Genomic DNA, 60,948 nt, shown 5'->3' with positions numbered 1-60,948 from the left:
CAGTGTTATTTTTTATCTTTGTTTCTTTAAAGTTTTTAACTTTTATTTGAAAATTCTTTTTTTGTTTGAAAATTCTTGAAATTGAAATTTAACTTTTGTTTGAAAATTTTGTTTGAAAATTTTGTTTGAAAATTTTGTTTGAAAATTCTTTGTTTTTTATTTGTTTAAGTTGTGACTTTTCTATTAATCTTGTATGTTAACTATGGTATACTGAGTTGGGGCTAGTGATGAATCCTCCCTCCACCTTATTTGCTTACCAGCACCAACCCCTAACCACTAACCCCCTAACCCCCTAACCACCAACCTCTAACACTTTCCACCAGCTTATTCTGCTATGTACCGGAGAACTTTTGTGCCACTGAGTTTAATGCTTAGTGTGTGTCATTATGCAAGACATTTAACGGACATTGCTCCAACCTAGTGGTCACTTATGGATTGTAACACCCTGAGTGTTGGAGTAGAACCAACTTGAGTGAATGGGCCAACTCTGGGCTAATTCTAAAGCCGAATAGCCTTGCATGCTGAAGGACATCACCCATATAGAATATATAGAAAGTTTTCTATTAGTTTTGAAGTAACATATAGAATAGAAACTGTACCTTTTCTTGTGTAACAATTGTTTATTTACCAGTGGGTGCCTGGTTAGAGACTTTTGTTGCCAACCTGTTAGAAACAGCTGATGTTTAGATAAATACAACTTAGAATAAAAAACAAGATGGCTACCGGAACATGGGCTACATTGCCCCTAGCAACAGCTACTATTGGTCCTGACTGTTGGAGAGACGCGACCGTCAAAAACATCAAAGTTTCGCAAAATGTGATTCAGAAAAGTGACAAGGGCACTGACCTAGGCCGTCAACTTGACCCCTTGCCGACTTTACGCGACAACTGCGCCCTGCAGAGTAACGTGAAGGTTCATAGTTACATGAGGCAAACCAGGGCTGTGGTCGTAAAATTAAGGGAAAACCTCCTTGATACGAACGAAGAGATGAAGTCACTGATCCGGGGTAAAGAAGCTTTGGAGAAAACATTGGAGCATATCAGGAAAGATATTTTGCTTTGTAAACAAAGTGTCTTCATTCGGATGTCAAGACCTTCAAGGGAAAGGGTGAGTACCTTGGGTGGGGTTTGAACCCGGTCTATATTGTGAGCAGTGTATATTGTATTTAACTGTAAAGTTATTTTGTCTGGGTTAATGTTCGGGTATTTATATTGAAATATAAGATCTAAGATTCAATTTTATTCTATACGGGTAAAGTTTTTCGGCAAGACACGCCATGGAACCTGGGAATAAGGCCAGAGTTGGCTTATTATTAAAAACTATAAATAGGGATATAAAAAAACCATACAGTTATTGTACAGTGCAAGTCAGCTAAGAAATTTCTTTGTTTGTTACAGTGTAGCTCGCCTTTGGATACCTGGTGTAAAAAAACACCATTTAATTATTCACAATGTCATTACAAAGTATATTTGGTTAATCTTAAATGCAGCAAGATTGAACCAAACTCATAAGACGTAACTTTATCCCAACTCTGGTATTTACTTCCCAACATTGTATCATATCAAGTTACAAAGTGACAATAAAATCGGGCTTAATACAAACATGTCAGTCATATTATCGCATCACAAGTGGCTAATTGTTACTTCATTGAGGTCGTGTAAGGGTCAAACCTGCAAGGACATTCAAACACTTTATGTCTTTCTATGAAAAACTGGAAAGAAATCATTTGCTAAAAGTCCTTCATATTGGTTAGACTTTGTAAAACAATATTGTTGTTGTTTAATGGGTGTATACTGATTAAAAACTTTTTCAAGGTTTAATGCTGCCATTGCTGCTGTTTATGTCCTTGGTGCCAACTTTACTTTGATTGCTCCAACACAGTGGTTCTTTGTGGGTTGTCTAAATTGTCCTTTACGCAAGGATAAATAGTTACATCTATTCACTAATATATTCCTCCCTAGAGCACGGACGGGGCGGACGATCTTCTTAACACTGAACGACTAACTTTACTCAGGATCAAACGAACACTAGAGGGAGAACTGAGAGCAACGCAAAAACAATTGCAGGTTTGTGATGTCATAATGATTGCTGTCATAGGCAGATACATTGGTGCCAAGATAATGATTGCGCTACTTTTACTTAAATATTTGAAAATATTATACCATTAATTATTTAAATGTACATTTTTAATATTTTTTATATCTGATTGATTGCTTTGACTGATATGTCTCTATTTTTAACTCATTTTAATCTCTTTTGTCACTTCATATTAAACACTGAGGTTCTGATATCGATGAAAAAATATTGTGGTAATTAAAATCCCGAACTCCCAGGTGCTCGCTAGCGCCCGCAAGAGGCTGTCGGACACATTGCAAGAGCGCAACCGAGTGTTGGATCTCGTCACTCACTCGGTGGCGTCAGCGAGGCCAGCTTCTGGTCGTCACTCTGTGGTGACACCTACTGGAAGAAACTCCACCGGGTAAGTACTTTATGACATCATAAAGCAGAGGTGCGGGACATTTGTAGCGTTTCAATAGCGGGACATTTGTAGCGTTTCAGTCGGGACATTTGTAGCGAACAATAGCGGGACATTTGTAGCGTTTCAGTCGGTGCTTCTCAACCTTTTTACACTGGGTCTAATGTTAAGAAAAAACTAATAGCGAAGCTTAGACCTTTCTGAAACAAAGCTAGCAATAAATGAACTGTTCAAAACCACTGTACCATGATCAAACCACTGTACCATGATCAAACCACTGTACCATGATCAAACCACTGTACCATGATCAAACCACTGTACCATGATCAAACCACTGTACCATGATCAAACCACTGTACCATGATCAAACCACTGTACCATGATCAAACCACTGTACCATGATCAAACCACTGTACCATGATCAAACCACTGTACCATGAAACCAAGATCTTTATGTTATTGTTACAACCAAGCACAAGGGGGTTGGAGATATATAAGTGAATAACTCTGTTGTATAAACATGACGATGTCTCGCCTGTTGTTGCAATAAATGTTTGTATTTACCAGAAGGCCTACTAATATATGCTACAAGAAGTTTGTTGGAGTTTCAAAACCCAAACACGAATTGTTACGAAACAATCACTTATTGTTTCAAGTACACTCAGTGTGTTGTGTATTTTAACTTGTTTATGATGAAACAATGACCATTAAACTCACATAATGGTTGCGTGGATACAACTTTAGATCCCACGCCACTTAAGTTGGTGTTCTGTAAACTTTGAAACAAAATCTATGGGATATAATGCACAATGAATATATTCTTATGTTATAACAACTGCTGTTTCCCTACTATGTATGGGTAAATAAATTACATTTATTCAGCTGATTAATTATTTCCTTTTATGTGTATCAATCCTGTACAATTAAAAAACTTTCCTAATATACGAGCCCACCTGCTGAACATGATGTAACAATCTAACTACTATGACATCACAGAGCATACGAACCACCCGAGACTCCCGAACCAGATCCCATTGGTCCGTACACACCAGAGGCAGCAGAAGCCGTCCAATCAGCTTCTGACGCTCGGGTTAGCTCGGCTGCGCTAAGACGGGAGATTCGCGACACAATTGACAGGTAATAAAGGGCCTTGTGATGTCATAATAGGCATTGTGGTGTATGTTATGATGGTTATTTATATCATAGAAAAGCATTCATAAACAAAACAAAACCATGGACCATCTAACTTGCTATAATAAAGTTTAACAGCAGCTTGTAGCCTAGTTATCAATAAATAAGCTTTTTTTATCTTTTTAAATACAATAGCGAAGTTCAAATTAGTTAAAACAACAAAGAGAAGAGAATTAGCAGCAAAACACCAGCCTTAAAGTGACACTACGAGTAAAAACCACTTGAGTAAAAGTGTCAAATAAAAACGTGGCTGCTACACTTACAAAAGCTCTTTGTTAAGTAGATTGTTTATGGAAGGACACATTCGACTACAATTATTAAACTTTAATTTACTCCTAATATTTAGTTCAATGCTATGTATTATGACATCATTGTTGTATTATGACATCATTATACATGATACAGATGTCAATCAGAGCAGAAGATGGCTCATATGACGGTCAACAATGGATTGACGCAAAAAGTTGCTGAAACTGTTACTTTAACTGTGAGTGTTGTAACTTCTGTCTAACCAATTAAAATTGTTGTAATGACATTTTTGTCACTATATCTCTTCTGTTTTTAAATATTTTTTAATCATTTCTACCATAATTGAGCGGACAAATAAAAGTTATTTTATTATTGTTGAAATTGAACTTTCTGCTTATGTATTAGTAGTAGATTGTGAATATATATTGTCACACCCAGCGTGCTACCATCTACACCTCGTCTAATTATAAACAATTCTTCCAGCAACACTTGCAAGTGAACCATGGAGAGAACAGAGCTGCCATTCATAGATCACAAAGGCATTATGACCTCACAGAGAAAGCACAGGGCTATTCACTTGGCCCTGTGTCGTACAATGATCTCAGCACACGGGAAAGGTTGAATCGACCGCTTGTAAAAGTTTATCAACGACACCCTGGGACTCAACTACCAGAAGCTCATAACTTGATAGAGGTACAGCATGTGTTTGTTTATTTTGGGGCTTTATTATTCCTGGAATATACTTTTATTGTTTGTAATACAGTGCTTCATGTGTGTTGTACATTTTACTGAATGCATGGGGGTGGAAACCATATTTTAGTTAAATATTGGGGGAAATTGCTGAACTTATTTTTTAGCTTTATTTGTTTGTAAATACACCTAACATTAGGGTAAAAGCTGTTTAAGCTTAGAACTGTAATTCTGAAACATGTCACCCTGGCACCCAAACGTTACAACTAAAGTTTAATGTGTAACTTGCCATGACTATGTTACACCTATGATTTCATCATTCCCAGGGCAACATTTAACATCATCACTGTTTTAAAATTTGGTGATACACGTTACCCACCCCCCCTAAAGTTACAACCATGGTTTTAATTGTTTGCAGGGCAACGTTGGTTTGGCACAATCACTTCGCGCAACAAGTCGCAACGTGGCATTGTTGCACCTCGCACGTCTTCGACTTAGCGACGATATTCGTGATAAACGGGTTGCTACGGGGATCGATAGCGCCATCGTGAGGCTGCGACGTAGAAGGAGTAATTATCGTTGGGTTATGGAAGGCGAGAACTTGCAAGCGTGAAGAATCCCACAAAGTTACACAAATGTGCCGCGTATTTTCGCTGTCGATATTTTATAAAAATAATTTAAGTTCAACGTTGTATGTACAAAGTACGCATAATTTTTTTCACACAAAAGTTGTTACTTGCTTTAATTTCCTGCACTTAGAAGTTTCACTGCATCTCTGTTGAGATTTCGTTCTCTCTGCCTGAAAGTAGTTATCGTAGTTTGTTGTGCCAAGATATCAATTTGTGCCAATTAGATTTTGTCACTGGTCATGAGAATACACCTCTGTTAAAAAAATATGTTGTTTTATTATTTATTTAAAAAAAGATAACTTTTCCATACTTTGCCCTTGTGTTTTGCCAATGTTTTGGGGTATCCAGGGGGTTGACAACTCAGTTTATTAAATTAACGAGCGGCATCAGGCTACAAACAAAGCCGAGTATTAGAGAGCCGTTGGAAAATATAAAAATAGATTTTACTTAATCCATGCAAATTTTTATTACTATGGTTTTAATATCTGGCAACACTGTATATTTACAAATTTTGTCAAAATTACGTTTACACGCTTGAGTAAGCACAGATGTTGAACGTTGGACTTGCGGTAGAAATTGCAAACGTTTTATAAGAAGCTTCGGTTAGCATATTTAGTTAATGCTAAAAGCTATATAATGACAAGACGTATGAATGCTTATACAGAAGTTTTAAGCTGTAAATTCTGGTGGAAATACTATAATGTTTCAAAACGGAGGTATTTGACGAGGTGTATGAAATCGAGGTGTATGAAACGGAACGCCAGTGTTATAACGACTGTCGTTGCCCCGCCATGTAGGATAAAAAAGTTACACTCATTTGTAAAATTAATAAATATTTCTGTTGTTCAGATTTGTTTAAAATGTGATGATTACTTCTGTTTTATAACTTTATGACATCATAATGCACGGAAAGAAAGATTACGTTTCGCTACAACTGGATAACGAGAGCACCTCATCTACATTTTCCCCAATATCGTCAATTAGAAGGGTTTGTAATATGAAGCTTAGTTATAAATAACCTTTTAACCGCGTAACTAGTATGAAAACATAACACTACCTAAGTTTGTATGCCTTGTAGCAGAAGAATATGCTCTAGTAAAGAATCTTTCCCTACATTATCTGCTAACTACTAACCCTCTATAAACCCTATTTCAGTATAATCATTTAATGTAGAAGCCGTTTACCAAGTCCAATCTGTCTTCTATTTACAAGACATTTTGTGCAATCAACTTCTATATTACAGAGATGGAAAAGGAGTACAAGCTACCAGAAGAAATTGTTATTTCTATTTTTATTGCTCGCGATGGCAGTTTTTCTTATCCAACACTCGAGGGGGGGAGAGAGCAAGGAGCAACACGTCGCTGCAAAAGTAGTCAAGCGTAAACCTGTCAAGTTTGAAAAGTGGGTGATTGTTGTGGAATAACGAAAGATAATAATGATATTGTGGTAACAGGGCAAATATCTAAAGTCCATACAAACCTTTCTAAGTGAAGTCTAAATCCCAGGCCCTATGGTGCGTCACACTTTAGGGCCCACGTAAAATTGAATGTTCATACCATATATGCCACAGGCCCCTATACAATGTTGGGGTAAATAATAGTCAACTCTAATATAAACCCCAGGTCCCCAAAACACTGTATGACCTCACTCATATAGAATATTAGCCTATAGTTCCATAAACATATATTACATTAATCTTCCACAACCATGCTTATATAAACCACAATACAAACTACAGAGTTGAACAACCAGTTTATGATGAAGCTGATGCAGCGGTTGCCCATCATGCATTGGATAGACTGGATGACGAGAAAAAGAACGTTTTATCAGAACTAGAGGATAGGATCAAAGAAGACATCAATATATTGGTGGGTGGTGGTGAAAATATATCTTTGAGTTGGAAAATGGTGTATTTGTCCTTAGACTGACTCTTTTGCTCCAACCCAGTGGTCACTAATAGGTTGTCCAAACTTTCTGTTATTCAGAAAACATAAAAAAACATAAAGTAATGAGTGGTAAATAGTAAGCTGGCACGAGGTGTATGAAACAGAAAACCCGTGTAATAATGTCTGCCGTTGCCGCGCTACACAAGCCTTTTTTACTATTAAAAGTCATGTTGTACTTTTAATAGGCATTAATGTTCGACTAAATTAAAGCTTTAAGTTTATCTGTCCATCAAACCCACCTGTCAATCAAACTTAACTTATCAATCTTCTAGCAACGACCAGGAAAACGAAAAAATCCGAAATTGATCGCAAGATTTGGAAAGAAAGAAGAGAAGGTGACATCACAATGTGTTTTGTTTATCATAATCCATATTAAAACTAGGAAGTCTGTTAGGTTATGTGGGGTTGGTTCTTTAGAATATAAAGATTTGATGGGCAGCTACCTTCATTTTGAAACCATTCAAATCTGTTATGTTTCAGTGAAAATGTATAAGGTAAACCCAACCTTTAACTGTAATACACAAATCTAAGTTCAAGCGAATGAAAAAAAACTTGGTTTGATAGGAATAAATGTTTTGGTTAGTTCTTAGTGTTGTTACATTGTGAGAACTATAGAAAAAAAAAATTGTTTTATTTAATTTTGGTTTTATATATGAATAAATTCTATAATTTAAAAAAACACAAATATTTTAACAAACCTTGAATCCCCAGATGCAAATAGAAGCAGTGAACCTGGGAGATGGGGGTGGGGGGGATAATGGGGATGTAGCTGTCAATCAACCAGCACCTGTGGTGAAACCTGAACCTAAACCAAAGATACCAGCACCAGGTAAATATGGTGGCTTCGTGTATAAGCACCAGGTATATATGGTGGCTTCGTGTATAAGCACCAGGTATATATGGTGGCTTCGTGTATAAGCACCAGGTATATATGGGGGTTCGTGTATAAGCACCAGGTATATATGGGGGCTTTGTGTATAAGCACCAGGTATATATGGGGGCTTTGTGTATAAGCACCAGGTATATATGGGGGTTCGTGTATAAGCACCAGGTATATATGGGGGTTCGTGTATAAGCACCAGGTATATATGGGGGTTCGTGTATAAGCACCAGGTATATATGGAGGCTTTGTGTATAAGCACCAGGTATATATGGAGGCTTTGTGTATAAGCACCAGGTATATATGGGCTTCGTGTATAAGCACCAGGTAAACATGGTGGCTTCGTGTATAAGCACCAGGTATATATGGGGGTTCGTGTATAAGCACCAGGTATATATGGTGGCTTCGTGTATAAGCACCAGGTATATATGGGGGCTTCGTGTATAAGCACCAGGTATATATGGTGGCTTCGTGTATAAGCACCAGGTATATATGGTGGCTTCGTGTATAAGCACCAGGTATATATGGTGGCTTCGTGTATAAGCACCAGGTATATATGGGGGCTTCGTGTATAAGCACCAGGTATATATGGGGGCTTCGTGTATAAGCACCAGGTATATATGGTGGCTTCGTGTATAAGCACCAGGTATATATGGGGCTTCGTGTATAAGCACCAGGTATATATGGGGGCTTCGTGTATAAGCACCAGGTATATATGGGGCTTCGTGTATAAGCACCAGGTATATATGGGGGTTCGTGTATAAGCACCAGGTATATATGGAGGCTTTGTGTATAAGCACCAGGTATATATGGGGGCTTCGTGTATAAGCACCAGGTATATATGGAGGCTTTGTGTATAAGCACCAGGTATATATGGTGGCTTCGTGTATAAGCACCAGGTATATATGGGGGTTCGTGTATAAGCACCAGGTATATATGGGGGTTCGTGTATAAGCACCAGGTATATATGGTGGCTTCGTGTATAAGCACCAGGTATATATGGTGGCTTCGTGTATAAGCACCAGGTATATATGGTGGCTTCGTGTATAAGCACCAGGTATATATGGGGGTTCGTGTATAAGCACCAGGTATATATGGAGGCTTCGTGTATAAGCACCAGGTATATATGGTGGCTTCGTGTATAAGCACCAGGTATATATGGTGGCTTCGTGTATAAGCACCAGGTATATATGGGGGTTCGTGTATAAGCACCAGGTATATATGGTGGCTTCGTGTATAAGCACCAGGTATATATGGGGGCTTCGTGTATAAGCACCAGGTATATATGGTGGCTTCGTGTATAAGCACCAGGTATATATGGGGGTTCGTGTATAAGCACCAGGTATATATGGGGGCTTCGTGTATAAGCACCAGGTAAATATGGTGGCTTCGTGTATAAGCACCAGGTAAATATGGTGGCTTCGTGTATAAGCACCAGGTATATATGGTGGCTTCGTGTATAAGCACCAGGTATATATGGGGGCTTTGTGTATAAGCACCAGGTATATACGGTGGCTTCGTGTATAAGCACCAGGTAAATATGGTGGCTTCGTGTATAAGCACCAGGTATATATGGTGGCTTCGTGTATAAGCACCAGGTATATATGGGGGCTTCCTGTATAAGCACCAGGTATATATGGGGGTTCGTGTATAAGCACCAGGTATATATGGGGCTTCGTGTATAAGCACCAGGTATATATGGTGGCTTCGTGTATAAGCACCAGGTATATATGGGGGCTTTGTGTATAAGCACCAGGTATATATGGTGGCTTCGTGTATAAGCACCAGGTATATATGGGGGCTTCGTGTATAAGCACCAGGTATATATGGGGGCTTCGTGTATAAGCACCAGGTATATATGGGGCTTCGTGTATAAGCACCAGGTATATATGGTGGCTTCGTGTATAAGCACCAGGTATATATGGGGGCTTCGTGTATAAGCACCAGGTATATATGGTGGCTTCGTGTATAAGCACCAGGTATATATGGGGGCTTTGTGTATAAGCACCAGGTATATATGGTGGCTTCGTGTATAAGCACCAGGTATATATGGGGGTTCGTGTACAAGCACCAGGTATATATGGGGCTTCGTGTATAAGCACCAGGTATATATGGGGGTTCGTGTATAAGCACCAGGTATATATGGTGGCTTCGTGTATAAGCACCAGGTATATATGGTGGCTTCGTGTATAAGCACCAGGTATATATGGTGGGTTCGTGTATAAGCACCAGGTATATATGGGGGCTTTGTGTATAAGCACCAGGTATACATGGTGGCTTCGTGTATAAGCACCAGGTATACATGGTGGCTTCGTGTATAAGCACCAGGTATATATGGTGGCTTCGTGTATAAGCACCAGGTATATATGGTGGCTTCGTGTATAAGCACCAGGTATATATGGGGGCTTTGTGTATAAGCACCAGGTATATATGGTGGCTTCGTGTATAAGCACCAGGTATATACGGTGGCTTCGTGTATAAGCACCAGGTATATATGGGGGTTCGTGTATAAGCACCAGGTATATATGGTGGCTTCGTGTATAAGCACCAGGTATATATGGGGGTTCGTGTATAAGCACCAGGTATATATGGTGGCTTCGTGTATAAGCACCAGGTATATATGGGGGTTCGTGTATAAGCACCAGGTATATATGGGGGTTCGTGTATAAGCACCAGGTATATATGGTGGCTTCGTGTATAAGCATAATGTTAGTGGTGAATATGGTGACATTGTGTATTTATGGTTGTCCTAAATATAGTCATAACTTCGGGCATATAAATGGCCTTTTAACCAAATGTGTGCACTTTGCCCCAGTTGCCCTCCATCACTTCATGCGCTGGTATCGGTATAAATAGTAAAGGATATGGTGCTATGAAAACATTACAGACGAAAATCAAGTCCAATGTCCAACCAGTTTTATAATATAAAAGATATATTTCACCTGAATGGCATTGTGAGTCTATTATTTTAAATAGAAAATTGGGGTCACAGATTCACCAACGTTATTTTTGTGGTGGTGTTTCAAATGACATCACTCTAAGTTTCTAACTTTTAAAATGGTTTTATCACTTCAGCGTATATTACTACTTTTACCACATTATTCAATAAGGCTCCATATGATTGACAATTTCCCAGCTATAACTGCATTGTAATAATGTCACCCAAAACATTCATCATGAACCCCTTTTACCCTCAGACACCAAATTCCCCCACACTGAGCAGAATGAGCGGCAGAAGTTTGTGGTTGACGTGTTCCTCCACGCATGGAAGGGGTACAAGGAAACTGCATGGGGCCACGATCATGCTCACCCCATATCGCGTACATATGATGATTGGTTTGGTGTGGGGCTTACACTGTTAGATGCTTTGGATACAATATACATCATGGGTTTGCAGCAAGGTTGGTGTGGTTGTATTTTATATGGGTGGGCATGCGATGGGACCTGGCATTTAGGTCAAAGTTGGCCCATCACCCCAACATTGTGTATGCACATTCTATTCTATAAGGGTGAGCTCTTAGAGTGTGGCACGCTATGGAACCTGGGGTTTAGGGCAGAGTTGGTTCATTACCCCAACATTATATATGGACATTCTATTCTATATGGGTGAGCTCTTACAGTGTGGCACGCTATGGAACCTGGGATTTAGACCAGAGTTGGTTCATTACCCCAACATTATATATGGACATTCTATTCTATAAGGGTGAGGTCCTACAGTGAGGCAAGCCATGGGACCTGGGATTTAGGTCAGAGTTGGCCCTTACCCCAACATTGTATATTCACATTCTATTCTATAAGGGTTAGGTCCTACAGTGAGGCACGCCATGGAACCTGGGATTTAGACCAGGGTTGACCCATTACCCCAACATTGTATATGGACATTCTATTCTATATGGATGAGGGCCTACAGTGAGGCACGCCATGGGCCCTGGAATTTAGACCAGGGTTGACCCATTACCCCAACATTGTGTGTGCACATTCTATTCTATATGGGTGAGGTCCTACAGTGAGGCATGCCATGGGACCTGGGATTTAGGTCAGAGTTGGCCCTTACCCCAACATTGTATATTTACATTCTATTCTATAAGGGTGAGGTCCTACAGTGAGGCACGCCATGGGACCTGGGGTCTAGACCAGAGTTGACCCATTACCCCAACATTATATATGGACATTCTATTCTATATGGATGAAGTTCTACAGCGAATCACTCTAAAAACAAGTTATCATATATTCCCAATCTAATTGCAGACTACCCTATAATAAATAGCCAGCTAACTACTAACCTATTTCTTCAAGTCAGAACCATTATTATGACATCACAATATTAATTATGGCAGAATACTTTGCTGCACGAGACTGGATAGCCAACACGATGGACTTCAACAAAGATACTGACGTGAACTTGTTTGAATGCACGATACGGGTGTTGGGTTCAATGCTGAGTGCTTACCATCTTACCAAGGATGAAATATATAAAGTTAAAGCTGTAAGTTTGGCCCTGGGTATTATTTTAATAATGTGAAAAGTTTATGCTTACTTTATATACGAGTGAGAACTAAAGTGCTATGGTGAGGCATGCCATGGGAAGTGAGATTCAAGTGAGAGTTTGCTCATGTTGCAATTAAGAGAAAGTTCAAATATTCAAACGTTTGCAACAATATTGTTTATTCCATCACAATAAGCCTTGTTCAAACAATAGACAATATAAAGGTTGTAGTTTGGTTTATTGCCACACCCTCACAGCTCAGCTCCATGTTAAGAAAGATAGAAAAAGGCAAGATCACCACCAACTAATACAGTGGTAACTTTATTCACTTAACAGATAGACATTGGTGAACGTCTCCTACCAGCTTTATCACGATCCGTATCAGCCGTTCCTTACTCTGATGTCAACCTTAAAACAGGGAACACACACGCGCCTAAATGGGGTCCCGATAGCACAGTGTCCGAAGTGACTACGATCCAAATCGAGTTCCGCGATTTATCTTTTATCACCGGGAACCCCAAGTACAAGGTTCGTTGTTAGCGATTTTAACCCAGGTTTTTATGGAAATGAAACATAACCGTATATTTATAATTTGGTTATTATATCTTGATACTCACACATTATATTCTTGTAACTATATTTAATATAGGTATAGTTATATATGGGTAACTCCCAACATCCCAATTACCATAATAAACCCCCCTTTTCGTTAAAAACAACTTTTTTTCGTGCCCTGATTGATTGTACTCCCCTAAACAAAAGAACCAGCAATTACAACTGTGCGTTATACGGTAAATTTAAAAAAAATTTGTTACTTACTAACCCCCTTTACCCCAGGACGCGGTTGATCGGGTATCTTCCCATATAGCTTCGTTGAACGGAAAGAAAGATGGTTTGATCCCGATGTGGGTGAACGCAAATACGGGGTTGTTTAGACCGGGGGGTACGCTAACTGTGGGTGCTCGCGCCGATAGTTATTATGAATATCTACTTAAACAATGGATACAGGTTTGTGTAGTGTAGTGGTTGCAGTTTACAGTGATGATATAACTCGTATGGTTTATGCCATATTACCGAAGGTGCTATTATATAAGGGTGAGGTCTTCTGTGCGGCACACCTGAGACCTGGGATGTAGGTCTATTACCCCAACACCCAGGGTGCTACCATCTAGACCCCACTGAGGCAGTTTATGGACACTCAATAATAGAGATTCTACTCTATAAGGGTGAGGTCTTCAGTGCGGCACACCTGAGACCTGGGATGTAGGTCCATTACCCCAACACCCAGGGTGCTACCATCTAGACCCCACTGAGGCAGTTTATGGACACTCAATAATAGAGATTCTACTCTATAAGGGTGAGGTCTTCAGTGCGGCACACCTGAGACCTGGGATGTAGGTCCATTACCCCAACACCCAGGGTGCTACCATCTAGACCCCACTGAGGCAGTTTATGGACACTCAATAATAGAGATTCTGTTCTATAAGGATGAGGTCTTCAGTGCGGCACACCTGAGACCTGGGATGTAGGTCTATTACCCCAACACCCAGGGTGATACCATCTAGACCCCACTGAGACAGTTTGTAGACACTCAATAATAGAGATTCTATTCTATAAGAGTGAGGTCTTCATTGAGGCACACCTGAAACCTGGGATGTAGGTCTATTACTCCAACACCCAGGGTGCTACCATCTCGACCCCACTGAGACAGTTTATAGACACTTAATAATAGAGATTCTATTCTATAAGGGTGAGGTCTTCAGTGAGCCACACCTGAGACCTGGGATGTAGGTCTATTACCCCAACACCCAGGGTGCTACCATCTAGACCCCACTGAGGCAGTTTATAGACACTTAATAATACTATATATGGTCTTACAGCAAACTATGACTGGCAACCTGGAATTTAGACCACAGTTGGTTCATCAGGATGTTACCTTCTAGACCTTATTACATATTAAAACTTGTCATATTTTACAGACTGGACAAACCGAAACACATTACCTTACTGAATACTTGGAAGCGATTGAAGGAATCCAAAAACATCTGGTTGGCCATTCATTTCCTAATGGCTTTACCTATGTAGGGGAACTTATTGGAGGGGTAACCCCTAGTGCGAAAATGGTAAGAAAGTTTGTTGAATGATATGTTTGTGTGTAAGTGTAACGTTATGGGTGATGGTATGTTACACCAACTTTTAAAACAGCGGTGAAATTATATGTTCCGGCACAGTTTTAAGCCCAAAATAGGTTTCACATTAATCAATGAGGTTCTCTGTGTTTGATGATAGGTTCATTTAACAATGCCATCCAGCTTTCGACAAAACGCAAATGTCTCGGTTGATTATGCATTTAGGTGTATGAAACAGCCCCGTCATGTGAGGATAAATAAATTACATTCATTCCAACCCACTTTAACCAACACCACCCCCCCAGGACCACCTCGCTTGTTTCCTCCCCGGTACTTTAGCTCTCGGATCAACTCTTATCTCCTCCTCGCATCCAAGGCAATCCATGGAACATCTGCAACTTGCCAAGGATCTCACGGCAACTTGCCACCAAATGTACGCAACCCCCACCGGGTTAAGCCCCGAGATAACGTACTTCAATCTGAATCAAGCTGCTAAAGATGACCTCATAGTTAAGGTATTGTTATTTATTATGACATCATTAGATCTTGTTTTGTCTTCATAAACCTTTACTGATAATGGACAGAGTTTCGTTCTACACGCTGCCCACAGTGCCGGGCTTCCTAATTTACCCGAAGTATTATTATTTTTATCATTTGAAAATATGTGTTCTTGGACAAGACATATGTATATACTGATGCTGTCAGACACATTATGCCTGGACCAGAGGTTCTGTGTTCATGGCTGTCCACCCTTATCAGGGTATGTCCACAATGATATATCGAAAGTTTACGATCACTATTACATACAATTGCCAGAAGATATCTTTAGCCTAACAATGTACATGACAGTAACAGCACTGGTGTAGAGTACAGGCCAATTTAGGAATTCGCTACTCCTGTTTAACCGCACGCGCGTATAATGTCTCGACGATGACAATCGACAGATTAATTCGTAAAGAAATGTGTTAAAATTTGACTTCTATTTGCGCAATCATTTTACAACATAACATCGTATCAGTTGTAAATATGCGGCAAATAAACATGACACAAGACTGCATACGAGTATGTTCGTTCCAAACGATATTCGCATCGGGCTGTGGGTTAAGTAACGGACCAGCTTCGTCAACTTCGTATGCATGAGCGCCTAGGAAAGGTTTAGTATTAATATGTATAATACTGCATAAATCCGTATACAATATACCATATAACCCATATATATATATATATGATATACCTTAGTAGTAACCCCCCCTCAATATTGACAGCCACTTGATCGTCACAATCTACTACGACCCGAAACCGTTGAATCTTTATTTTACTTATGGAGGATTACCAAGGACACAAAGTATAGGGATTGGGGTTGGGATATTGTACAAGCATTTGAACGTTATACTAAGGTATTGTGGTGTGTTGTATTACATGTATATAAATGTGAAGCACACCTGAGACCTGGGATGTAGGTCTATTACCCCAACATCCATCTAGACCCCACTGAGGTGGTTTATAGACACTCAATAATAGAGATTCTATTCTATAAGGGTGAGGTCTTCAGTGAGGCACACCTGAAACCTGGGACGTAGGTATATTACCCCAACACCCAGGGTGCTACCATCTAGACCCCACTAAGGCGGTTCATAGACACTCAAAGTCTAGCTTTAATCTTGTCACGCAGAAATTTCACATACACCAATATATGTTCAGACATAAACAAATGTTTAACCATGAGAACCTGATTTTGTAAAATCCCACTAACCCCTTCAAGTATTTACCACATTTCCACCACCAGGTGCCATCAGCGGGCTACACATCCATCAAGAATGTAATGGATCCGAACTTTCCGAACCCATTCGATAAAATGGAGTCTTTCTTCCTTGGGGAAACACTCAAGTATTTGTTCCTTCTATTCAGCGACGATGATCAACTGATCCCCCTCGATTCGTGGGTGTTTAACACAGAAGCTCATCCGTTGCCGATTCATGCTTCCGCTGCTGTGTCATGATTAATCAGCAAATTTTGCTGATTTTGCTAAATTTTGCTAACTCACTTTTTACTGACTTTGCAAATTTGGTGACTTGGCAGAAATTTTTGCTACGTCATGTTTTTGGACATTGTGCGGCGAAACATTTTGCTGTGTCATATTGTGACAGAAAGGAGCAAAAATATTCCCAGCAAATTTCAACTTATGCAAAATAATTTAATTAATATTATGCAGTAGCTTGCTGGTGTTAAAAGAACAAACAAAGAAATATCTACACCCAGTGTTGTTTAGCGCAGGTCAGCGTAGATATTACTTTGTTTGTTTGTTTTAAGCGACTGTGTAGCTCGCTTGGTCCAGAAAACAAACCAAGGTAAAAATGAAGTTTAAACAACAGCTACGTCTTATCCATTATAAACCAGCATAGATTCTTGTATTTTAATAATTTATTTTATATTTGTTTGCGCGTGTTTAATAGCACGTACTTTCACTTCGTACTCTAGTGTATTATTAACTAGTACGCCTATAGTATATTCCTATATTAACTATATTTAATTTCTAACTATGTTTTAAGGTATAGCTGAAATATAAATATTTGTGTTTAATATTTTAGTTATTGCAAACAGTTTAGAACCAAATGGTAACGGATTTATTAGCAATTGTTTGGAGAATAATTTTGCCAAATTTAAACATTTGAGTTTAACAGTTTCTGTTTTTAAATTTCTTGAATAAATTTATAAATATGTTTAACCTAACACTTTCATTAGCTGAAATATGCTGGGGTAAGATGGTTCATGCTCTCATTCTCTTTTATCTCTCTATTTGGTGTTAACAAACAATATTTACAGAATTATATAACCGTATCCTCACCTCTAAAAGCACATTGTTAATAACATGATGGAGAAATATGGGATATTATGTGCTAACAGTGTTCCATCTTACCCCACAGTATTATATTACGAATCCAACTTTATGACCAACAGCAGAAACTTATCTATGCATTGCAACTTTGTATATGTCGTCACCTTTATTAAGCAGGGGTTTCATTATAACGTGAAATATAAAACATGGATTTACAAGATCAGAGTTTACTGAACTAATATACCATGCGGATCTGCTACAAAAATTTGAAAATATTGAACAAAAATTAATCTGTAAATAAAATCAAAAAAATAAATTAAAGCGCAAAAGTAACAAAAAGGGTCCATGGCCTAAAATGTTTGGGAAACTCTGGTGTTTTTTTATTAGTTAAAGGTTATTGTTTTGTTTAGTATTGTTTTGTCACTATGTGAAGCAAGTATTTTGGTATAGGCGTCGAACTTTTATAATTTCAAAGGAGGCAGGGATTTACAACCCCGTGAAACAAGTCTTACTTATTGGTTGTAATGTTTACTGATTAATGCAGTGTAGAAAATGAGGGTTGGCCTGCCCACCCTGCCACCCCAGGTTTGGCGCCTATATCCTACCCAGGCACTATGTGTCTCCTGCTGTATTATTGGGTTCTGTTATTCTGCTTTAGTGTATATTTAATTCTGTATTTCAAATGTTATTAGCCATAAATGTCAACTTATATTGTGATTGTTTATATTGTGATTGTTTTGATTATGATATCACAACCACCTCTATGATGTAACAATAGAATCTTGTATTAAGCGTTTTTCCTTAAACCAGGTTTAAGATGTTTGTAAAAAAGTTACTAGGTACTGTGGCTACTTTGGGGGTTGGGGGTTTGGTGGGGGTCGTGGTTGAACGTAAACGAAGGAATGAAGTGAACGCTGCTGGGGTGGATCGACCGAACCAGATCATGAGATACGGTTTCCCAACTAATTCAAACTTGAAGGTCAGAAGTTCAAGATAGGTTGATATCATGTGAGAGTGTTAATGTTATTGGTGTATTTGAGAAGACACTTAATGGTAATTGCTACAACTTAGTGGTCATTGATAAATTTAATTTAATTTTTATGTTACGTATGTAATTAAGAAACATAAAATTTAAAAATCTTACAATGTTATTTCTATGTTACAGGTACGTTCGAATTACGTTTTGTCGTACGATCGACGAAATAGAAATCCTAACTGGGTGTTTGAACATTTAAACATAGATATCATAAAGAAGACAAAAGATTCAATCGAGCGTGACCAACTTGCATTCACAGGTAACAATGGATATTGTTGTTCTACAAATATGTTTATAATTTCTTTATGTTGTATAAAATAAACAAAACTTTATGTGGCAAGTCACCATTAGTTGTGTCTATACAAACTTTATTTATTCTTGAATCTGTTGCTAGTTATATAAACAAAGTAACTCCATCTTTATCAAAGGTAGCACGTTTTTATTTCAAGTATAGGCCTATTAAATAATTATGTCATAAGTAAAAAAAGTTAAATTATTTCGTTTAAATATTCAGAGGATTCCTCGATACCTGGTTGGTTCCGCTCGACCAACCGTGACTTCGCTAAGAGTGGATTCGACCGAGGTCACATGGCTGCGGCAGCCAATCACAAGTGAGTATGTAACAGTTGCATGAAACTCGTTTATACAAGCATACAATGATGGCATCATCGAGCCTTGAACCTAAACCCTCTTAACAGTAGATCTTGTTTGTAATTTTCCTGGCAGCCAAATATTTAGTTAACTTGTCTGAGTTTTCCTACAATAAATTGGAACCAAACAAACATGTATGTGTAAGGTTTCCGTACAAATGTTATAACTTCAAACACACTTGTTTATCACACCGCACATCTATAATGCGCAGCTAACATATTTATTAACACAAGTATTACCACAGTTAAATTCTATTTTAATAAATTGGTACGTAACAAACTCTTTGGGTTAAGTTCAGATACTATTGTTAATGGGACACATTACACACAGCTAACATATTTTTTATGTGCTGAGTAATTTTTTTATTAAGATTATTTAGTTAACCTAACCTAACAAACACTGTAAGTATATAACACACAGCTAACATATTCACCACCCCAAGTGCGCAAGCCACATGGAAAGCCGATACATTCTACTTAAGCAACATCGTGCCGCAACACCCCCACATGAACCAACACGCATGGAATAACTTGGAGAAATACGTTCGTAGTTTATGTCACCATAACGATAATGTTTACGTTTGTACCGGCCCATTGTATCTACCAAGGTGAGGAGTTGTTTCATGTTGTTGAAATGTTAGTAATTGTAATTGATAATTTGTCTTCGTTTGGTGGGGCAACGACAGTCGTTATAACACGGGTGTTCTGATTCATACACCTCGTACCTGCTAACAAGTTACCATGTATAAAATCTTTGGGGTGAATGTTTTTCTGTATGGTTGATAATTTGAACAACCCATTAGTGACCACTGGGTTGAAGTAATTATCGTTAAATTTCTTGCCCAAGGCTACATACACCCACAATGGTAACAAAACCGAGCCTTGTTATTTCAATGCTCTAACAACAACAGAGCCTTTGCTGAATTATATTTTTTGTAAACAGGAAAGAGGCGGATGGTCGAATGTTTGTGACCTACCAAGTTATTGGGGACAACCATGTAGCAGTGCCTACCCATCTATTTAAGGTGATAATGTTATCCTAATACATGTTTTGGTTAATGGGCCAACCCTCAACTAAACCCATGATGTTCCACACTGTAGGATCCCACATACAATCTAATCCTGCCATTCTTAATACATCGAGTTCATTTAACTTATATATGAAACGTTGCTTAAGCCATTTATAAATCATTTAGGTCAAATTTGAAGTTATTTTATATTCATTTACTAAAACTTTTATGATTATCGGGGTAATAAAATAAGCCATAAATCCAAAGTTCAATAAAGTGACCACTGAACGACCTCACTCATATAGAATAGAATGTGCATATACTATGTTGGAGTAATGAACCAACTCTGGCCTAAATCCCAGGTCCCATGGTGTGCCTCACTGTAGGACCTCACCCATATAGAATAGAATGTGCATATACTATGTTGGGGTAATGAGCCAACTCTGGCTTGAATCCCAGGTCTCATGGCGTGCCTCACTGTTTACACTGTAAGACATCACCCATACAAATAAAAATATTCTAACTAACTTAAGTCCCCCCCCCCAGGTTATCCTCACTGAGAAGAAAGGTCGCTACACCCTCCGTAGCTATATGATGCCCAACCATTACATAGACCCCTCTATACCACTGGAACAATTCAAATGTTCATTAGAAAACATAGAAAGGGCTGCGGGGTTCTTTGTATTTCCACAACTCAAAGCAGAAATTCATTGATTTAAACAACTTCAATTTTTTAAATTAACTTTTTTTAAAAAATTTTGCATTTTTTTTATATTTTTATGGTCCTTTAAGGACAATGTGTGTCAAGGGGCTTGGGGTTTGGACCAGAATTTCCCAATTTGCCCAAATACATGGAACCATTACTATGCGGGTTAGGTCTTACGGGAAGGCATGTCAAATAAGAGACAACCCATTTATAAGGATGTATGGAGTATTTATTCTATTTTGTGTCAAAACACCATTTATAGTTGTTTTCATCATTTGATACAAACCAATCCACAAAAGGTTAGTGGTTATTTTCAATCCACAAAAGGTTAGTGGTTATTTTTAAATTTCTAATTCTCCTAAATATTTGCAGTTTTTTATTATTTTTGTTTTATTCTTAACTGCCAAATTGTATGTTTTGTTGCATTTTAAAGGCGCCGAGTAATTACCGATATTCATATTTACGTATTACTGTGGGGTAAGATGGGATACCGTTAGCACATAATATCCCATGTTTTTTATAATCATGTTTTTATCAATTAACAACACGTGTCGGGAGAATACGGTTATATAATTCTGTAAATATTTTTTGTTAGTTACCAAATGGGACGATAAAATAGAATGAAAATATAAACCACCTTACCCCAACCTACCATACGTTTGAACAGAATATGCAAAAGTTAAATTTAGACGTTTAAATCTATCCCAACATTGTGCCATTTGTTTAAGCTTTTTAAAAGTTCCTATTTGTTGTAAACTGTTATAATACTGAAATTCATATTCGCATTATTGTATATTTTAAACCTTTTTTCAAATGCATCATGCTAGTAGATTTAATATATTTGTGGCAGCACATTTCATCATTTTTACTTAAACATTTTTAATTTAAATTTTTAAATCTAACAAGAGAATTAGGTAAAATTAAAATATTAAAATTTTTGCATTGAATACTGTGTGTTAGTCGTTAGGTGTGTTGCAGTTTATTGCCAATTATTTCATCTAAAATAAATGATATTGTCAAATAAGTTACCTTGTATGTATCGTTGTGGGTGACAGTTCAAACAACTCTTTATTTTTACAGTGTTTTTGTTGTTGATATCTTGTGATTTTGTGAATAATTATTTTCATGTCTGGCCAACATTTTGATTTTATTTATAAGACGATATGAATTTGAATATAAACGCATTACATCAACACATATTTACATATAGTAGGTAACACCTCATACCCATTTACAAGTTTTGTACGTGATTTGTGAGTGATTGTTTTTTTGTCTGGCCGACAATTTTAATTTTACATAGATTTACATATAGGAAGCAGTTATACTGGTTCCCTTTGTTTTGTATGTGACTTTGTGAGTGATTGGTTTTATGTCTGGATTAACATCTATTAACATCTAACAAGCAGTTTATGAACCAAACACAACCCAACAAACAGGATGTTGCGGCAATTTTTGAATATCTCGTCACGTTTGTTATCAATCACAACAAATACTTGCGCTTATAAATCAAATCATGCGTCGGCAGAATATCATTTCATGCAACCAGGATGAAGTTGTTGTTATTTCTATGTTTATTGAAGCTTCTCTTCAATTATAGTCAAGGTCAGTTATTTAAATAATAATGTTAATACATTATTGTTATTTTCTGTTTTATAACAAGTTTGTTAATTAGAACTAGTATATATATATATTTATAACTAAAATTAAGCATTTGGTTATGACTATCAAATGTTTTAATGTGTTTTACTATTTTATTTCTAAATAAATAAATAAATAATTTTTATCTTGAATCTTCTGTTTGTTCAATGGTGCTTTTATGTCACTTATTTGTAAGAATATATTAATTAACAAAGACTTGCAATTTTATGTGTTTTGCTGAAACCTAATATGAATTGATAAATGAACTTATTTATCCTTGCGTGGCGAGGAAAAGACAGTCGTTGTAACCCAATGTTCTGTTTCATACACCTCTTATGTAGCTTTGTGGGTGATTATTTTTATGCATGCTAAAATTCCCTCGTTGAATATTTTATATTTACTTTCCAGGCCAATGTGGATTCACAGGGGTTGCGACGCTCAACCCAACCCCCCTACAATTCCCCCCCAACCCCAACAATATACCTTGTTATTGGAACATATCGGCACCCCAGGGGTTGGAGGTTCAAATCTCAATACTGTCCCTTGTTACCCAACAACAATTTACTTTGGAGGTATTGATGTTTAAGTATAGTTAGTTTAAAAACACTCAACTTTTGGGTAATTGGTCAACTATGTCTAAATCCCAGGTCCCATAGTCTGCCCCCCTGCAGGACCTGAATCATAAAGAATACAAACCGTAAACTATGTAAGCTCTAAACCCTTGTTTTTCTAAACTGTTTACAATCACTGTTCACCATATGCCCACCCATATAGAAATTAACCCCTCACTTAATCTACCCAACCCTCCCAGTTCTATGATGGCGACACCACAGACCACATGACACTGAACGCACCAACCGACCCCCTCAATATTGTGTCATCTCGTGGAAACATTATTGTCAGGTTTCAATCGAACTTTGCTGTTCCTGGGTTCAACATTCTGTATTTTGGTAAGTTTCAAACTAAAGATTACTAAGTTTTTACCCAAGCACTGGATTGGTTTATATATCTATGGTTACAATAGAATGTGCATGCTAAATCTTGCTTGACTTTATAAAATAAAATAATTGCCTTTATATTCAAGAATAACTAAGTTTTTAAGTAAAGCCACAATATAGACAAACCGTTAGTGACCACAGGGTTGGAGAAATGACCATTAAGTGCCTTGCTCAAGGACACATACACCCACAATAGTAGCAGTAACGAGCCTTGAACCCATTACCTCTGTGTTAGTGGTAAGCTAACCACTGACACAGCCAGGGATTTAAAATCTCTGTTTAGGATTTTGAATTTCAGGTTCAATTATTGCATCATAATCCGTATTGACAGCTGTGATGTCATAAGACTGATTGATGAGTAACTATAGCAACTGCATCATGTCTGTGACATCACATCCTGTCTACCAATACTCGTCTGTGGTTGGAGGATTAGCGTTTATGACATCACAATGCACTTTGTATGAAATGTCAAAATCTTTTTAGAATCCACGATAATTGGAATGATTAATTCAAATTAATTATAAATTGCTCATGATATTTTTAAGCTTGGTATGGAAAAGGTCAAATGTCTGCAGTTTTGTTTTCATACTGGTGGTGCATATACATTATGTGATAATTTACATAACATACCAACACCAGTAACCATATATATAAGATACATACACTAAATATTGTTAAATGAATGTAACTTGTTTATCCTTGTGTGTTGGTCACCAGCAGTTGTCTGTAACCTCTTGGCCAGCAACACCGTTAACCATTGTTTTATAGCGCCAAACATCATCTGACTCTAAACTTTAAATGTGATGTTTAGAAACGAAAGTATTCTTGTCATATATATATAGGCTGCTTTGTTTATATTTAAACTGACCAGCAAACAGTGTTGTTATTACCTAACTAAGCCCATTGTTACCTAACTAAGCCCATTGTTTCATCACAGCTGTGTTCCAACATTCAGCAGCTGCTGTTCGACTTCAGAACCAGAAAAGAAGTGAGTTGGCATACATAGATGGTAGCACCATGATGTTTATACAATCTCTATTATTGAGTGTCCATAAACTGCCTCAGTGGGATCTAGATGGTAGCACCCTGGGTGTTGGGGTAATAGACCTACATCCCAGGTCTCAGGTGTGCCTCACTGAAGCAATCACCCTTATAGAATGAAATCTATATTTTTGAGTGTCTAAAACTGCCTTAGTGGGATCTAGATGGTAGCACCCTGGGTGTTGGAGTAATATACTTATAAACCACATAATAACCCACTCCAACTCACAGACCAACCAAGTGAATGTAGCTTCCCCAATGTTTGTCTTTCCAACTTCAACCGTTTTGATCTCCCAAGCACTGATATTGCTTATCTACCTGGCTGCACATTCTCACAGTGGTTCTATCTCAACAAATTATGCTTCTCCTTATTTTTCAATGATTATCCTTATCAAGACAACAGTGTTTGCAGGTAATTTGTTAATTGTGATTGTATGGGTTGTGTGTCTTTGAATAAATGTAGCTTGTTCATTATCGCATGGCGGGGCAACGACAGTCGTTATAACACGCCTGTTCTGTTTCATACACCTTGTGTTCGCTTACAGTTATCACATATGTAACTAATTTACCCTCATTTTGTACTTCTGTATTAATTATAAATAATGTTATAACAACTGTGGTTTTCCGATATTTCTCATCTTTTTACAATGTTGTATATTAACCCTTTACCTTGACACAAGGCCGAAACAAGGTAAAATTCATCCATTATTTACATAAGTTTAAAACTTTCCCACAGACGTCAAGTGAATTCATACGAGCGTTGTGTTGAAGGTGTTGATCGTAAATGTAGCATTGGGAATAAAACAACGGCGTCATCTTATTTCTCTCCATATATGACATCTTTTCAACAGGTACCATTTGTGTTGTTTATTTGTTGAAACAGTAATATTGCCCTAAATATTTTATCGGTATATCATGTGTCTTTTTCTTTACACATTGAAATAGAAAAGCCCATTGAAACAATTATTTTTGTATAAAGCTGCTATGAATATATTATTACTATAAATTTTAAATATTAGGAAACTTTCTCCTAAGCATTTAATAACAATTTATATCCTGATGTAACTGTTGGGGAAATGCTGCACACAAGTATAGCTTCATTTTGTCCATATTTTTTTAAAACTAAACCAAATCCAGTTAAAAAAATCTGCTTTCCCTATAAAATTTCACCTTAATTTATTGCATTTTCATCTGATTTACTGAAACCACTATTTCCATTGATTTACCTTACTCCAACATTAGTAATAAAATCCAAAATATTTAATGACAATTTATATCGTGCTAAATGTAACTGTTGGGGGTTGTATTGTTCTAATGTGGGTAAAGGTTGAAAATGAATTCCAAAACTATTTCCAGCGAATCGTTCAAAGTTTTGTGAACATGACAACTGCCATTCAACCAAGTTACGACTCCCATTGCGTTCGTAACACCGCAGGGATTGATGATAATGACAACACAATGAGCTCTCTTATAGCACACACACTTGCGGCACAACAACAATTAGTTGACCTCCCTAATATTTGTAACTTCACCAACCTTCGAATCAAAGGAAGGAAGATGGTTCGAATAAACAGGAGGATGATGTCAGCAAGAAATGGACGGCAATTTTGCAGGTCCTTATACTTAATATGGGATGCTACCAATGTGTTCTAACTAAATGTAGCCTTTTTATTCTCGCATGGCGGGGCAACAACCGTCGTTATAACACTGGTGTTCTGTTTCATGCACCTCGTGCTCGCTTACTAGTTACCGGTTATATAACTTTATGGTTGATTGTTTTATATGAGTGACAATTTGGGCAAACAAGCTGTGACAAAATATTAAATAATAATTTTCCGTTATAGGCCACAGACATGCCACCTCTGTATACTATTATTGTCTTAAGAAACTTTATAGTGAACTAAAGTTTTACTTTTCCAATATTATTCCCGTGCAGGCAATACTCCTCATACCAGCAGGTAGTGATCAATGCACTGACCGATGTATGTAACATGTCATCCCTTACAACCCCATACACAATCTTTCCCGTATTGATTGACATCTCACTTTATGCTGAGAAGATGTTTAGTTTAACAACTGGTTTGGTGGAGCAGTTTACCCTGCCTGCTTGTTACTGTAAGTATTTGCATTGCCGATCTATTATGTATGGAAATGTGCCATTGTTGAATAAACGTATGTAACTTATGTATCTTGGCATCACCCACAAAGTAACATACATGGTAACTCGTAAGCTGGCACGAGGTGTTAAACCCGTGTGATAACGACTGTCGTTTTCCGGCCACGCGAGGATAAAGTAAGTTACATTACATTCATGGCGGGGCAACGACAGTCTTTAGTTAAATTTATTTTTTTTTATTTCCAGAATCTCCTGACATCACAATCATCATTGTTTAATAATAAGCTTCTCCTGTCACATCACAATAATTCATTGTTTGCAAATAAATTCATATATGTACAAGTGTTTATTGCATTTGAAACAAATTTTATGTGGAGTAAAGAGTCGAGCTTGTTTATTAAAATGTAGTTTGGGAACTGCATATATATAGTTTATGGTTTCATATCGAAAAAGAATTTAATTGGGGCAACATAGTGTATTAGAGCAGTGGGACAGTGTAGACAGCACTGAATTCATAAAGAAGGCTGGGTTGGGTGCTGGGATCATGTGTAGGTTATGACTTGTCTCTGATGCTCTAGTAGTCTAGTATATTTAAATGCAAATATTCAACCTGAAAAATGTAATCTTGATCAAGACGTTGGTCGCCGGAATGTTGGTTTTAAACAAATAATTGCCAGACTTTTATGTTTAACATCAAGGAATATACCATGTTTGTTGTGTGGTAGCAACTGAAATAATGTTGCATTTTTCAACTTTAAAGTGTAACCAAGAAAATTGTATAAAGTCTAATATTGTTTGCCTTTTTATTTGTGTTAAACATTTAACTTTGTTAGTATTGGTTTAAAAAGTAGTAGTAAGGTAATTTCTACTTTGTGAGCGGGGTTAAAATATTTTCGTAATATCTGATTTCTATCCACGGTTAGATTGGTTTTGCTTGTATCTGCTTTAGGTTGATTAATTCTTTAAGATTTACAAAGACGTAATTAAAGTTTTTAATAATGTTTAAAGTTAAATTAAATATGTTTAGATTATGTTTTTAGATAACTACATAAGCCCGTTTTGTAAAAGTATGCAATCAAAGTGATTATTGTTGCGTTTCGTATCTATTTCGTTGTTGTTTAGCCATTTTTATTTTCGTGAAATTTTAATATTTTAAGATAGATTAAACGGTAATACGTATACGATAATTGACGTGCAGTTTAATATTCTTAATTATTATCACATTATATAGATTTTGTAAGAATATTCATCAATAAATCTTCGTATATTGGTGTTACTGCTGGTTAAAGCAAGAGGGATATTTGGACACAACCACTGATTTGTTTGAATATTTTCCTTGTTACTGACACTTGGTACAGGTGAATATCTTGGTCTAGAATCCTCCCCAACCAACATAACCACCAAACCCCTAACCACTATTCTATACCTGGAACATATTGCGTAATCTTTAATGTTAAAGAAGATTGTATGCTGCTGTTGGAACAATTATCATATGTGAATTGTGAATGTCCCGAAATTAACACTGGTGAAAATTCCTTGGTACAAATTAAGCCGGTTGAAATGGATATGGGTTGGTAGTTACGTTAACGGTTACGTTAGGTTGGTAGTTACGTTAACGGTTACGTTAGCAGCCATACACCATAGGAGGGGGGGGGGGATACTTCACTACCGCTATGTATGTACTTGCTTGCACATTCCATTATGCCACCCTTGTTTTTATAAACTGAGACTCCCAAACTTATCTTATTTGTAAACAAGCTGTTGAGGTATTTTATTTGTGTGCAGAAGTGTCGATGTTCCACAGGTTGTCTTCATCACACTTAAACCTTTAAGTGTTATTATCTTGGCATGTACTTACATTTCAGTTTAAAAAAAATACATAAATCTAATAAATTATGTTTTCCCTTAACCCAACTTGTAATTTAGAAGAATGTCCGCACTAGTTCGTTGTGTCATTGATGGAATATAAAATCTGTATAACATGGAACCTTTGTTATATTGAAAAGTAGAAACAAACTATTAATTTATACTTTTACCATCCACAGATAAAATGGCTGCGGGACCCTACAATTACTCGTACATTTTCAAGTACATTATTATTGGTGAGTTGAAGCTACCAGTGTTTCCCAACAATAAACATATTGCAAACACAGTGTTTCACAAGCCTTTTAAGCTTACTACCAATAACCAGTGTTTCGCAACACATTGCAAAAACAGTGTTTTCCAACTTTTTTTAAGTTTAATGCCCAAGTTCTATTTCATTTTTGGACAAAGCCGGTTGTGATTACAGGATTTATTTACGTTTAATGATAGTTCATTTTAAAATATAAGATGATAAATGAAATATGTATGTATAATTTATCGTAGAATTAGCTTTCAGGTTTTTAATAGTGGTGTGGTTAATAATTAATTAGGGTTTATTTACATAACTATATTTACATTAGCGTTTTTTGGGGTATTGGGCCAACTGTGGCATAAATCTCAGGTTACAGGGCGTGCCTCACTGTAAAATTAGAACTCGACCCATATAGAATACAATGTTGGGGAATGGGCCAACCCTGGTCTAAACCCAGGGTGTGTCTCTTTATACAACCTCACCCATATAGAATATTAACAAAGGTTTAATTTAAACAGGGGACATGGGAGTTGGGAAGTCATGTCTGCTCCACCAGTTCACTGAAAAGAAATGTAAGTCCCAAGAAATAACGTTTGTGTATTATCCATATGTTTCTATTAAAACTCTATATAGATTATTTGTATTCTAACTATGGTTGTACCTAAAGCTGCATTTAAACTTCGTAGCAAAAACTTTACACACCCTACAGCTTCACATACATAAACACTTATTAAAATTAACCAAGGTAACCAAGACTTGGCCATTACAACATAGGTGTATCACTATGCAGACCGCGAACACATTTCTATTTAATAATATTTTCACTGTAGCTGGTTTTATTTAAGTGGCTTAATTAAACGAATCTTGGTTGGTTTTATGCTTGTTAATGCAACTCCTTGTTTGCTGTCAAGCTCCTGTCGTTGTTTTCACATTTTAAGCAACCAGGCCTACTTGTTCCTGTATGGCAGCACCCTGGGTGTTGGGGTAATTGGCCAAAAGTCCCACGTCTTATAGCGTGTCACACTGTAGGACCTCACCCATACTTTAAAAAACCCTTTGTTCATTGTTAATCCTCTTTGTGTTGCTTTGTATTCATAATAAGCCATGTGACTTAAGATTAAAGGGGTTTGTTGATGGTTTGATAAAAAAATATAAAACAACAACAACATTTAAAGTTCAGCCTCAGGGTGTTAAATATGCTGACTATATTTGTTTTCACTTTTTGCTGACACAGCAAAATCACCCAACTTGTTTTTGTGCTTCAAATTTATGCAGAAGAGTTTTGTTGCATTTATTGTCTCACAACTGCTATTATTACATCATTATTACATCACAGTCATGGCTGATTGTCCCCACACAATTGGAGTTGAGTTTGGAACGCGAATCATAGAAGTTTCGGGACAAAAGATTAAACTACAAATATGGGACACCGCTGGTCAAGAAAGATTCAGGTGTGATGTCATAATAACAACAATGATGTCATAAACATTTTTATGATGTGAATCATATATGCTTGTAATGTTTGTACTTTTATTTCTTTCTTTGTCTTTAGAATATTTTAAGCCCAAGGGCCTTGGATCCTTTTTATTATGGCTGATTGAACCCCACAAGTGACGAATTTAACATATTTCTTTAACACCAATCATAGGACATGTATTAAATTTTAAACAAAATCTGTTTTGACATTATTAAATTGCCATTTTGTCTTCATATGCAGAATACCTTCATATGCAAGTACCTTCATAAACCTTAACCTTACAGAGCTGTGACAAGGAGTTATTACCGGGGTGCTGCAGGAGCATTGATGGTTTATGACATCACAAGGAGAAGTACATACAACCACCTTAGTAGTTGGCTTACTGATGCCAGGAATCTAACCAATCCTAATACCGTAAGTTCATACTTGTAGCACGTGTATGTTACATACATGTCACATTGTTTGGATTTTTAGTAAAATCTGGACATAACTGACGTATATGGTTTATAATGAAGTGTTTGGCTGCATGATTTTTAAATTTTCCAAAACCTGGGGAGGCATTGTTAAAATACAGTTACACGCCGCGTAGTTGTCTTAGTACTTTTGAAAGTAATAGGCATGATTTTCTTATTGTTTACTTTTACTTTACAGGTATATGATAATGTAATAATCACCCACAACGTAACATACGTGGTAACTTGTAAGTGGGCATGAGGTGTATGACACAGAACGTCCGCGTTATAACGAATGTCGTTGCCCCGCCTTGCGAGGATAAATGTTCATTCAAACCCCCCTTCCTCCCCCCAGGTTATATTTTTAATCGGCAACAAAGGTGACTTGGACGGACAACGCGACGTAACTTATGAAGAAGCAAAACAATTCGCCGACGAAAACGGACTCCTGTTCCTCGAAGCAAGCGCTAAAACGTGGGTGTTATGTGTGGAGTGTGGGTGTTGTATTATTGCATATGTAATATGTATTTAGTTGTTGGAGTATTTTGATTGTGAAGCAGAATATGCCCCATTAAAGTTTACTGATAAATACAATGTAGAAAATTCTTGCGTTCGCCTGCCTACCCTAGGTTTGATGCTTATGATTGGACTCATTTAAAATAGTTTTATTTGGTTAATTTTAACTAAACAACAACTGATCAGATTAATAGTAGCAGATCACATTATTATAACACTTGATATATCACATAAAAATGAGATTATTAAAACACCTGTTTTCATCAGCGGGGACAACGTTGAGGACGTCTTCCTTGAAACTGCAAAGAAAATTTACCAAAATATTCAAGATGGAAGGTAGGGGTTGTGGGGATTATAAGATTAACTATATGTGATGGTAATGGTACCATGTACTGTGGTTGGCACCAAGGGATACCGGGTTCAATGCCCGATACGGATAGGCGTCTGTGTATTTGTGCAAGACACTTAACGGCAATTGCTCCAGCCCAGTGGTCACTAATGGGTTGTCCAAATTGTGAGCCATACAGGAAAAAAATCACCCACAAAGTTACATACGTGGTAACTTATAATTGAAGATAAATAAGTTACATTTACTCCTTGAAAAGATAGGATTGATAAATAAAATACATTGATTATACAGACATCCCAATCATTGAGATCAATGATAGGAATATTCGCCCACTTTATCACAAGGACAATAAAGCTTCATGATCCTTACAGTTGTGTATGGGTTGCCTATTATTAGTTGCCAACGTATACAATATGTTTTACAGTTCATTGGGTTTATAGAATTATATTGTATGAATGTATGTGGTTTATCGACAGTCACTATTATAACACGGTGTTCTGTTTTATACACATTGTGCCTGCTTACCAGTTACCCTGTGTGTAACTTTGTGAGAGATTATGTGGATATTCCTAGTGTGTAACTTTCTCATCTCTGGCTGAAATTTGGGCTAAAGTTGGCCCCTTACCCCAACAGCCAGGGTGCTGCCACACCCACCTTACAAGATGCTGAAGCTTGTCGCTTCCACAAATGAGGATTGCATTTTACCCTACAACAACTAATAATATACCAATCCACAGTTTGGACCTGAATGCAGCAGAGTCGGGCGTGCAACACAAACCAGCCAACAGACCCGGCCAAACACTTCAGAACGACCAGCAACCTAAAGAAGGCTGTTCGTGCTGACAAGTTACGCCCCCAATATAAACATAGGTAATCCCAGCCAATCATGCGCCGATCTACATAATGATTATCCATTACGCATGATTGTATATTGTAGTTGTTAGCTTCATGCTTTTATTCCAACTTTACCTGAAGGTTAACATATGGAAATCAATTTTAAAAATTTTTCCAAAATTCTTAACATTTTGAAGAAAAATTAAAGTTATAAATTTAAGGTTCCAAAAATTATATTTTCTGCAGAGTTTTAAGTAATTTTGTTTCTAAATGTTTTGAAAGTGTAAAAATTTTGAACAAATTGCTCCTGTATTTCAAGTACAATTCCAATGATTTTTTTCAAGAAATAAAAAGCTCCGTATTAGTCAAGCGAGTGCTGAAGCAATTGTAGATTAAAGATCTTATTTAAAACTATTTCTAAACACAGTGTTTCTCAACCCTTTGCTGCAACCAAAATATTAAACATAAATTAATGACGAAGCTTTTCCCCAATTTCCGAAACTACATTTCACCCAACTTTTTGTAAGCTTATAATTAAACAGTTTACAGATTTTACAATAACTGTCAAAATTGCTTTATATAACACTTTTGGGTTGCAACCCAGGGGTTGAGAAACAATGTTTAAACTGTTTTGTATGTTGAGTTCACTTTAACTGTAGAAATTGCTGCAAGAAAATATTTTGCCATCTTATAACTTGTGACATCACAATAAGCATTATTACCCTTTTAATTACTTTTGCTGGTAAAATGTTATATTTATGTATGTTGATATGTTATTTCTCTGGCGTGCAAATTGTTGTACTTTAATATGTAACCTGTATTAACTTAATGACGACCACAATAAATGGTGTATTCACTCATATGTGCTGAAGCTATTGCAGTGTGTGGATAAGCAAACACGACTTTTGATTTGTTTGATCATTTATATTCTCGTGGGTGGGAACTTGAGGAACTTATCCATGGTTGCCACTCCTATGTCCACAGTTGGGTTGCTGAAGCTATTGCAGTGTGTGGATAAGCAGACCTGACTTTTGGCTGGTTTGGTCATTTATATTCTTGTGAGTGGGAACTTGCCTGACTTATCTATGGTTGCCACTCCCATGTCCACCGTCGATCTGCTGAAGCTATTGCAGTGTGTGAATAAGCAGACATGACTTTTGATTGGTTTAGTGATTTATATTTGTGTAAAAAACTTTTTCATGCTAGTCATTCTGATGCAAACAGTCGAGATGTTATAATTCAGTCCCCGATATACCTTAATGTTTATGATCTCTATACCGAAGTCGTTCGACCAGCTGTATACGGGGTCAAAGGTGAGATTGTCAACAGCCGTTCTTCACCAAAAACTTTCACGATATGTTAACAATGTTTTCGATTTGATTTAATAAAAGCAACGTTGTAAGAGACGAATTCACAGAACAGGAACAGTTGGATAGTAATGTTTATAACAGAAATCAGTTTTATTGATTGTGAATTCTAGTTTAACGGTGAATTTTGTTCGTCGTTTTTTAACCAATTTTATACAAACGTTAAGATTAGCATTACAGTTTAAGCTTAAAGGAACATACATAAGCTTTGTGTTAATTTTATTCGTACCTTATGCGTGTGTGTGTGTGAAACAGAACACCTGTTATAACAGTAGTTGCCCTGTCACCCACTATGCAAGGTTAAACAAGTTTCATCCGTTCATATTTAGATCAGTTGTTGTTAAACATAGGGACATCAGAGTAAGCTGAAGCCAACATTTATTATAACGTGGTGGTTCAAAAACAATGGAAATATGATTCCAAACAACTTATCATGAATGCTTGCCACAAGTTGCTAGAGTAAGTTGCTTTTCTCTTTAGCTCTGTTACAATTACAATTATATATATTACCAAAGGTGTTACATTCCTGTTGCTTACTTTTTAAAAGCAAGAGTGTTCTTTTAGCAGACAAAATAACTAATAAGCTATTTATTAAACCTTAATATCACCCAGTCTGCAAAGTATGGCAGTTCCTGACGAGATCTCGCGCGTGCAAGACGGTTATTTTTCGCGTTCGCGCGTGCTATCATTAAAAATCTGCGTACAAAGCATGTACATTTTCAAGCCACGTTAGGAAATCTTACTTAATTTAATACGTATTTTTTTCTTTGTTTAATTAATTGGCGTGCGTAGGACAAATTGTGGCGTGCATAACCGAAAGTCTGTAAAAAAATCGCGCGTGCACCTGCCATACTCTGCAGTCTAGAATATCACATAATGTTGTGCACCAGTGTTTGAATTCAAAAGCAAGCACGAAGTGTATGAAACAGAACACCAGTGTTATAACGACTGTTGTTGCCATGCGAGGATAAATAAGTTACCTTCATTCAATCTACAATAAATATTGTTCTAACCCATTTCCCCTAACCTAAATCCCCCCCATCAGGCAAGCAGAAGTGTTAAAGAAAGGCATCAATGGTTGGAATGGAGTGTCTGATGACGGTTCCTCAACAGGGGAAGTTGTTACGAACCGAACTAACTTACAAGATGTTTATCGGAAGCTTTTGATTACAAACCTCGAGTTTGCTCTCGATAAGAAAACGGAACAAGATTTGTAAGTTTAGATATTGTCATTCTAATTTATATGGATACGGTTCTTGTTCAAGGACCTGGGATTCATGCCAGATTTGTCCCATTTTCCTACAACCCAGACTGCTAATGTATGCCAATGCTATGACCAGTGTGATTCATTCACAGCATACTCTTGCCAATAATGCCGTAGAAAATCTTTTCATATGAATCATATGATATGAGTATACTATAGCCCTTGATTTATGAATATGACTGTTGTTTTTGTTTAAGATTGCAAAAAAGTGGTCTACTTGCTAAGTAATCGCAGATGAACTTAAACAATTGTTTAACTGTTTTTTTACAGATGGAACTTTGTTTTTAAGAATCACATTACAGCATTACAACAAAAGTTAAAAGATAAATCAGTAAGTAGAATGTGTCTGGTGTATACGAAGACACTCATGTTATAACTCGACAGTGAGCATGAGGTGTATGAATACACCATGTGTGTCTGGTGTATACGAAGACACTCATGTTATAACTTGACAGTGAGCATGAGGTGTATGAATACACCATGTGTGTCTGGTGTATAAGATGACACTCATGTTATAACTCAACAGTGAGCATGAGGTGTATGAATACACCATGTGTGTCTGGTGTATAAGAAGGCACCCATGTTACAACTCGACAGTGAGCATGAGGTGTATGAATACACCATGTGTGTCTGGTGTATAAGAAGACACCCATGTTACAACTCGACAGTGAGCATGAGGTGTATGAATACACCATGTGTGTCTGGTGTCTAAAAAGACACCCATGTTACAACTCGACAGTGAGCATGAGATGTATGAATACACCATGTGTGTCTGATGTATAAGAAGACACCCATGTTATAACTCGACAGTGAGCATGAGTTGTATGAATACACCATGCATGTCTGGTGTATAAGAAAACACCCATGTTATAACTTGACAGTGAGCATGAGGTGTATGAATACACCATGTGTGTCTGGTGTATGAGAAGACACCCATGTTATAACTTTACAGTGAGCATGAGGTGTATGAATACACCATGTGTGTCTGATGTATAAGAAGACACCCATGTTATAATTCTAAGTTAACTGTAAGCGGATGCACCCCATATAAACCATCCCCCCCACGCAGAATGCTCATCGTACAGAAGCACAAAGTCAGCTTTCCTCATTCCTTGATTCAGCAAGTGGTTTCTACCACCAACTCCTGCATGACTTATGTTGTGCATTCCATGTTAATATCCCATGCAGAGTCAGATCATCAAAATTACTTTTATTAAAAGGTAAGTTAGTTGTGGTTTAACTGAGTGTATTGTGTAACTATTGTAGACATGTTTGGATTAGGTTGCTGTAGTACTCGAATCAAATGCCAACCACACTTTTGTATTGTTGAAACATCAAATATGTTAGCTGGTTTGCAGGGTTTTAGTTGATAAGTGAAAACAACATTTGATGCAACAGCCATACTTCCAACTATTGCTCTTTTCCAGATATTTTGTTTAAAGAGAATGTAATCCACATCAAAAGAACAGTTAAACACGCAAAGATTTTTTGTTCATTGCGTGTTTAACTGTTCATTTGATGTGGATTACATTCTCTTTGTTGTTTAAATAACATCATCTTCGCTATCGTTTTAATAAACATTATGTCATTATGTTAAACCCCCACAAAAGTCCCCCATTGACCCTCTTACCCACCAGACACTTCATTAAAACACGGCTCAATCACCCACCAACCTGAGCGGCCATCTTGTCAATATATGTGCCAGCATTGTCTTGTACATCTGGGGGATATCGCGAGGTATAGAAACCAAAGTGGACAGGTATGCATTATGTTTTATATGATTCAAGTTGAATAAATCCGGTGAATCTGACCCTAATCTTGTGCTCATAGAGTTAACAGTTATTGTGTAACAGTAAGGATCTGGTGCTATGAAAGTGTAGCAGACGAAACTAAATCCAAATTTATATCTAATATATAAACTTATACAATATAAGAGATATATATTTCGACTAAATGGCATCGGCGGTCTCTTTTAAATAAAATCTTTAGAATAAAAGATAATTTATTTTTGTCCTTTACATTTTCATAGCACCAGATCCTAACTCAATGAATCAAGTATTATGAATAATAGGACCTATATAACTTACATATCTGACCCATTTTGAATAGTAACTATGATGAATTTATGAATCTGACCCTGATCTATTGCTTATGATGTTGACGATTCACTTTATTTTTTCATTGAAACTAATGTTTTCTGTCCAACCGCCATGAACCTTGTATTTCTAACAAACCAACCTATTACACCCCCACTGCCTGCTCATGCACCAGTCATGTTTAAAAACCTTATACCCTCCAACAGGCGGAATCATATTACCGACATGCAGCACAACTTGTCCCAAGCAATGGCCAACCGTACAACCAACTGGCTATTCTTGCATCTGCCAGTGGGGACGTGTTAAGCACTGCTTTCTATTACTGTCGAAGCTTGGCTGTGAAATGTCCGTTCCCGGGGTCGGGTACGAACCTTAGAAGGCAACTCAGCAAAATATTGGGAGGGTGGGTTGTTTTATTTACATTGGTAATGTAATCTGTTGGTACTGCGGTACAATGGATAATACGCCTGACGAAAACCTTAAGGTTGTAGGTTTAAGGCTTGATGCTGCTAGGAGGTTGGGTGTTTATGTTGTAAATATAATTAGTTGATGCTGTGTGTTAGTTTTTAAACATACTTTTGTTTTATTTGTATTATTATGCTATTTGTTTGTAGCTATTAATTTACAATTTACATTGTAGTTGTTGTTGCCATGGTAAAGTGCTCAACAAGACTGCTTCTTGTAATAAATTCCGCGAATCTGACCCTGATCTGATGTACATGTAGTTGAACGATTCTAGTATAGTAAAATACAGTAATGATCTGGTGCTTCGAAAACGTAACCAACAAAAAATAGAATCTATTTGAATAAGAGACTGACGATGCCATTTAGGCGAAATATATTTCTCTTTTACTACTAGTGGTTGGACTTGATTTTTGTTGGTTACGTTTTCGTAGCACCAGATCAAGACTGCTTCTAGAACAGAGGTTATTGGTTCAAAGCTCCACACTGCTACCATTGTTACCATATATGTCCTTGGGCAAGATACTTAATGATAATTGCTCCAACCCAGTGGTCACTGATGTGTTTAGTTATCTAACAAAGAAATAGTAAAAAGGGGAATCTTAAATCTGTGCCTGTACTGTAGGTTTGAATAAGTGGTTTGTAATACATAACATTATTTGAATTTACAATATGATTATATTGCATTACCAGTGATGAGCCACGTCACGCCAAGATCTCCACAAGTGAATTGATTAAGTTTCTTCTCAAGTTCCACGCTTGTATATATCTACATAAAAGTAAGTTTGATTGACAGTTGTATACATAGGCGCCACACCTGGGGTGGCAGGGAGGGCAGGCCAAACCCTTGAATTTCCTACATTGCATTATTCAGTAAACCTTACAACCAATAAGTTAGATTTGTTTCACAGGATTGTGTGTCTAACTATCCCTGCCCCCCCCCCGTGTTTATAAAGTTTGGCTTCTTTGGGTTTATGATCGTATATTTTTTTTGTACCAAGAACATAATACGATATTGCACTTATCTTCTAATGTAAAAAAATTAAGAAATTTTCACCGAACATCAGATGAAACTTTGGTTGTATCTTTAGGTCATGCTGAACATCATCTTTGTTTAGAGTTTAGAATTTTTCGTTGGCATTTCCCCTTTAAAATATCCCGTTATAAACCAGATGAAACATTGTTTGTAATAAATATTCCATTGTTATACCAGACCAGTGGTTTCATGAGTAAACATGTCCTATTTTTATACTTGGTCGTTTGAATGAGTCAGCCAAAGTAAATATGTTGGTCATGTTTTATATTTAGATTGTTTTCTTAATTTAATGAATAAGTAAACCTCAGAGACAGGAACTATACTTTGTGAGTTTGGAAACACATCAGTTTTTTCTCAACAATTTAAAAAACAATAAAATGTGCGTTTGAAATCATTGTGTCCGTTTTAAAATTTTTTTTCCTTTCAACAAAGGTAAAAAAACGCTTTTTCTTTATTTTTTTTCGAAACATAGTTTTGCTCAGCCTTTAAAACATGGCTTAAAATGTTTCTTACATTAAGAAAAAAGCAATTCTTAAAAAAAACATTTTTCTCTTTTTTATCTTTATTTTTTCTTCTAGACGAGAGCGAGCTATCGGTCATGGTTGATCGATTATCGGGTTACCTTCACGCTCATCTAAGAGCAGGGTCGTTGTCACGACAGCAGATAAGTCACATGATCTTCTTGAACTTGTTCTCATTACATCATCTTTCACCTGATGGAGTGGATGGTTCGTTCGTTCGTTAATTAATTAAAAATAATTGTAGACAAAAATTTTTTATTTTATTTTGGTGCTGGAGTTGTTTTTTTTTCTACGAAATTTTCTAAAATAAATTTGTTACCATAATATTTTTCATTAATTAAAAAGCAACTTTTTGCTCCAATTGTAAACGAAAAAAATTTTTTTTTTATTAATTACTTTAATTATCATTAGGCATTAATAAATTAAATAGCCAGTGATTATGTTTAAAACCTTGGTTAAAATAAATGGGTTTTTCAGATCAAATTTTTGAATCCAGTGTTTCTCAATAATTTAAAATAATTTAAAACTTATTTGGAAGCACCAGACACTACATTTGTCAAATCTTAAATAAATTAATATTTTAATAAAATTAATGTTTTTATAAAAATGACAAAATTATCTTTTCAGCAAGTGGCAACCCTGTAGTGTCCCCTGGTGGTGAGAATGATAACGTTGATGAAATGAAACCGAACATTCGATGGAACGCCATGCTTATGCTTGCAAGTACGTTGGGTTAAAGTTGGGTAACTAAACACTGCAACTATTGTGGGCAGTTGTGTCTTTCGGCAAGACACTTAACGGCAATTGCTCCAACCCAGTGGTCACTAATTGGTTTTCTAAATTATCAGCAATACATAAATAATCACCCACAAAGTTACATACGTAGCGGGCACGAGGTGCATGAAACAGAACACCCGTGTTATAACGACTGTCTTGCCCCGTCATGTGAGAATAAATAAGTTACGTTCATTACAACTCCTTAATCCCCCAGTGCAAATGTTACACGGCTTATTATCGTGCATCCCCGTGCACACGGACGACCCCGGCGACTTTGAGCACCCCGGCCTCCCTGCTGTAAAGTTAACACTTGATTGGTTGGTTTCGAACGCATCCGTGTTTCAACAACAAGAAGTTTCGAACAAATCAAGGTAAGAATATTAACTGGAGGATATAGAAATATTTTTATTTACTTGGGAAATTAAGAAACAATTATATGCTTCTATGTACTTCCCGTTCAATGTTTGCTCTCGGCTTTATATTCTTACAATAATACAGAGCATTGTCATAGCGTCGTGAAGCATTTACCTATATCACATATTTTTTTATGGTTAAAAAGTTCTGGAATAAACATTTTGAAATTCAAACTTTTTGTTGCAAAATATTTATCAAGTTCTGATATCAGATGTCATAATGCCTACTATTTCTCCAGAGTTTGGCACCAACTTGCGAAGATCCTCAACGCACTGGGAAGTCAGGATAAAGCTAATGATATGGAAGGTGGGTTATAGGTGGAACAGAAATTCGCGGTGGCGTTTGGCAAATACCATGGGTTTGCCATGAGATATAAATAACCAGCTTATTGCACCAAACCTGCTTGTTAATAAATAGGATGTTAGCGTGGTCGCCTTCTTGCACTACAGGTTCATATATGCCTAACTTGTTCTGCTTTGTAATAAATTTTGCGAATCTGGCGACGATTCCTGTGTAAAGAAATAGAGTAAGGTTCTGGTGCTTATCGAACTCGACTTCCTCTGCTTTACATTGAAGTTGTTTCCACTACAGGTCGTCCCTTACCTGAAGACTACGAAGTACGAGGTTTCATCGGTTTAAAACAAGCGTTGAATAAACTTGACTTCCAGGCTGGACTCGACTCCAATATGAATGAAGACATGCAACACCCATGCAGATGTTACAGGTTGGATTGCTTGGTTTATTCTGTTGTACCAGCTATGCTGTGTGTACATGAAGATCTATCTTTTGATATTGGTTCTCCAATATTGAGTTCTATTCCATACGCCCCCTACACATATTAGTCTTTTATAGCGTTATATATTGATTGGTTATAAACTGAGATGGCTGCGAACCAGTCTATATTCTTGATATTGATGGGTTAAAGGGTTAACATACCTACAACCCATGTATTGTAGCATAACCCCATATAACCCCCAACCCCACACACAGGTTATACAAGCTTGGGCTCTCGGTCGCCGAACTTGGGGGAGGTTTGTTGGTTTGCAGCGAGGAGGAAGGGGGGACCGTGTTCGAGAGTTTGGTCCCTATTACCCCGGGTTTAGGGGTAAATGGGGAAGTCCCAGAGGAAGTGGAGGGTGAGCTAGAGGTGGGTGATATCGGGTTTCCCCTAGTTCTTGAATGTTGCATATTATAAACCCTTGAATTGGTGAAAATTGGTTTTGTTTTTTTTTAATTTGAAAACTGAGTAAAAATATATATATATTCCAACCTTTTTTGTTCGATTTAACACAGTATTTCATTCCAGGACCTTGAACCAACTACCAGCCCCGGGGTTCGAACCACCGACCCCCAGGTTAGAAGAGTTGTGGGTAAAGGTAGGGGAACTGGGTTGGAGGACCACCCAGGTGGGATGCGTAAGAAGAACCGAGCCCCACGTATGCAACATGTAGCCGTGCAGATTAAACCAGATCCAAAGTTAAAGGTAATGGTTCATAATGTGGTTTATGGAAAGTAGGAATTTTGAAGATTTATTCAAATAGAATCTTAAGTATGCTTATAGATATTTTCTTTTTAATAAGAGACTGGTGATACCATTAAAGCAAAATATATGTTTCATATTATGCAATTTTTATTAAACAATTACTGTATTTCTTTACAAACACACAATTACTGTATTTTACTGTATTTTTTTACACAATAACTGTTTAACTTTATGAGCACCAAATTCTTTACTTAAATTTTTCCCATTGATCATCCAGGCAATACAGGAGGAGGACACATATGGGTGCGAGGGGATCAACGAGGATGGCGAGGTCGACTCAGGGAGCATGGGATCATCCCAAGAATCCCCCGACCCCCATCCACGTACGGGACATCGAGTAACCTTCGCTACCCCACAAATGTCACCCCCACAATACCCCCCCGAGAGTCCGTCACCCACTTACCCAGAACAAGTGGGTGTTCTCATCCCAGGGGTTTTCCCCGATAACCCCATGCAAGCTTACCCACATAACATGGTGGTTCCCCAACAAATGGGGCAAATGTATCGGCACCAAGTAGCCCCGGGAAACCCCCTTCTACAAAACCAGTACCCTCGCCACCCCATGAACCCCTCCTATGTTTACCATCACCCCAGGAACATGTTACCCCGACAAAACCCCCCATTTCAGCACGTTCACCCCCAACGACCCCCTAACCCACAAAACCCCCCACCCCACCCTGCAGACTTACCCAAACCCCTATTCTACCCCCCACTCTCCAACACCGACAACTTCCGGACCAACAACCCACTAGGTGTCTCACCCTCAGAGTACGTTGACCCCATGCCCTCCGTTGAGCAGTCGTTACCCCGCCCGACCGACATTGGGTTGTTCCTTCGAGGGCCCCCTAACCCCCAAAACCCCACCTCACCAAATATGGAGATGAAGCGAATGATGGGGGCCCAGTTAGCCCCGAGGTTCCATAATGACATCACAATGGCGGTTATGCAGAAACAAATGCAAGACCTCGTTGCACGAAACACGGAAATGAAGTCAGCGAAGCTCGCGAAGATGAACCAACCATCGAGACAAGACTTTGCTGCGATGTCTCAACAACAATTGTTTAATATGCAACAGGTAATGTTGGGTGTGGGGTTATTTGGTTCAATGTAAGATTATATGTTATATTTTATAATATTAGGGATGATATAAAACAAAGTGTGTTTTGTATTATTTTAACTATTAAGTTTTAGGCATAAATATATTAAGTTTCATTTCCAAGCCATGTTGGAGTCCTATTTTGATCAGATTCGGTAGTTTAGTTTATTGACAAATGTAGGGCAAATTATAGCTTGCTTAGTTAATATTTTGTAATCAATATTGCGTACCGGCATAAGTTGCCAACTTGCCATATTCCCCCAACTAAACCTTAACCCAGTGGCGGATCTAGAGGGGGGTGTTTGGTGTTTGAACACCTCCTCAGAAATTGTATACATATTTTCGTTTTGTAGCTTTAAACGTAAAACGGCGCGCGTATGGTACCTGCAATAATCTGCCATATTCCCCCAACTAACCTTAACCACTAACATAATTCCAGGGTTTGGCCGGAAGTCCTTACGACCGTGATTATGACCTCATAAGCGACCCGTCTCGTGGATTGTTTAAGTTCATGACCTCGGCAAACCTGCCAGGTGGTGGCAGCAACGAGACGTCATCCACGTCATCTCCAACACCAGGTGGGGGTGGAGGGCAACAAGTATCGACGACAACATGCTCGCCACAAGCTGGCAGTATCAACAATTATAAAGGTGGGTGTTTTAAGTACGAAAAAAAATTATAACATGGGTGTTATGTTTCATACACGTCGTGCCCGCTTACAAGTTACCATGTATGTAACTTTATGAGTGATTGTTTTTTTGTATGGCTGACAATTTAGACAACCCATTAGTGACCACTGGGTTGGAGCAGTTGCTGTTAGGTGTTTTGTCCAATGATACATATGTCCACAATGGTAGCATTGTAAACGACAATTAATATATGAATATTATTTTTTCTCATACACCTCGCACCAAATTACCCCACTAACCCAATTTACCCCCAGGTACCGGGGCAATGCTGGCTAAGAACCCGGGAATGGAAATCCCTCGTCGACCGAATGCTTTGCCCACGCAGGCGCGTAATTTTGCACCAAATACACCAAAGGTAAGGTTTATGTGGTAGTAGTTTACCGCTACCTCGTCTCAATAACATTCCGGCGCTTTTATTCCTGCTGCCCGCGCCAAGTAATTAACGCTTTTGTTGTGTCGTGTTGTACGCACAGTCACCAGTTAGTTTAGTTGGTACTGCAGTATACTTAGGTTGTACAGCGTTTACTTTAGGTTTATTATGATGTATTATATTGTTATTATATGTTTGAAGATATCCATCGTTTTAGTTTGTTAAACTGGTTTATCACAGTTTGCTATACAAACACACACATGTGAAAAGTGGTGCAACCAATTCAAAGTTATTTTGTTTATACTTTGTAAAACTAGCTTAATTTTCAAAAAAAAATCGATAACCCCTCCTACAATGTTCTTTTTATGATTTCTATTTTACTAAATTCCTCCCCAGCAACTAACCCCCACAGGGTTGGGTCACTTCACGGTAGTCGACCCCCAGCCCCAACACGGAGATATTTACCCCAGGGACAGGATGGGTTCCATGTTTGGGATTTCCCCCAGTTCTAACCCACACCTGGTAAGGGTTTAAATTTTTAAGTCATTTCGTCAAAGTTTTGTTTGGACTTTGTGGCTGAGTGGTTTGGTATCTTAACTGAAGTATATTGGGTTCATGCTCACTGGTACCATTTATGGTGCATGTATCCTTAAACAAGACACGTAAGTTTCCACCAATAAATTATTGCACCCTGGGCGTTGTGTAATGGCCAACTTAATAGACAGATAATATTAAGAAAAGAAGTAAATTATCAAATCTTGAATATCTTTGTTCGAGCAACATTCTTTATGAAATTATAATAATAATAGCAACGTTGTTTCAAACATTATACTAACAATACCCATTACTTTAGAACGAAGAGATGAGATTTGGTCGAACGTCTGCCGACCAATCACCAACCTCCGATCATTACGCTCAGTTTGATCGAATGAAGGTAAATTTCCTTTATGTTTGTTTGTTTTTAAATTTACCTTTTTTTCTTTTTATCCTCATTTCACGCTCAGATCACCACCCTATGTTTATCAAATAAATATTCGCAGCATGCATCTCCTGTGTTTGTTTGTATTGTTTGAAATACCCTGCTGTGTGACTGTACAACATGTATACTGGTAATACTACCTGGGGGTGACCAGTTTTGGCCAATTTTATCTTAATTTTCATAAATTCCACCGTTTTGTAAAACGCCAATATCACCAACTTATACAATACATTCAAACCAAACAATTCCTCCCCAGAATTTATTCACCGACCTCCCGACCCCTAGTGACCTTTCGACCCTCACCCCTAACACAATCGATCCATTGTTACATCAACAATCAAACAAAGACATCCTCCCCGACAAGGAAGGGGGGGATTCTTACAAACTTTTCCCCGACACAAATAACTCCTTGTTTTCCTCGCAGAGAAACAGAGGTAATGTATGTGTGTGATTGACACAACGCATAACACGGGTTTTATTTATTTCTTTGAACACAATAACGAAAACCTGGTTAATTAATACAACAACAAAGATTATGTTATTGATTTACTTGAAGGGATGTTTTAGCAGTTTTTGGATCTGTTATTTTACAAAATATGTTAATTTGCCATATACGGTGACTTCATTAAGCTTTTTGTGAACTTGGTCATTTAGAATCTTAAATACAAACAATTGTCAGAAGATCTTCTTCTCACTTATTACACATCTGGCAATAACAACATATACACATATTAGTAATATCTTAATATGGTAGACTAACCCCTCTTACCCCATGCTCGCAGGCGATCTTCGATTATCGGGGCCCGGCACCATTGGATCGGAGAGGGCCGCCGCACAAATGAACTCGTATTCACCCTGGTCCAACCCCACAGCCCCACCTGTGGAGGGGAAGCCCCAGGAAAGGGTGAGGGGGCAAACACAGGAAGGACCATATATGGTAAGGGGGTTTGTTTCCAGGGTTAATTTTTCAATGAAATTCTGTAAAGTTTGGGTAAAACTGAAATTGACATAATATCTTTAAAGTTGTTTAACCTTTAAACAGCAAATCTTGTGTAAAGTTTTTTTTTCATAAAACTATAAACTGGTACAAATATGGTATTACTGAAACTATAGGTTTTTGTTAGATACATCATACTTAAATAAAATTGACAAAGAAAACTTATACAAAAAGATGATAAAAGTATTTAAAACACAAATCTTTGATGATTAGATCATTTATTGAAAAATGAAAACATATTTTTATCTTTTGTTTTCTGTTTTCTTTGAGTTTAAACTAACATAAACATCTCATTACATCGCAGTCCCACTCGTTCTGGTCAACACCGATGGTTCCATCCGGTCCTTCTGCACTCGAGCTTCTCATTCAACGACAGAACCATGTTACTCGCGATAAGTCCCCGCCCTGAGCTTTGTCTCTGCTGACACCAAGTGTTGTAGAAGTCACCATGGTTACGAGAGGTTGATGGGGCAAGGTGTAAATAACATCAATACTGGGTTGCCTTGTTTATAAACCAACACCCAGTATTCTAAGACTCTTCGATGGAAGCCACAAACGCTTCGTACCTGCTTGCACTAAGTCGGACATTTTGTTTGTTATACTCCCATCTAGTGGCTCGTATTCCGTCCATGGTACGTGTGGCGCCCTCCACTGGAGTTTTTGCGCAGGTGTGTTTCAAAGAACGTGTTATTTATTACAACTTGCAAGAATTCTCTTTTTTTTTTCAATATGTCATTTTTTAAGGAGTGTGTTTTGATCCGAAATTATTTTATTCGTTTTTATTTAATTTAATTGGCAAAAATTAATTACTCTTCGAAATTGTTATTTTTTCCGATGGAATTTTTTGGCGTGTTACAAAACTTAGTCTAGCTTTGTAGTTGTAAAACTTATATATGATCTTTGTGTTCAATTATCAGGTCTGGTGAATTTGGATTTCTTCTTTTCCAAGCTTGCGATAAAAGTAAACTCATAAACTTGTGGTTATTTATTCTGTAAGAAATAAGATAGAACCTCATACTCACTGTCGAGTTAAAACATGGCTGTCATCTTATACACCAGACACACATGGTGTATTCATACACCTCATGCTCACTGTTGAGTTATAACATGGGTGTCTTCTTATACACCAGAAACACACAGTGTATTCATACACCTCATGCTCACTGTCGAGTTATAACATGGGTGTTTTCTTATACACCAGACATGCATGGTGTATTCATACAACTCATGCTCACTGTCGAGTTATAACATGGGTGTCATCTTATACACCAGACACACATGGTGTATTCATACACCTCATGCTCACTGTCAAGTTATAACATGGGTGTCTTCTTATACACCAGACACACTTGGTGTATTCATACACCTCATGCTCACTGTCGAGTTATAACATGGGTGTCTTCTTATACACCAGACACACATGGTGTATTCATACATCTCATGCTCACTGTCGAGTTATAACATGGGTGTCTTCTTATACACCAGACACACTTGGTGTATTCATATACCTCATGCTCACTGTCGAGTTATAACATGGGTGTCTTCTTATACACCAGACACACATGGTGTATTCATACACCTCATGCTTACTGTCAAGTTATAACATGGGTGTCATCTTATACACCAGCCACACATGATGTATTCATTAATTCATACACCTCATGCTCACTATTGAGCTAAGATGCTTTCATGTTTATCCTAGGGTTTGGAACCAAGGTTTAATACACGGGTGTTTTATACCATAAACAACATGCCAGTCTCTGTACGATGTAGAAATGGCCACCGCCAGGATGGTCGGTGGTTTATTATTACAAACGGCAACAGTTGATGAAGTAGCCTACTTGTTCTACGAAACTCATTGGAAAAGAAAAAGGACAAAAGAGAGAGCGAGGAAAGAAGGAAATTCTTTGTTCTTTTGCAACGATCTCGCATGTTTTGTGTGTTTGTGTATTGTGTTCGAGGTTGTATTAAAGCGAATATAGCTGTTTAAATGAATGTATCTTGCTTTATCCTCGCATGACGGGGCAACGACAGTCGTTATAACACGGGTGTTCTGTTTCATACACCTCGTGCCTGCTTACAAGTTACCACGTATGTGACTTTGTGAATGTTTGTTTTTATTGGCAAGAAATCACTCGTTTTCGGTTAACAGACTAACAGTTTTATATTTTTAGTTTTGTCGAAATTCATGGCAGTAATAGAGTTGTTGTGTAGATTGTGCAACCAAGGGTTTTTTGTTACTAGTGAAGAATCCTTCGTTACAGATTAGGCAATACGTTATAGATATTAGGGTTTATTTATTATTGGGGGATTCTTTATCACTCACTCCTATATTTTAACAACATCATGTTCAAAAGGGACCCAACGTTTGCCGGTTGATTTGCAGGCATTCCTTCTTATAGCAATAACCCATTGCTCTAAAAGCCGTGCATCAAATGGAAATGTATGTCCACCAGTTAGCATTTTACTTTTAGACACTAAACAGCGTTGCGTCATTTTTGTTTTGCAAAAGTTGCCCAGAAAAATGCGCGCTGCAATGATTTGTTTCTAGATGAAGTACTGACTTCTATCACCTCCTAGCGAAAATTTTGATCGGTCGAATCGCCCCATTAAACAATTACAATCTATTTCCAGTTGGTGTTTAGGTTTTTCACAGTTAAATCTGAGCAACCATGAAAAGTTTATTTTGTTTTACTTTGTTGGCGTTTTTGCTTCACGCAACAACAGCAACGTACCACACCAAATATTTTGAACAATTTGTCGACCATTTCAACTTCCAAAGCAACGGCAATGCTACATATATGCAAAGATATCTTATATCCGGTAACTTAACATAATATTTATTTAACACAGCATAATATTTTATTTATTTTTCCAAACCATGGCGAAGACCAAACAAACTAAACCAGAAGAAAAGAAAATTAACAGCAAAATGACAGTCGTTAAATTGTGCTGGGTTTATAAAGTACAAAAAACCATTTGATAAAACGTGTTACTATTCAACTATAATTTATGAGTTAATAAACAAACAAAATATTGTTCCCGTAACAAAAAAAATGTTTTATGACATCACATGATGTAGTGTGACATCATAGTTAACAGCCATTGTACCATGCATCACCATTGTTATCTAACAACCATTGACAATAAAAGGATTCTAATTCACGTTTGCTTTATCCTGGTTATATAATGGGGTCATGAGTTGGGGCAACAATAAGGTTTTATTATTCATTGTTCTGCTGTTGCACATATACAGAGGCTGTTGCAACAATACAATTATTTTTAAGGCAAAAATCTGAAGTGACACAGTTAAATTTTTAAGGCAAAAATCTGGGGTGACATTAGTTAAAATACAGTTACACTCATAGTTGTCAAACACAGGGAACCTCATTGATTAATGAGGTGAATACATACAATATACTTTGGCCCTGCTCTAGACCTGTAACAGCAGGGTAAAAAATGTTTAAGTTTTAAAACCGAGGTGTAAAGGCATAATATGATGTCACCCCTGTTTTAAACATTTTTTTACATGTCCACTGCTTGTACAAGTCAATTTAGCATATATTCGCCCATTTTTGTGAGGTCTATTATTAATTTATTATTATATTATTTCTATAGATGAACACTGGGTGGCGGAAAAGGGTCCGATGTTATTCTACGCTGGCAACGAAGGTGACATCGTTGGTTTCAAAGATGCTTCAGGGTTGTTGACGGAGACGGCTCCGAAACTTGGGGCGATGGTGGTGTTCGCTGAACATGTATGTATCGTGTGCTGGTGTGTTTTTGTGGTATATACTATATAGGAATAGCTCATATATTCTGTTGCCTGCTTTGCTGCCATAAATATTTTTGGGACAGGTGTTGTTGCCATATATATGGTCTTATGATGTTACTGCTTGTATATTGTGCCTGCAGCCCAGTAGTTATGGCTTTGAAACCTGCTACCATTGTGGGTGTATGTGTCTTTGGTCCAGTAACTTAATGACATAACCTCATAAAAGTGATCGAAACGTTAAAATTGCCATTAAAAAAGACCCCTTCAGACTGTGTATGTATCATAGGGCGAGGATAAATAAGTTGCGTTACTTGCTTTTAATCAAATATATCGTTACACAGAGATTCTACGGGACTTCTCTTCCATTCGGTAACGATTCGTTCATCGATAAAAATATTGGTTTACTGTCAATTGAACAAGCCATGGCCGATTATGCTTATTTATTAAAACATCTCAAGTCGTCATATAATGCTGACGATATTCCAATCATTGCATTTGGTGGGAGGTGAGGAGTGTTTGTGGTTCATTACTCAAATAATTTGTTCCAAAACCAACAAAGTTTGAATACATCACAATGATTAACCGTAAATTTAGGGGTGTTTGGTGGCATGTCTGTCACCCCATCTTTTGAAACAGGGGATGACATGACTGTATTAAATGCCCTAGTTTTACAACTCAAACAGCTTTTACCCTCCAGTTGTTGTCTTCGTGTTTATAAACATTAAAATACTGCCTACGACCACCACTGTATATAAATACCCTTGTCTCAGACTCACCCTGTGAAGTCTATAGTCTATTTCAGAAGACACTTAACTTGTGAATGCAGCGTTTGAAACCAAAATATCGTTAAACCTCTTGCTACAACTTTTTTTGTGAATCACAAATCTTGCACTTTTTTGATATCCGACTTCAGAGGTTAAGTAGGCAACCTTGTATGTATATTGTGCACGCTATATATGATATCCAACTTCAACCATCTTGTTACAGTTATGGAGGTATTCTCGCAGCTTACATGAGGATCAAATACCCCAACCTTATAACAGGAGCTCTCGCAGCTAGCGCCCCCATATATTGGACATCTGGGGAGGGTAACCCCCATGGCTTCTGGAAGTCCGTCACCACCATATTTGGGCACAACGAGGGTTGCGTGAACCGGGTGAAGGAAGGATTTGCTGAAACTGCAAAGTGAGTCGGGTGTTTGTGTGTGATGTATTTTATTCAAGTTGAACTATGTTAAAAAAACACTTTTGGGAAAAGGTAGATTTTTGATTGAGAATATTATTTATAAATATCTAATATGGTAGAAATGTTGGTATATTGGTAAGAGTAAGGTCTTCAGTGAGACACACCTGAGACCTGGGATGTAGGTCTATTACTCTAACACCCAGGGTGCTACCATCTATACCCCACAAACCCCCGATACAACATTTATCATCCTAGGTACGCACAACAGGGCAAGTATGATGTCATCAGCAAAGGGTTCAAGACATGCAGTCAAGTGAAAAGTTCATCGTTAATGCATTTATATGGCTGGGTGCGTAACTCATTCACACAACTAGCAATGGCCAACTATCCTTACCCAGCAAACTTCTTTGGACCCCTGCCAGCTTTTCCTGTTAATGTAAGTTGTCTTGTGCTGCGTGTATGCCTTGAATGCAAGGGTTAAAGGCTGGACACTGCTACCATTGTGACATATTTGTTGATACGTGGTTTGTGTGTCTGCTTTTATCCCAGAAGTTACAAGTTGTGTCGCCTTTGGACAACGCACATAACAAATGCTTCATCAACCCAGTGGTCACTGATGGGTTGTATAAATTGTCAACCATACAGAAAAACAATCACCCACAGAGTTACCTATAAGTTACATACGTGGTAACTTATAAGCGGGCACGAGGTGTATGAAAGAGAACACCCGTGTTATAACAACTGTTGTTGCCCCGCCATGCGAGGTAAATAAGTTACATACGTGGTAGCTTGTAAGCAGGCACGAGGTGTATGAAACAGAACACCCGTGTTATAACGACTGTTGTTGCCCCGCCGTGCGACGATATAGCAAGTTAAATTCAATTAATCAATTCATAATAAACCCACCCACCCAGGTTGCTTGTGAGAAAATGTTGAAAGCAAACACAGCCATTGAAGGAATGTTGGAAGCAACCTCGTTGTTGTATAACGGGACAGGGGATAAAGATTGCTTCGATATCTATGAGGAATATATTGAGTGTTCGGATCCTACTGGGTGTTCGTTGGGTTTAGCTGCAAGGTCGTGGGATTATCAGGTTCGTAAATTATGGTGTGGAGGGTTTGCATTGAACCAGAGGATGCCAGGTTCAATGCTCGATGCTGCTACCATTATTGGGTGTATGTATCCTTGGGCAAGACACTGAAAAGCAATTGTTCCAAGCCAGTGGTCACTAATGGGTTGCGACACCCAGGGTTTTGGCCAAAATAGGTCTAATTGCATAGTCTCATGGCGCGCCTTGCTGTAGGACAGCGGTTCCCAAAGTATGGGTCGCGACCCAAACATGGGTCGCACAGGGTTGTAGAATGGGTCGCGCCAAGGTGATGATTCAAATTTATTAAAACGATTTTTTTTCTTTTTAAGCGTTCGGGTTAGGTTTGCGCTGTAGTTCAGCCTTATATTTACCATGTTTTTCTTAGCCAGGTGGGCTGTTTGTTACGAAATAGTAGGCATTCACACGTGGATTCATTGCATCATAATAGCGATTGTTTAACCTGGCAATTAATTACGACATAATAGCGATTCACACGTCGAATATTTGGTCATAATAGGGATTGACACGTAATCATTGGGCATGTAGGAGGTTTAAAGCAGGCTTGAATGTTAAAGAGGCACATGCATCGTATTTTAGCCTTTTTTTCAATAATACATTGAAAGATCCACACAAACAGTTGAAGATTTAAAAAACTCGGGCGTTTGTGTCGATAAATAACTTTGAAAATGTGCGAAATCGTGCTGCGTAACCGTATTTTCCACACGAGCCGTTATGAATTAAACAGAGGTTAGATTATTACGTCATAGAATGCGTATTGTTACGTTTGATCTACGTTACAGATTACATAATTCGTTAGGGTTTATTGGCTGGGAATTAGGGGTTTAAGGTTTTTACTGCCATAAAACAGTACGAAAACAAGTCTATAACGTCCCTTAACTTACGTAATACATCACTATTGTGACAGAACATAATACTATTGTGACGTAATAAATCGTTAACCTTATACGCAAGTCAAGCGAATTACGTTGCCGCAGCATGTTTATCGCGCATTTTCAAAGTTAATTTGAACATTTTGAACCCAAAATTTTAGGTGGCCACCAGCTAAAGGATTACCTATGGGTCGTGAGATGTTTATAAAACTCTGATTTGGGTCGCGCTAAAAAAACTTTGGGAACCACTGCTGTAGGACCTCAACCATATATAATAAAAAGTATACAACCGATGTATTTTTGGGATATAACTGTAGCCTTAATTCAAGGTCCCATGTTGAATAGACTCCCAGTGTTTCCAGATATATTCCACCAACTAAAACTCCCCATTACATTACCAGGGTTGCACTGAGATTGTCCTCCCAGGTGGAAGCACTAACATTACCGATATGTTCCCTGCCATTCCATTTACACCAGAAATAAGGAAGAAGTATTGCGAGACACACCAACGTGTTACACCACGTCGGAATTGGTTGGCACTTAATGTGGGTTTGTGTTGTTTATGTGGTAAATATATAATAACTAAATTGGGCACACAATCTTCTGTGTATAATAATATAGACACCAAACCTGGGTGGGCAGGCCAACTCTTCAATTTTCTGCACTGCATTAATCAGTAAACAAAGTGGGATTAGTTTCACAGGATTGTGGGTCTAACTATTCCTGACCTTCCTGTGTTTAAAAGTTTGACACTTTTATCATTTGCATAAACTTTATATTAAAACTATGATTGAATATTCAGTGATGTTTTTATGACTCTGTTTTGATCACAATATCTAGTAAACTTAATATTGAGTAGACTGTCTAGTCAACTTAATATTCAATATACTTTGTAGTTCTGGACAGACAACTTGAAACTTTCGTCGAACATTATTTTCTCGAACGGTGACCTTGACCCTTGGAAGGATGGCGGAATATTACACGACCTTTCACCCACTGTGGTCGCTCTCCTGGTGAAGGGTGGGGCTCACCATTTAGACCTCAGGTGGGTGTGGGGGGGGTACTACGTGTGCCATGTTCCCCCAACTTTGAAACAGGGTTTGCCTCGATGTTTTAGCACCCAGCATTAAGCTTTGAACCTGTACCCCTTTAGTTTAATGCACTGTCACCACTATGTATGAAATATGTTCCGGGTAGCCGTGATTATTGTTCCTATACATGGTATACATATGTGATAGAACATACTCCATAATGTTGTTCCATGCAGAGGTTCCAACCCACAAGACCCTCCTTCTGTTATTGAAGTTCGTAAACATGAAGTGGAAATCATCTCGGGGTGGATTGCGCAACACTGGGAAAAAATATTGGGAAACACTGGCCAGTTTAAAAAATTCTCAAAAAAACAAACTGCTTCAGCAGTTCGAAAAATTAGATGGAATAATTAGTTGATTAAATTAGATTGATTGGTTTGAGATTGTAGTTTTAATAATGGGTGTTCAGTGCAATTTCAATTTCATATATGATCTCTATAATAGCTAATCTGAATAACTTTGTGGTAATTATTGATGTTGCCACACTTGGTGCACTTACATAATATTGCAAGGTTGATACAAATACTACACAGATAAACAAAACTCCTGTGGCAACTTATTTTGCGTAATAACATTTTCCATGTCTTCACTTGATAAAGGCGACCTAAACAGAATGTTAAAATGTTGGTGCGAAAGTAATTTGCCAAAGGAGTTTTATAATATTTATAATGTGTCAGTTTATAAACGGATGTTTTTTAGAGATTGTTAAGATTTTCTTCAATAAAGGATCCCTATTGCCCCTGAAATTGACCTCAAAATCTGTGGCACCAAAATACCGTGGCCTGTAATTCAAATTCCAAGGCATTGACAAGCCACGCGATTTCTCAGCCTTGAATGCCACGGACCTAAACTCAGCGAAACGTCACAGTAAGTTTCGTGAGCCACCCATTGCCCACTGTATAAGGCCTATAATTCTCCACCCCCATTTGTATTGACATCAATCAGTGGCATGCGAGTACCGTGGCATGCGAGTACCGTGGCATTGAAGCCACAAGGTTTTACCACAGTTTCTATTCAAACCCTAAAATATAGACTTTTGATTGATTGCTTTCAACTAATCCTCACTGTACTAATATTCACCGCTGTTTTATTAGTGATGGTTGCTTTAAATTTCCACTGCATAATATCTTTTGTCAGTGTTTGTGATGTAATAAAGATTAATGGAAACACTGGGTTTGGTTAACACTGTTATTCATTGTAAATAGAAATACACTGTTATGTGTAGTGAGGACACATCTGTGTGTGATGGTATGAATAGGCAGGTTACTGGTTAGTTTGCCTCTGCAGTTGTTAAACAGCTTTTAATGTCTTGTTGTAAAAGTTGATTTAATCATGTGTAAGTATTTACTATCACCAGCAACGTACCTATGTGTTCTTGGTATGTGGTGGTACTACTATAGAATAGATAGGAAACTTTTGCAATTAGGTTAAGTTGCCTGTGACAGTGGTTCAGAATCACTTTTATTGCATGTTTCCACTATCTAAGAAGATGGTATGTTTGTCTGTATTAATGTGGGGTAAGATGGGACACCTTTAGCACATAATATCCAAATATCCTGATCGTGTTTTAAACAATTAACAACGGTTTATGGAAGTCATGAGGGTACAGTTTACTACTAAATGGGACGAGAAAACTAGATTAAAAAGGTGTCCCATTTTCCCCACCCTACTATATGCTGTATCTTGCTAATATATATCTAGTACATGGTTTGAATTACAAAGCATTTGGATCTTGTATTTGTCTATTGAGCTTTCTACCTGTTTATAAGGTTAAGCAGCCATGAGATTCAATATTTTACTTATTTTATTCTTATGTTTTAACAACTGTCGTTTTGCTTTTGATTTTCTCCAGTATGTTGATTAAACAGAACCATTATTATTGTATCTAAAGAGTTAATTCATTTTACTGGTTATTGTGTACATAACACATACCTTTATGATGTCATAATAGACAAATAACTACAACTAGATTAGATATCTATGAATGACGAGTGGTTTATTAAAAATAACAACGAAAAGAACTCTACTGCACCCATGTGGCAGGACTGTACGCAACGAAGAAGTTAAAAAGTTGAATTATTTCGTTCCATGACCTCTTGACCCCGATGGGCGGAAGGGAAATACCCATATAAGAGAATAGCACATTGTCACAAGGTGGGGCTAGAAGTCACTTTTCCATAACTTGATGCTTCGGTCGTTTTCTAACGCGCCCGATGCGATAATGTTCTCCGTCGGATGGCAAGCGCTGCACAGGACCACGTCTGTGGGAGGAAAGGACAGTTATGTGGGGTGCGTGCTTTCAATATTCATTTGATTGTTGTTTACTTTGGTTATTTAGTTATGTGTATCCCGTGGTTTAAACACTTATTATCCTCTTGTAACAAGTACAACATTTGATATAACACAGGTGTTCTGTTTGATGAAACAAGTACCCACTTACAAGTTACCACAAATTTGAATTCTGTCTGTACCCCCTACCTGTATGTCCGGATAGTTTTTGAACAATTTCTTTGGTTTGTAGATTCCAGATATATATCATGTGATCTTCCGAACCACTAACAATCCACTTCCCCCCTGTCACGGAAAAGTTGGCGAAAATACAATATTTCTCGTTGCTCTGCCCCGTGTATGTCTTCAAACACTGAAGGTAAATATAAGGTTAGTGGTGAGAAACTTAAAACAAATATACAACAGGAGTCCAAGGTCCGGCGCCGTGGCTCAGTGGATAGTCATTAGTCACTACCATTGTAACCGAAAGATACCGGGTTCGATTCTCGATACAGATAGGCGTATGTGTCCTAAGGTAAGACCCAGATATGCCTTCAACCCAGTGGCTACTAATTACTATACTACTATGGGTGTCGGGGTAATGGGCCTTGCTAACAGGGCCTATGTGGAGCCATGGCACACAAAAGCTCAAGTACTCTTTACTTTTTATCGCTTATTAAAACTCTAAAAAGAACGGAAAAATAACTTACTTTTCCTTTGGTGTAATCCCACAACTTTAAAGTGCTGTCGGAAACAATGGTGTGTTAGTTATAAAACTTAATAATTGTGAAATGGATAAATATTATACATTAGTAGTAAACAGCACAATCAATGAGGTGAAATCCCTTTTATAGAATTACGCGTTGGACCATCATTGCCACTCTTGCAACCTTTCCTGTGGCCCAATCACCTCACTCATATCGAATATAAAAGCAACTCACTTATCTAACGTAGCGGCAAGAATGTATTTTCCGTTTGGTGAGAACTTGACGAATGACACGGGTGGGTTATCGTCGTCGATAAGCGTCTTCAAACATTGCCCCGATGCCGTGTCCCAAATACGACATAACCCGTCGTAACTACTTGATACAATAAGTGCACCGTCTCTATTGAAGTGAACCTGATGGGGGAAAACATAATATTATAATGAGATTATACAACATGCAACTTTGAATTACCATGCAGGTAAGCCATACCTACAATTTTAAAATATTTAGTTTTACAAACTGTCAACAAAACAATAACCTTAAAATGCTTAAATGCTTCGCACCACATTTTACAGAAGTTTTTATTTGACAGCTAGTTTTACTAATTTATCAACAACCATCCACTTACAGAAGACACAGGATCTGAATGAGCCGGTAACGTCTTCAAGCATTTTCCCGTCCGTACGTCCCATATTCGAACGCTTTCATCAAACTAAACAACAAAAAAGTAAGAACAAGGCCAAGCGTTTTGTCAATAAAGGTGCCGTAAATTTTTCCACAGTTGTTAAAATCATATTTATTTTTTTAACATTATTAATGGTCATCATCTGCTAACAATATTTTTACATTAAATTTATCAAAAAAAAGTTTTACAGAAATGAATACAACATCAGCAACTTAATTAAAAACAAGAAACACAACTTACCGATCCCGACACAATTAGATTTGATTGAGGGTTAAAGTTGCAGCAGAACACATAGTTACTGTGGCCCTTCAATGTTTTCAAACACTTTCCAGTTGCGACGTCCCATATTTTCAATGTTTTATCATCTGATGCGGAACATAGGAGATGGGAATCGGTGGACCATGCGATGTCAGAGATTCCCTAGTGGGTGGAAAGATATTTAACTTATGAATTGAAGTCAGTATATTTTGATTGACATATAATAAGAAATCAACTCTTTTAAAACAAAGCAAAACAACATTATATCCAAATGCTACAATTTAGGCTATTTTATTTTTTAACTTTGACATTAACAGTGAATATGATTTTAGTTTTGATCAAAATGTTTAAAAACTGCGAACAACTGTGTCAAAGGTTCATAAACCATTGGCTGTTATGTTTGCGTTAAAACTAACCAGAAAACCCAGGTTTCATGCATCAATAAAGCAACTTACAAGTTTATGTCCAGAAATAGTTTTCTCATATTTTCCATCATAAGCCCCCCATATTTTGATCAATTTGTCGGCAGCTGTAATAATACATAGGGGTTAAACGGAATAAACATTGTATAAATAGGCTCTATGTCACATGTATTAACTATATATATGCTATAACCATTCTGTAAACTACTACAGCATGCCATGCTATGGAACCTGGAATTTTGAGCCATTACCACAAAACTATATATATATGTCTAAAATACAATTTTCTTTGAAAAGGGGAGTCAGCCATTTATAATTTGAAAACATTGGACTTAAAATAAAGTAAATAAAATCGCGCCCACTCAAATCTTCTGAAATAACCTTAACAATAAAGTTGTTAGCCTACTAGTGAGGAACAAACCCATTACATCAAACTAACACCGAGTTATAACAACTGTTGTTTCATGCAAGGGTAAATAAGTTTCATTCATTTGCAGCGGTGGTCAACAGCAGCAAAACGAACACTCGCTTAAAAAGGCTATGGATAAACACAACCACGACACATTCATTAATTAAAAAGGACAATGCGTTAGGGGTAAGATGGTTACCCAATGCATAGCATGTGGATTCTAAAGTAACACCATAGTCTTACATGAACTAGCCAGCCATTGGCCATCTGGGCTAAACTTGACGGATGAAACAGCTTTAGTGTGCCCTGCCATTGTGAACTTAAGCATATAGTTTGGCTTTTGCTGTTGTGGTTTAGATGAAATATTTGTTGCGTTTATTTTCGGGGGTGGTTTTGAAGCAACTGTCGTGTTCATTGCTGTTGTTGCATTGTTGGCTTCAGTTGTCACAGTTTTTGTCTCTTCGCGTTTTGTCTCAGACTTAGTTTCGACTGAGTTGCCATTCTGGCTCATGGTTATATCCAAACTCCCAAACTGGGCTTAGGGTTTAAAAGAAATATTCCAATATCTTCTTAATCAAATGTATTAATAAACACATTCAACTTATAAGCTGCTATAAATTAAAAATAGTAACTCAATTCTTAAATTGGTCTAAATTTGTAAATTTCGCTCAAAAATAAACTTTACTTTTTGGTTAAATTTACAACATAATTACGACTGTTTTATTAGCAAGAATTCGCTGTTTTACTTCATAATAGAAGATACAGATAAACACACCATTTTTGTTATGATAATTTTAAATATAAAACTAAATAAACATGCAAAACTACTCGAATAATAAACACGCTGAATGCTGCCATGTTATGGCTGTATGTACTGAACTAAACGAGCATACAGCTGCGTATAATAGCTTTGTGGCTGATCTGTAACTTAAGTAGTAGCCCCCTGGTGTGTATATATTGTTTTGAAAGTCAAAATCTTTCTTAAATGAATCGAAATCTCGAATTATTTGAAACAAGTTCCATGTGCAGATGACGTGAAGCGTGTTGCTGACGTCACTTTCCCACAATGCATTTCGATCAAGCCAAAAAACAGATTTCAGTTCAGAGACGACGAGCGACGCGAACGAACGGCGCGTTCCATTTTGCTCAACGTTTCGCAGATTTTTAGACTTTTCTCGGTCGAAATGTTACTGTTTCTGAATCGAAAAGTGAAAATACGAGCATTTAGAAGGTTTTTATTTGTGTTTTACTGTTGTTAGTTTGTTTTTTTTTCGTGTAATTTTGCCGATAAAGTTAATATTGGCAACAACACGTACACAAAGAGATGACGTCATCAATTATGGCGGATCACATGATATGTGAAAATCTAATTTAAACGAAATTCCAGCTTCAAAATGTTATACACTTTTTGTAAAGGACTAAAAACAAAACATATTTGACCATTTTTCGCACTAGGACCAAACACACGGCCTGTTTTAATTGAGAATTCGAGATATATCCCGGCGTCTTTTGTGACGTAATAATTGTGTTGTGGCACGTGACTCGTCTGCACCAATCATAATCGAGCTAAATCGACGCTACTATATAAGCGCGGCGTCGCGACTCGCTGGTATAGTAGAGCCGAGCCCAATGTTTGAGAGTCACTCTGTATCAGTTTATTTATAGGTCTTTGAACATCAATCCATTGACTTGAACGAGTCTACATTAATAAATGTAAATTATTGTATCAGTATATCGACACAGTATCGTTAAATTAACCGATTTTTATTATATTTGGCAGTTTTCTGGTGGAATAGCAGGCTTCTTGCAAGTAGGTAAGGCAAAGGTCATAAGTTCATCTAAATGTTATGACGAATCAACATGATATGTCAAATTGAAGTAACGATAGTGGATTACAAGTGGATTTATTCATTACAGGATTTATTGAACATAATGTTTACGAATGCTAAAAGAATTCTCCTGTAGTTTGCAAGACTACTGCTTCAAGTTCAAGACGTTCTAATACAAGATTTGCAACTTTTGGTTATTTCTAAAAACAGCCTTTAGTATTTTTAGCAGGATTTACTAATCAGAAGTTTACACATAATGTAAATATAAGGAATAA

General features: G+C 37.4%; 8 protein-coding genes across 8 annotated transcripts; 7 read left to right on the top strand and 1 right to left on the bottom strand.

Annotated features, from left to right (window-relative positions):
- The first annotated feature begins 207 nt into the window (after nt 1-207).
- On the top strand, nt 208-5,503 carry LOC149730528 (tektin-like protein 1). The gene is made up of 7 exons (XM_089884420.1): nt 208-1,108; nt 1,963-2,067; nt 2,335-2,480; nt 3,474-3,614; nt 4,074-4,155; nt 4,401-4,610; nt 5,026-5,503. Exons 1-7 carry the CDS (start codon nt 716-718, stop codon nt 5,218-5,220), a joined length of 1,272 nt encoding a protein of 423 aa, XP_089740546.1. The 5' UTR covers nt 208-715; the 3' UTR covers nt 5,221-5,503.
- Nucleotides 5,504-6,063: 560 nt separating this feature from the next.
- On the top strand, nt 6,064-18,323 carry LOC149730527 (endoplasmic reticulum mannosyl-oligosaccharide 1,2-alpha-mannosidase-like). The gene is made up of 13 exons (XM_089884406.1): nt 6,064-6,224; nt 6,480-6,637; nt 6,975-7,104; nt 7,455-7,517; nt 7,894-8,011; nt 11,260-11,463; nt 12,400-12,548; nt 12,885-13,076; nt 13,386-13,556; nt 14,528-14,671; nt 14,983-15,192; nt 15,943-16,074; nt 16,464-18,323. Exons 1-13 carry the CDS (start codon nt 6,138-6,140, stop codon nt 16,674-16,676), a joined length of 1,971 nt encoding a protein of 656 aa, XP_089740532.1. The 5' UTR covers nt 6,064-6,137; the 3' UTR covers nt 16,677-18,323.
- A 2-nt stretch (nt 18,324-18,325) lies between these two features.
- On the top strand, nt 18,326-21,939 carry LOC149730526 (endonuclease G, mitochondrial-like). The gene is made up of 6 exons (XM_089884426.1): nt 18,326-18,492; nt 18,679-18,808; nt 19,064-19,160; nt 19,643-19,807; nt 20,143-20,224; nt 20,756-21,939. Exons 1-6 carry the CDS (start codon nt 18,331-18,333, stop codon nt 20,921-20,923), a joined length of 804 nt encoding a protein of 267 aa, XP_089740552.1. The 5' UTR covers nt 18,326-18,330; the 3' UTR covers nt 20,924-21,939.
- A 264-nt stretch (nt 21,940-22,203) lies between these two features.
- Nucleotides 22,204-27,050, top strand: LOC149730525 (uncharacterized). Its single transcript, XM_089884421.1, has 9 exons — nt 22,204-22,517; nt 22,962-23,125; nt 23,365-23,503; nt 24,489-24,539; nt 24,824-25,004; nt 25,329-25,443; nt 25,949-26,205; nt 26,529-26,707; nt 26,955-27,050. Coding segments are annotated over exons 1-9 (1,143 nt in total). The 5' UTR covers nt 22,204-22,462; the 3' UTR covers nt 26,957-27,050.
- An 869-nt stretch (nt 27,051-27,919) lies between these two features.
- On the top strand, nt 27,920-33,314 carry LOC149730524 (ras-related protein Rab-14). Its single transcript, XM_089884430.1, has 8 exons — nt 27,920-28,066; nt 28,754-28,810; nt 29,343-29,396; nt 30,161-30,275; nt 30,586-30,715; nt 31,109-31,227; nt 31,537-31,605; nt 32,356-33,314. The coding sequence occupies exons 2-8, from the start codon at nt 28,759-28,761 to the stop codon at nt 32,459-32,461; spliced, it is 645 nt and encodes a 214-aa protein (XP_089740556.1). The 5' UTR covers nt 27,920-28,066; nt 28,754-28,758; the 3' UTR covers nt 32,462-33,314.
- An 812-nt stretch (nt 33,315-34,126) lies between these two features.
- Nucleotides 34,127-47,037, top strand: LOC149730523 (uncharacterized). The gene is made up of 22 exons (XM_089884397.1): nt 34,127-34,278; nt 34,865-35,032; nt 35,354-35,414; nt 36,153-36,303; nt 36,721-36,842; nt 37,386-37,582; nt 38,335-38,420; nt 39,256-39,405; nt 39,826-39,921; nt 40,190-40,346; nt 40,628-40,695; nt 40,981-41,113; nt 41,380-41,536; nt 41,696-41,872; nt 42,150-43,007; nt 43,468-43,678; nt 43,972-44,072; nt 44,484-44,609; nt 44,941-45,021; nt 45,323-45,500; nt 45,849-46,003; nt 46,368-47,037. Exons 1-22 carry the CDS (start codon nt 34,253-34,255, stop codon nt 46,470-46,472), a joined length of 3,564 nt encoding a protein of 1,187 aa, XP_089740523.1. The 5' UTR covers nt 34,127-34,252; the 3' UTR covers nt 46,473-47,037.
- Nucleotides 47,038-48,325: 1,288 nt separating this feature from the next.
- Nucleotides 48,326-55,269, top strand: LOC149730522 (dipeptidyl peptidase 2-like). Its single transcript, XM_089884412.1, has 9 exons — nt 48,326-48,886; nt 49,682-49,821; nt 50,180-50,343; nt 50,826-51,023; nt 51,279-51,459; nt 51,938-52,117; nt 53,406-53,549; nt 53,901-54,049; nt 54,272-55,269. Exons 1-9 carry the CDS (start codon nt 48,736-48,738, stop codon nt 54,447-54,449), a joined length of 1,485 nt encoding a protein of 494 aa, XP_089740538.1. The 5' UTR covers nt 48,326-48,735; the 3' UTR covers nt 54,450-55,269.
- Nucleotides 55,270-56,065: 796 nt separating this feature from the next.
- On the bottom strand, nt 56,066-59,483 carry LOC149730521 (WD repeat-containing protein 5). Its single transcript, XM_089884422.1, has 8 exons — nt 59,088-59,483; nt 58,469-58,542; nt 57,996-58,175; nt 57,699-57,782; nt 57,305-57,483; nt 57,074-57,107; nt 56,574-56,736; nt 56,066-56,356 (listed from the first exon to the last, which is right to left on the bottom strand). The coding sequence occupies exons 1-8, from the start codon at nt 59,353-59,355 to the stop codon at nt 56,256-56,258; spliced, it is 1,083 nt and encodes a 360-aa protein (XP_089740548.1). The 5' UTR covers nt 59,356-59,483; the 3' UTR covers nt 56,066-56,255.
- Nucleotides 59,484-60,948: the final 1,465 nt, after the last annotated feature.

The sequence above is a fragment of the Ciona robusta genome, chromosome 9 (assembly GCF_009617815.1).
Source record: "Ciona robusta chromosome 9, ASM961781v2".
Classification (NCBI taxonomy): Eukaryota; Metazoa; Chordata; class Ascidiacea; order Phlebobranchia; family Cionidae; genus Ciona; species Ciona robusta.
This window is presented reverse-complemented; position numbering and strand designations above follow the sequence as displayed.

Coding starts and splice junctions, on each gene's coding strand:
- LOC149730528 (XM_089884420.1), top strand. CDS start 716: ATGGCTACCGGAACATGGGCTACATTGCCCCTAGCAACAGCTACTATT. Junction 2,481..3,473: donor ACTGGAAGAAACTCCACCGG/GTAAGTACTTTA, acceptor ATGACATCACAG/AGCATACGAACCACCCGAGA. Junction 4,611..5,025: donor AAGCTCATAACTTGATAGAG/GTACAGCATGTG, acceptor AATTGTTTGCAG/GGCAACGTTGGTTTGGCACA.
- LOC149730527 (XM_089884406.1), top strand. CDS start 6,138: ATGCACGGAAAGAAAGATTACGTTTCGCTACAACTGGATAACGAGAGC. Junction 11,464..12,399: donor CATCATGGGTTTGCAGCAAG/GTTGGTGTGGTT, acceptor TAATTATGGCAG/AATACTTTGCTGCACGAGAC. Junction 14,672..14,982: donor TAACCCCTAGTGCGAAAATG/GTAAGAAAGTTT, acceptor CCACCCCCCCAG/GACCACCTCGCTTGTTTCCT.
- LOC149730526 (XM_089884426.1), top strand. CDS start 18,331: ATGTTTGTAAAAAAGTTACTAGGTACTGTGGCTACTTTGGGGGTTGGG. Junction 18,809..19,063: donor TGACCAACTTGCATTCACAG/GTAACAATGGAT, acceptor TTAAATATTCAG/AGGATTCCTCGATACCTGGT. Junction 19,808..20,142: donor GGCCCATTGTATCTACCAAG/GTGAGGAGTTGT, acceptor TTTTGTAAACAG/GAAAGAGGCGGATGGTCGAA.
- LOC149730525 (XM_089884421.1), top strand. CDS start 22,463: ATGAAGTTGTTGTTATTTCTATGTTTATTGAAGCTTCTCTTCAATTAT. Junction 23,126..23,364: donor AACAACAATTTACTTTGGAG/GTATTGATGTTT, acceptor CAACCCTCCCAG/TTCTATGATGGCGACACCAC. Junction 23,504..24,488: donor GTTCAACATTCTGTATTTTG/GTAAGTTTCAAA, acceptor GTTTCATCACAG/CTGTGTTCCAACATTCAGCA.
- LOC149730524 (XM_089884430.1), top strand. CDS start 28,759: ATGGCTGCGGGACCCTACAATTACTCGTACATTTTCAAGTACATTATT. Junction 28,811..29,342: donor TTTCAAGTACATTATTATTG/GTGAGTTGAAGC, acceptor TAATTTAAACAG/GGGACATGGGAGTTGGGAAG. Junction 29,397..30,160: donor CCAGTTCACTGAAAAGAAAT/GTAAGTCCCAAG, acceptor ATTACATCACAG/TCATGGCTGATTGTCCCCAC.
- LOC149730523 (XM_089884397.1), top strand. CDS start 34,253: ATGAATGCTTGCCACAAGTTGCTAGA. Junction 45,022..45,322: donor CTCAGTTTGATCGAATGAAG/GTAAATTTCCTT, acceptor ATTCCTCCCCAG/AATTTATTCACCGACCTCCC. Junction 45,501..45,848: donor TTCCTCGCAGAGAAACAGAG/GTAATGTATGTG, acceptor CCATGCTCGCAG/GCGATCTTCGATTATCGGGG.
- LOC149730522 (XM_089884412.1), top strand. CDS start 48,736: ATGAAAAGTTTATTTTGTTTTACTTTGTTGGCGTTTTTGCTTCACGCA. Junction 51,024..51,278: donor GGATTTGCTGAAACTGCAAA/GTGAGTCGGGTG, acceptor TTATCATCCTAG/GTACGCACAACAGGGCAAGT. Junction 52,118..53,405: donor CAAGGTCGTGGGATTATCAG/GTTCGTAAATTA, acceptor TTACATTACCAG/GGTTGCACTGAGATTGTCCT.
- LOC149730521 (XM_089884422.1), bottom strand. CDS start 59,355: ATGAGCCAGAATGGCAACTCAGTCGAAACTAAGTCTGAGACAAAACGC. Junction 56,737..57,073: donor GGGATTACACCAAAGGAAAA/GTAAGTTATTTT, acceptor ATTTACCTTCAG/TGTTTGAAGACATACACGGG. Junction 56,357..56,573: donor AAAACTATCCGGACATACAG/GTAGGGGGTACA, acceptor TTCCTCCCACAG/ACGTGGTCCTGTGCAGCGCT.